At 35.6% G+C, this 72,089-nt stretch overlaps 1 protein-coding gene across 1 annotated transcript; it reads right to left on the reverse strand.

Moving 5' to 3' along the window:
* Positions 1-26,342: 26,342 nt before the first annotated feature.
* Positions 26,343-36,461, reverse strand: LOC131165735 (cell number regulator 6). Its single transcript, XM_058123755.1, has 5 exons — positions 36,268-36,461; positions 36,034-36,143; positions 34,808-34,922; positions 28,111-28,376; positions 26,343-26,739 (listed from the first exon to the last, which is right to left on the reverse strand). Exons 2-5 carry the CDS (start codon positions 36,139-36,141, stop codon positions 26,515-26,517), a joined length of 714 nt encoding a protein of 237 aa, XP_057979738.1. The 5' UTR covers positions 36,142-36,143; positions 36,268-36,461; the 3' UTR covers positions 26,343-26,514.
* Between the last annotated feature and the right edge of the window lie 35,628 nt (positions 36,462-72,089).

Genomic DNA, 72,089 nt, shown 5'->3' on the forward strand with positions numbered 1-72,089 from the left:
AAATTTTCAATGCGTGTACCACTACAGCCGATTCAAGATCATGGGTAGGGTAGTTCTTTTTGTACTCTTTCAACTGTCTAGACGCATACGCCACTACCCTGCAATGCTGCATCAACACATAGCCAAGTCCCTTCAAGGACGCATCACTGTAGATAGTATAACCCTCACCCTCAGATGGGATGATCAGTACAGGCACTGTGACTAACCTCTGCTTCAATTCCTGAAAACTCTGCTCACAGTTGTCGTCCCATTCAAATCTAGCATTCTTTCTAGTCAATCATGTCAGAAGCCCTGATAAAGCTGAGAATCCCTCAATGAAACGATGGTAATAACCAGCTAACCCCAAGAAACTCCTCATTTCCTAGACATTCCTCAGTCTAGCCTAATTCACTACCGCCTCAATCTTACTGGGATCTACAGAAATTCCATCTCCTGAAATAACATGCCCCAAAAACACAACTTTCTCGAGCCAGAAGTCACATTTGCTGAACATGGCATACAACTTCTTCTCTCTAAGCATTTGCAAAACCTGCCTCAAATGTATCTCATGCTCCTCATAGCTCCTCGAATAGACCAGTACATCATCAATAAAAACAACCACAAACTGATCTAAATATGGATGAAAAATCTTATTCATCAAATCCATAAATATTGCAAGAGCATTCGTCAGACCAAATGGCATAACCAGAAACTCATAATGCCTACATCTGGTCTTAAAAGTCATCTTTGATACATCTTCTGCTCTCACCTTTGCCTGATGGTAGCCTGACCTGAGATCGATCTTGGAATACACCCGTGTACCCTGGAGCTGGTCAAATAAATCATCGATACGGGGTAGAGGATACTTGTTCTTGATGGTCACCTTATTAATCTCTCTGTAATCTATGTACATCCTCATAGACCTATCCTTCTTCTTTACAAACAGCACTGGAGCTCCCTACGGCGATACACTATTTCGTATGAAACCCTTATCAAGCAAATCCTGCAATTGATCTTTCAATTCTGCCAACTCTGTCGACGCCATTCTATACGGTGTTTTAGAAATCGACGCTGTACCTGAAAGTAGATCAATGGGAAAATCTACTTCACGATCAAGCGGCAAACTTGGTAATTCATCCGAGAACACGTCTGTAAATTCTTTCACCAAAGGCATATTGATGAGCTTTAATTCATTTTCTAACATTTCCTTTACATCCCAGACAGCCATTCTGGAGTAGTCTCCTTGCCTGAATAGCTGAGACCATCTGAGGTAAGGATTGCACCCGTGACCCTGTAAATCTATATTCTGATTTCTATGGAGGTTTGAATATCACTTCCCTTGCACGATAGTCTATAATAGCATAATTAGCTGCTAGCCAATCCATGCCGAAGATGATATAAAACCCGTGCATATCCAACACCACCAAATCAGCGGATAAAATTCTCCCCTAAACATTAACTGGACAAACATGAAGTATCCTACTACATTTCACTGCCGACCCGGTCGGTGTAGCCACTAATAACTTGACATCTAATGATCGTGTTTCAACCCTACACAATTTAACACACCCCAAGGACACAAACGAATGTGTGGCATCAGAATCAAAAAGTGCAATAACTTAAATGAAAACACATTAACCGTACCTATTACCACATCATTGGCTGCCTCAGCGTCGCCCGACGTCAAAGCGAAAACTCTGGCTGGGGCCATATTCCTCTGTTGGCCTCTATGTGGAGCCTAGTAGCCTCCTTGTGCAGGTCTAGGAGCAGGAGCAGCACCAATCTGTGTCAGACACTCCCTCATCATATGTCTTGGCTCCCCGCACCTATAGCAGACACCTCACCCGGCACGACACTCCCCCAGGTGTCTCTTCCCATAAGATGGGCAACTGGAGATGGTAGCACACCCTAGAAATTGCAATTCTCGGTCTCCAGTCTCTGGTCTCTATAATAGTCATCTCTCTTCCACGTAGTACGACCAACTCCTTGCTGGGAACCGGAAGGTGAGAATCTCTTCTTCTGTCTCTGTTCCTCAGCTTCCAACCGCTCATCAATCTCTACTATAGTGGCTCTATCCACTAATTCACCAAAATAATGCAACTTTAGAATCGATACCTGCTTGTATATTTCTCTCCTCAGGCCTCTCTCAAATTCTCGTACCTTCTTCACCTCATCTAGAATAATATACAAGGCGAAGCAGGATAACTCGATGAACCTCGCCGCGTACTGCTGTACTGACAGCTGTCCCTACTTCAGATTCAGGAACTCCTCAATCTTAGCCTCCCTGGACGAGGCTGAAAAATACCTGTCAAAGAATATTTCTTTAAACTACTCCCATATCATCTCCATTGGTATAGTCCTCTGCTGCTCTAAAAGTCTCACTGCCGACCACCATCTCTCGGCCTCTCCAGTCAGTCTATAGGTGGCAAACAACACCTTCTGCTCCTCTGAACACTGCAGCACTGCAAATATTTTCTCTATCTTCTGCACCCAGTTTTCAGCGACTGTAGGATCTGTCCCTCATGAGAAAGCCGGAGGATTCATTTTAATAAATTTCTCAATTGAACTACCGTGGCCTACAGACAGACCACCCTGTTCCTTCGAACTCTTGGCAATTTCTGCCATAACATGCTGTGTCACGCTACGTAAGACACCACCTGAATCACTACCCGCAGCGCCTGAGGGTCCAGCACCCTCACTCCCACTGGCGTGGGCACTATTGCCACCAAGGTCCATCCTGAAAAACAAGTAACTTAACTCAAAACCCCCTTCTCTATACATATCATCCAACTCATATAATATTTTCTCCTAATTAATTCATCTCTCTTGATCTCAATTCAAGGTTCAATCCTACAACCTAGATACCCAACCCGACGATAGTTTACCATGACTTTCTTGAAATCAGCACCACAGGAAAATCATCCAAACCACCACGAAAGTCCTGCATCTAAACTACAAAACCAGACCTCAAATCCCTTTATCCTATACTCTGGTATTATTACTGCTGAACTCTAGAGTCTACAGAACCTAGAATCCTTGGCTCTGATACCAAACTGTAACGACCTATAATTAGTTAATATAAAATGAACCATAATAAATAGAAACGTCAACCCGAACCCATGGGTAACGGGGACACCTGCCAATTACAGCGGAAACCTAAGCAATAGTAAAGATAAAATCTTAATCATCCAACCATAAACATAATACCAGAAGCATAATACTAGAGTTATCTACATTCCCAAAATACTATATTTATTTACATTCCTACAAAATATTTCAAAATACATCTAGGATCTCATAACCAAAATAATTCTGATCCTAGTACATTACTTACCCTCCTAACGGGGTAACTTAGTAAACTCAACGGTAGTCACGTCCTGGCGATCACTCAGGGTCTCCTGAAAAATATATTCAGTTCGGGGGTGAGACACTTCTCAGTAAGGGAAAATAAACTAAATACAGTTGTGTGGCAACATGAACATTTAATACAATTATACATATACAGTACATTTCATATATCGGTAAACATCTATCATAACATACTAAATTCTCGTATACTTTCATATTTAGTAATACATCATAACGTACATAAAACATCTATTATAACTGATAATACTAAAAACATGCATAGGATGAATAGCTAGCTAATGTCATGTATTACCCCCCATGATGGGTTGTGCAGCCCGAAGGCGGGACCCGATAATGGCTGGTCGACCACTGCCTAGTCAAATATGTCTGTAAGTACGATGGGCCCGCTACACCCTGGTCCGGACTGCCAGGTGGACGTCCACATTCTACTGAAAGCCACATCGACTATCCATCTCCCACCCCCTTCTGGGGTGGTTAGCACTAATTTGAACATAAATATCTTATCTATATAGCTACGGTACCGTGCTCCTGAACTGAACTAAACTAACATCCGGGTTCTGATAACATATAGTACATGATAATATAGCTTCTTTCATAATTTCATAAATATGGCCTTGCGCCGAACATTTCATATATACATGGCCTTGCACCGGAATCATACGTAAATACGGCCTCGTGCCGAAATCATTTTATATATATACAAGGCATCACGCTGGAATCTACATAAATACATCATTCTGAAAATAATCAATTTAACATGCATTTGTCGACATCATAATGTACTGTATACTATCATAATTTCTCAAACCATATTTCATTCATATCATCATCATATCATGATATTTTTCCACGAAAAGCAATATTCATGCCACTCATTTGCTATATAAAATCATACTTTCTGGCATCTCATACATATATATACATTTCAACATATTAGCAATATTTTTCTCAAATGTATATTTATTCCATAATATTCAAATACCGTAAATCCTTTCAGGAAATCAAGTTACTCATAAATAATAGTAATTTGTGTGAAAAGTAACTACTATAGTTTATTTCTTTATCTGACTACTGAGAAAGCTCCTAAAATATCTGGTCTAACCCCCGTAGGATTTCCTGATCAATATCCTGAAACTAAAAATTCCCAGTATTAAACCTCAGTATTTTTGCGTGTATATCATTTCATATAACTACCACGAGACCAAATTTGGTTTAAAAAGCCTTACCTCAACTTAGGGATGATTTCTAACTTGCTTTCACCAACGATCCGCTCCGGCAGATTTGGAGAGAACTTCCCCAGGAGCGTCATGGTGACTTCGGATTGTTGATCCGGCATAAATCTGACCAAAAATCGATGAGCGAGAGAGAACCGAAGGGAAGAGAGAGAGGAGAGAGATTGCTTAATGGTGAAGTTAAAAATTCAAATTTTTTGTATTTATAGAACTGGATTCGTAAGCCACGTCATTCGTTGATGAATCCTTTAATAATTTCGTCGACAAAATTCAGTCCTCATCGATGAAATTCAGTCGGCTCAAAACCTCTCTTGGTATTTCTTCATCGACAAAATTCAGTATTCGTTGACGAATTCTCTTAAACCCTTGTCGACGAATCCCTTGTATTCGTCGATGAGTCCTCTGATAATCTCCTTTCCTCTTTATTATTTAAATTTCATTTTTATTCAGGTTGTCATAGGTTACATATGTGTGAGTATTAGAAGTGGTATCAAAGCTTATAAAATTATGTTTTATAATTATAAGATCATGAGTACATATCTATATATTTTCTCAAAAGATATAATCATTAAAATGAGTGCATTATGATATGACTAAACTCAAGTGTCACACACTGTAAATAATTTATTCCATCTTATTGAGAGGTGTCTCGCCCAAATATTTAAATATTTCAAGGAACTGTAATAGACCAAGAGATAGAGCTCTGTGATAGAGGGGAACTGGTACCCTAATAGTCAGGGTAGGTGTTTTGTGTTGGGGATCTGTTTGTGTAATCCCCTAGAGAATGTAATGGATTTTTGGGTTGTGTATGGATGTATAGAACTCTGGTTATTTGCATTCTGGATAGTATGTAAATATTGACTTTCGTTGTTAGGAATGTGTGTATATGATGAACTGATTACTTTGTACCTTATTTCGAGTCGGGTTATGTTGATATGGTATCAGACTTTGTGACGTGGCAGATAATTGATTTATTGATTATTGTATATATATATATATATAAATTGTATGAAAAATTAGGGCACACTCTTCATATCTAGATATCTGGTTAAAACTATTGTAAATGCTCGCTAATATAAGTACAACCAAACTAAAGTGTATGTTGTGAGCCATCAAAATAGAAACTTTAAAAGTTTCTGGTCGGATATAGCTACCATGGGTGCATGGGCAAAGATACATAAACAAGTTGCTAGAAAAGATGCAAGATACACTTCATTTTCGTCATCAGAATTAACTCATAGGGCAGTAAAAACAAAATCTTCCTTAAGATTTCAATTATGATGACTCAGACGTCCAGACAGGATAGAAAACTCAAGATTTAAAAATTCATCACGAGCCCCAAGAGAGAGAAAAAGGGTTTTGGTAACAACAATATCCACAAAACCAAAACTTAATCCATGACGAAATAGTTACCTTATGCTTGGTGGAAGGAAAAGGGTCCTCATCTTCTTGTCGAACGAGACGGTATACATATAAAAGAAACCTGGAGCTAAAAGATAAAATGAGATTGGCAAAATCATCAAAACTGGTAAACTCTATAAGACTTGGAGTTGCCTCGTCATAAAAAAAGTCCAATGATAGGAAGCCTCACTTGTAATGACCCAATATATATATGATTAGTGTAAAAAAATTAAAATTATTAATTAATTAATTAATTAACTAATAAAAATAAAAATAATAAACTTAAATTAAATTAATAATAATAAATAGCATAATATAATATAATATATATATATAAAATACTATTATATAGGATATGGATATGTCAGGATTAGATTGGATTTCAATTCAATTTGATCATCATTTGATTTGGGATTGGATTTCACACACACACACACATCTCCACATGCACAGCCCTCCTTTGTTGCTCTCTCTCTCTCTCTTCTTTTTCTTTTCTTAACCCTTAAGTAATCCTAAATTATGATTTTATCCTTTCCTCCAATTCTCTACAAATAGAAATTAGTTCTTTTTTCATAGAAAATTTCAAAAAAAGAATTAAAAGAAAAGTGAGGAAAAAGATTTAGTGGGGGACGGAGAATTTTTATACACTTAAAATTCTCACTCTTCCACACTTTCCTAACTCACTTTAGGAATTCATCCTAAACCGTATTAAAGGAGTAGATCAAGGTAAGTAAATTTGATTATGTCAAATTTTCATAAATATATTTAAGTTAAATTAAGTACGTGAATTTAATTATATCAGTTTTATTTAAATATATATATATACCTCAATTAAATTAAATTATGTGGATTTGATCATATCTGATTTTTATTTAAATATACCTGAGTTAAATTAAAATGTCTGGATTTGAACATACCCATTTTTTATTTGAATATACTTAAGTATATTTTGTTAAAAAATATTATACATTTTCTTGGGTAATTTATAGCATTATAATAATTATTAGCACGCAAATTGTGTGACATGAACTTATTTTATTGCATAAATGAGTAAGAATAAAATTTTTAAGATGTTATAATTATTACTTGTTTTATAATGATGAGATTTTTATGATATTATTTTTATTACGTAAATTGTAATTGTATGTTTTAAGAACCCTGATGACTCGATTGTTACGATGCTCAGTAATAGTTACAATGGTCATGAGTGCACCCACACTATTTAAAAAGTGGTTTTATAGAAGGGGATTTCTCCTGAATGCATACTTGGGTCGGACCAGGACTCGATAGGGAAAATCTCACTTAAAGTTAAATTTAAAGTTAAAGTTAAAATAATGATCATATTGATTTAGTTTGGTTAGTCAACCAGCTAAGTCCAGTTTTCGGACCGCACAACCCAGTCATGGGGGTAAACATGACATCCACAAGCCAAAAAGAGTTTTTTATACATATTTATATATTTATGCTAATAGGGCCATTGAATAGGCCTAAATAATATATATACAGGGCCATATAAATGAAAGTATATACATATTTATATATGTGAACAGAGCCCCGTTTAGTAGGACTAAAATGATGATTTACAGGAAAAGTATAAAGGGAAGTAATTGTACATCATTTATAAATTATGTTCATCCAAATAATCGTATGCATATATATATATATATATATATATATATATGCATACGATTATTTGGATGAACATAATTTATAAATGATGTACAGTTGTTCAAAATTGGGTTTTTAATAGTTTCAGTATTAATTATTAATTATTAAATGAATTTTTACACTATAAAGATCATTTTAGCCACACATTGATAATAATCTTTCTTACTTACTGAGCGTCGTCTCACTCCAATTATTATCATACATTACAAATATCTTGAGGAGCATACTGAAAATTAGAGTGACACAGTGAAAGCGTGGGTGGGATTAGAAAGAGTTATTTAGGATAAATATTAAATTAATTATGTTTTTAATGTTTTGGAATTTTTAAGGATGTTAATATTTGATATTGGAGATATTATTGTAATAAAGTTGTTTAGCACTCTGGTATAAATGTATTGAAGGTTTTATTTACTTCCGCTGTATAATTATTTATAGAAAGTAACACCCTATTCCCTACCGGGTTTGGGGCGTTACACCATAATTTTCTTGTATATGAGAAATCATTAATTTGAGCCACACGCATTCTCTACTAGCTTCATGGATAGTTAGTATTTCAGAATAATTGGAGGATGTTGCTGTAATAGTCTACTTTATTGATTTCCAAGATATAGCAGTTGTTCTGTAAAGAAATACATATCCAACTTCTCTCAAATAACTTAGAATGTGCTTAATTCCATTTCAATGTCATCGAGTAGAAGCAAAACTATATCTTGCTAGTAGATTTACAGAAAATGCAATGTTGAATCTTGTACAATTGGTCAGATACATTATACTGGTACTTCAGGACCAAGTAATTCCTCCCTCTCATCATGAGGTCGAAATGGATCTTTCTTAACATCAAGTGATTGCACCATCATTAAAGATCCCAAAGGATAAACTTTGTCCATATAGAATTGCCTTAATACCTTTTTGGTATATTTAGATTGATAAACAAAAATTCACCATTTACATGTTCAATCTGTAGGCCAAGACAATTCTGTCTTTCCTAAATCTTTCATCTCAAATTCTGTCATAAAATAATTAACAACTTTAGTGAGCTCTTTAGGAGTCCTAACTAAATTCAAATTATCAACATAAACAACAATTATAGCAAATCCATATTCTGATCTTTTAATAAAAATGCATAGACTAATTGTATCAATTATGAAACCTTCTTTTACAAGGTACTCACATAATCAATTGTACCACACGCGTCTAGATTGTTTTAATCCATATAAAGAACATTGGAGTTTAATTATATATATTTTTTTGAATTTGCTACAGGCAATTTAAATCCTTCATGGATTTCCATATAAATTTCATTATCCAACGATCCATATAGATATGTTGTTACTACGTCCATAAGATGCATGATTAGTTGTTCAGCGACTGCTAGCCCAATTAAGAATCTAAAAGTGATTTCATCCATTGCGTGAGAATATGTCTCCACATAATCAATTCTAGGTTTTTACGAGAAACCTTGTGCCACAAGTCTTGCTTTATATTAAGTAATTTCATTATTTTCATTTCACTTGCGCATAAATACCCATTTGTATCCAACGAGTTAGACATTTTCTGGTGTTTGGACTACAAGTCCAAAAACTTCTTTTTTTGATAGAGAGTTTAATTCTGATGTGATAACTTCTTTCCATTTTGGCCAATCACTTCTATGTTGAAATTCATTAACAGATTTAGGTTCAGGATCCTCATTACTTCTCGTAATGTCATTATTACTTCTGGTAATGTTAGTAGCTACTGCATATGCAAATGTGTAATGCCCCAGAAAATGATCGTGAGATAGAGTTTGTTATTGACCTGGTTCTAGGAACAACACTGATTCCTAAGGCATCGTACAGAATGGCACCGACACAACTAAAGGAGTTGAAGGAACAATTGCAAGAGCTATTAGATAAGGGATTTATATGGCCCAGTGTGTCACCCTAGGGAGCGCTGATATTGTTTGTGAAAAAGGAAGATGGGTCGATGAAAATGTGCATCGACTACATATTTTCATATTTCAATAAGTCGACCAAAATAGTGGGGAGAGTTTAATCCTAAAATTAAGATGCCCATAAGAATGTAAGATACTAAGTGGGCAACAATTGGACTCCTATGTTTTGAGGAAATTTTTTATTTCCTGAGAAGTGATGTTATCACCATAATCTAGAAACGAACATGAGAACAAGATATCATGGGCATCACATTGCCAAGTATTCCGAAGGATCCTGTGAACCAAATAACACCTAACCGAATCATCTTTAGCAACTTACTTAAAAGAAAAATCATAATGATAATTGGACCTTAGCAATCTACCATCCAGAAGACCTGAAACTTTAGCTTTTTGCTCTATCCTATGCGAATCCTACTTGGCAATGGGACACTAATTTAACCGGTTAGGCATCGGTTCGATCGGGAATTGATTCATATACAACTTAATGTGAAATCTTCTGTGGTGATCTATAGTTGATTGTGGCTTTTGAAGTTATCTTCAATATCTAATCCTTCTACCTTTAGCAACTCTCTAGTACAAATGAATATCACCTTTTTCTTCTTGATTCATTTTACATAAGATTCATGCTGCCGGATAATGTCCAATCATTGATCATAACTGACTAAACAACTTCATTAGTATTGTATTTCATACCAAAAATCAAGACACGTGTGTATTGCATATTTGTCCAGCCACTACAGTAAGATCAGGGTTGGCTTGAGTTAGTATACCAGGACTTAGACTTGCTATAATTGCAATCTGTGTTCTTTATTGAGGATATTTTCCAACTATGTTTTGATATTCAACGTGTGCCACCATAGGTTAAAAGTTGAGCCTTAAACTGTTTAAAGCTCTAGAAACATATTTGGTAGGAAAATGATACTTTACCCTGATTTAAAAGTGTAAGCCTGTGCATTAGTTTGGCATTGAAAAGGAATTGGATGACTAGAATTCCAGGGACTGTTTGAAAGTTCATATAATTTTTACTCAAACAAATCACAAGTTATAATGAAAGTTTGAAGTGCCTTCTATACAATTGATCTGATAGGCAAATGATTACACATCTTGGTCTGAGATGTCCCAGCAGGTATGGTCCTTGATGATGAGTCATTATTGCAAGTTCTCTGTTTAAGATGAGGCTAACCATTGGTGGTTATCTATTGATCATATACCTAATTGTTTGTTTTTTAAAAGAAAATAGTATTCAGAAATCCAAATGGAGTGAGGGTATTTATTCTAACTAACAAACTCTCATATTTGACATCTTAAGTGCTTGTGAAATGAAAGAATTTGGGCACACGTCTGGGGTTGTAACAATAGTGAAAGAAATATACGAGTTAACGAATTCTAAATTTCTTTACCCATAGGTGATGAATTTTTAAATATTCTTCCCAAATGATTTATTGGGGTTACTTACAAGGGGAGATTGAAGTTAATATTGATTTGGTGTTAGGAATGGAACCTATGTCAACTGCTTCATATAGAATGACATTAACTGAACTAAGACAATCTAGGGTGCAATTAGAAAATTTTCTCAACAAGGAATTTGTTCAGCCTAGTATATCATCATAGGTTGCACCTGTATTATTTACTAAGAAACATAATGGGACCTCGAGGCTATGCATTAATTATTGGAAGTTGAATCATGTTACAACAAGAATTGGTATCGACTTCTAGGGATTAGTGGATTATTTGATTAATTGGTAAATCCAAAAATTTTTGAAGAATGATTTGCAATCTAATTTTCACCAATTAAGAATTGGGAATTACACAACCCAAAGATAGAACTGAGTACACAAAAAGGTCGCTATAAGTTTCTGGTGTTATCAAATTGGGGTTATCAATGCACTTTGCATTTTCAAGGATGATTTTTTTTTTTTTTTTTTTTTGAGGATTCAAACACTCAAGAGCATGAACAATATTTGGGATTAATTTTATAAACATTATGAAAACATCAGTTATATGCTAAACATAAAATGTTGGTGTTAGATCTTTAGAAAACTGGAGATGGGAATTGAAGTTGTTAAGTGTTGGTGTTGAAGCAAGATGCATTAGGACAGAATGTATAATCCATCGACTTATGTTAGTTACCGGTTTTAATAGGGTGATTTACAAGATTAACTCAAAACTTGTTAGGTTAATGATGGATTTTACTTGAGGTTGTATTCAACAAATTTCGAGGACAAAATTTTTATGAGGGGAAAATGTAATGCTCCAGAAAATGATAAGTTTGAAAATGTAAAAATATATATATATAAAATAAAAAATAAATAAATAAATAAATAAATAAATAATTTAAGGTTTAAAATTAATTTAAATAATAAATAAATTAATTAAATAATAAGAATTATGAATTAAGTAATATATATATATATATATATGTTAAAAGTTACTATATATATCTATAAAGGTTAAAAGTTATTATTATTATTATATTATTAAGTATATATGTTACTTGAAGCTACTTGAAGCTTCCGGATTTCAAATTTTGAAGGTTGGCAGAGAGCAAGAGCGCCCCCCCCCTCTGAGTGTTCATCTCGTTTCCTCCGTCTCTGTCTCCCACTCTCTTCAATTTTTTGACTGAGTTTTGTCTGATCAGAAATTAGAAAATACCGTTGGACTCTATTTTCCACCACCATCATTTCTACTAGAGCGGATTTGTCATATGAGTGGCATAGACATATCTCCTGGGGTAAGCTCAATTCTTACTTTTACCTTAATTTCTTGTAAATCTTAAGCCCAATTGATGATCGAACACCACCAAGAGAATCTAGGGATGATTCTCTACAAGTCTAGCGAAGCCGATTTCTCGTGGGGTCGTCGTAAACATAACCCCAAAATTAGGCTAAGGGAGGTTATTAAGGGGCTAATTGTTATTTAATTATTATAAATTTGGAAATGTTGAATATTGGGCATTCTGAGGTTGAATTAGGGTCATTGAATTCAGGGTTCGGGTTAGCGCCGTAGGTGTAATTTCGTGACTCTGCGGGCATAATTCAGGAAAACCAAGGTAATTTGATTATTTTGGAGTTTAATAATTTATTTAGGTTATTGGGAGCCAAGGAAATGTTTTATGGAAATTATGTTGGAATTTTGTTGAATGTTCTGGGGAAATAGAAATTGTAGGTTTTAGGTTTTGAACTGGAAATGCCACGGGCTCAAGATTAAATTGTGTGGGCATCTCAGTAAGCCAAGTAAGGGGATAAGCTAATTCAGTATTTTTTTTCTATAAAATTAATTGAAAACTAAGGTGTAGTTCCAAGAGGGGGGGGGGGTGAATTGGATTTAAAAATTTTCTCTTAATTCCTTTTAAGACTCCTTAACCTCTTTTGCTTCTTTTAATCAATTCTTGACTTCTTGTTGATTTATTCAATGCACAATAAATACTTATGTCTTTATACAATTCACTGCCACACAATTATTTAATCAATCAAGTAAACAACCAATCAACCAAACCAATTAATCACAAAGTAAGTAACCAATCAATTAACTACACAATATTCAATCAAGATGTTTAGTTTGTTTGCAGCCCTGTAGTGAATGAAAGTTTGAATCAAGCCCTGTATTTGTGAAATTTGTTTCTCAATTTGATATTCAACAAAACATCTACATTCTTCCCAAAATTCAGAATTCAAATAAACTCTTAATTAATTTATCTTTGGGCGTTAACCAATCAACATACTCCCTTTGAGGTTTCTGCAAAGTATTGATCAACTAATGTATTCCCTTTCGGTTTTCGCAATATCAAATCAAAATTAAACTTTAAGTTTACTTAATTTTCAAATTTACGTAGTATATATGATTAAGAAATTAAATCATCCACACAGTTAATATGTGCTAAAAATAAAGAGCAAGGGAAAGAGAGAGTGAGACCACGGTTTTTACGTGGTTCAGTTTATCCCCAACCTACGTCCTCACCTTTGGCAAACCACCAAAGGATTCCGCAAAATTAGTTCCTTTCTGGGTGGAACAACACCGTTACAAGTGATACCTCACGCTCAACACTCATTCAATAGGCTAGAGTAGTCACCTCTCCAAGCAATACCCCACGCTGGGTCCAACAACGATTCAAGAACTTGAACCGTCTACAAAACAAAAACAATATTCGATGTACAATGACACTCTCGAACAGAGCAAATTAGTACAACAATTTAGCACTATAATATACTTCAAAGTAAATAACAATATGGAATGAAATTGAAGCTCTATATAAATCTATCACCGGTATAATCTTTGAATGATTGAAAGATTCAGACTTTAAAGCTCAATTTTAGTGTGAGAAGATCAGCAAAAACTCAGTTGAGAGAATAGCAAGATGTGAGCAAGATAGCCTTTGAGAATTGAGAGCACTTGAGAGTATTTAATTGTTGAAAAATTTCTTGGTGTATTTGATCCTTGGTTTTAATCATATATTTATAGAATTAAAAAGCATATTTTTGTGTTGCCCAAGTTGCTTGGAGTATCCCCCAAGTTTTCACAAAGTTTGGAACCCAAGAAACCAATTTTAGAAACTTTTTTTGACTGTTAAAATTCCAAATTTTTCGAAGGTTAGCCACCTGTCAAAAATGGTCAGGCTACTGCCCAGCTTTTTTAAAGAGGCCGTAGGGTGTCAATCGCCTATTAGAACACGGACAAGCTCCTCAGATTGCACCATCAAGCTTCTGGGAGAACAAGGTCAAGTTGCTGTCAAGCTGTCAATTTCGAGCACCCTTCAGTTTTTTACTCATAATTTTTTTTACATAACTTCAAATTTGACGTTCTTGGTGTCAGAAGTAATATAAGAGAAAATACCACAACTTTCATGTTGAACACTTTTTAAAATAATAAGTTTTTGATAGAGAAAAATGTACATCAATGCTAATATAGAAAAAAAGACAGCAATTGGGAAATCCTCTTTTTGGTGCTTTTCATTCCAAAAATAATTTTAACCTCTTTGAAATAATTTTTGACCTTATAAAAATATTTTCCAAGTATTTTAAAAGATATCTAGGTCCAAGTAATTAACCTAAGAGTTTCATGCATCCATATTGAAATTATTTGAAATACTTACATAAAACTTCCTTAAGATTCCTTCAACTCTTGAAGTCTATGTCCTTGCTTTGAGTCCATCTTTTCTTCAAGCTTTCAATGTACTTTAGGCTTTTAGAAAATTCACTTTAATATGCATGCTCTCATAATCTTCAAGTTTTATTAAATCATCTTTGAATCCATGCCATGATTATCTTTCTTTGAAGTATAAGCTTTCAATGGATCCCTTTGAATACTTAACCTTGCATTTTTATAGTTGAGTCCTAAAATGTCATCACTTAACTAAATATGTTAAGTTCCTCTTATTTTTTATCATCAAAATAAGATTTTAAGCCTCGTAAGGCCAACATTAATCATTATTTTATAGCATTTAATTTCAGGCAAATATGTATATTGTATAATTATGTTTGGAAAATACCGCAGTTGAACAAAGATATGATTTTATTGGGATACCAAAGAATATGATTTTAGAACAGGTTTTATGCTCCGGATATTATCCATTTGTGTGTGGCATGAATATTATTTATCATGAAAATTATGTTAATGGAATATCACGTTTTCCTAGAATTATCATGTATTTTCAGCTTTCAGGAAAATTATTAAACAGTACAAGAACCATGAATTTATGAATATTACGTTAAATAGTGCAAGAAATTTATGTTTAGTATATTACAATATGCCAGCGTAGATGCCGAGATTACACGCTATGTTAAACTGGCGCAGATGTCGTGATTCATGTTGGTATAGATGTCATATTCATGTATGATATTACAGAATTCATGAAATATTGTCATGTTAGATATTATTATGAAACATGAAACAGTTATGTTCAGTATATGAAACATATTATATGTTATCAGAACGTGGATGATATGGTATAGTTTAGTTTTTAGGAGCACAATACCATAGCTATATGTTCAGCATTATGATAGTGCAACCACACGACCAGAGTGTGGGAAGTGGCAGTCGATGTGGCTTTAGTGTAGAGTTGTGATGTCTCCCTGACAGTCCAAGACCAGGTAGGGCAGGCCCAACGTACTTACAGACTCATGTTTTGATCTAGCGTGGTTGGCCTGCCATTGCTAGGTCCCGCCTTCGGGTTGCACAACCCAGTCATGTGGGGGTAAGATATAACATCAGCTAGCTATCCATCCTGGGTGTTATTTCAGTATAGTACAGTTATATAAGATGTTTTCCATGTACAGTATGCAGTATGTTATATTATGAATTGACAAATCATGTTTTACTCAGTTTAGTACAATTATACTATTCCAGTTATGTTTATTGTATCATTTATATGTACAACACAAAAATACTCATGTTGTCACACATTGATACTAGTTTATTTCCCTTACTGAGAGGTGTCTCACTCCAACATTAAAACATTTCAGGAAATCCAGGTAGAGGAGCAAATAGAGCTCCATGATAGTAGAGTTGGTCTGTGCTACCCTGTCAAAAGGGTGAGTTGATGTGCTAGGGTCAGATTTATTTTTGGAAGTGGCCCTAGGATACTTTTTAGTATTTTGGTGGATGATTGTATATATATAATTAGCAGATTTAAAATAATTCTGGTATTGTGATTGATTGGATGGTTGTATGTAAATTACGTTTCCTACTACGTAGGTATCAGAGATGTTTGATAGGTGTGTCCCCAATACCCACGGGTCTGGGTGGACCATGTTTACATCAGTATAATAGGGAAACATGGTAATTATGAATGATGATATGCTTTTATGTGAAATAAAAATATATATGGTAAAATAGGTAGGTCGTTACAAAATGAGTTGTTGACAATAACTTTATTTCCATCCCACATTTCTCTTGTGTAATGAATTGAGGTTTCATTATTATTTTCAAGTACCTATCCCTTGTTGACCTTATAGGTCATATCTTGTTTTTATTATGACAAATACTCTGATATTTCATGGTTGATGAGTTTGTGTGCAGGACCAATCAAAAGTATCATATGGTGCACGCACATGGCACGTGAAGTGAAGACCTGAAGATCTTGAAAACTATTTTATGTTGTATTGTAATTCAATCCTATATTTGGGTCTGTAATAATAACATAAGAACATGGTCTCTAATAATAATGTCTTACCTGCATGGTAGGATGGATAAGCTCAAGACTATAGATGGACCTTAGGGAACACCCTTCGGTCGACTGACGCCAGATTTTTTTGGTGTCCTAAAGAAGATCTAGAATGACCTTAGGACCCCCATGCAAGCATAAATATATATGTTCACATGAATAGGGTTAAGGTATAAGGGACTTAGAACCGAATGTATGAAGAATACATGTTCGGTCAACCGAACTTAAAAGCATACATTCTCACGGTCGACCGAATCGGGACATGGTCAACACTTTGACCACTACATAGTTAACCGAGCTCGGCTCAGTATATTCCACCCGGTTGACCGAACTCCCTTGGAGTCAACAAATTGACCTTATGGTCGACCATGCTCAAATTGCATCCCAACACCTTGGTCGACCGAGTTCCCATGCGTGAGAACTCAACGCTCCGGTAGACCGAACTAGTTTGTTCAAAAGATTCCCGGTCAATTGAACCACGCTAAAAAGGAAAATCGCCCTAAAACCTCTTTGATTGGTCGACTGAATGTCTAGTTCATTTCTTACCTAATCGACTGAACTTGCACAAACTCGGTCAACCAAACTTTCTTTGGTCAACCGATGCTCTTGGGTTGCCCCAATATTTTTACCGTAGTTAAAGTTTTTAAACGGGGTTATTATACCAAAATGTTTTTAAACAATCTTAATAATCTCCTACATATCCTGAATGGTTATATTTTTGGGGAATTCTATATATACCCCTTCATTTGCAAAAATTAGCAAGAGATTAGAAAAACAATTATTAAATTTTTTCTAATTTTCAAAAACTCTATTTCTCACATTCAAGCTTCATTTCTTCATTCTTGCTCATCATCATTGCAAACCTTGCTAAGTAAAAGTACTATTTTGAGTTTCTAGTTAAGCTTACACTCTCGTTAGTGTTAGTTGATTGATATAAATTTTTTATTCGAGAGTAAGCTTAAGTTTTTCTAGGAGACTTTATTAATAAGTCTTCCGTAGGAAAATTTCGTAGAGCTTGTGAGTTTTGCATCATCATTGCAATACTCAAGAGTTTGTATTGCTTTTTGCTTATGAAATAATTTTTTACGAACCATTTTCAAATATCCCGTGTGTTTGTTTTTAAGAAAAATACTTTTGGGATATTTTGCTTGTGAAGATCTTTATTATTATACCTTTGATTGATAATATCATTTTGACACAAAGATCAAATAATCTTGAAATGAAGAATAGCTTCCCAAGAAGGGGGGGTGAATTGGAAATTTTTTTAATTTTATTTGATTTTTAAGTTTTCTAATTTTAATAACCCAGCAAAATACAATATATAACAACACTTAAGAAAACTGGAATTTAAAATAATAATTCAATCACTGTAATCAATCAATCAATAACATTTAGGCTTCCGTTGCTTTCCCTGTAACCTTTTATTATTCACTTTACTTGATTAAGATTTCCGCAAATTAATCAACATACTCCCCTTTTGGGTTTCCGCAAAAGATTAATCAAAACGTACTTTCTATTGATCAAGAACTTAATTTAAATCCTGCAACCTGCACTCATAAATTTTATAACAAAAGCGAATTAAGTATGTAAATTAAAGTAGAGAGAAGGAGACAAGAGTTTTTATGAGGTTTGGCTTCAACACAGCCTACGTCCTTGCCTTTGGCAAAAACACCAAAGGATTTCACTATCTTAGTTCCTTTACCTGGTGGAACAATACCAACTTACAATGCACTCCTTCAATTAGGCTAGAGCCCGCCTCTCCAAATAACAACCCCTTATTTGGTTCAACGATTCAACAACTCAAAATCGTTTAAGAAAGATAACGAAGGAATATGTGTACAAAAGGGAACTCCCACAGTAGAGTGAATTAATACACCAATCAGCAAAGTAATTTAAATATAAGAAATTTCAAGCTCAATTATTTGGTGTGGATTATCAAATAATTTTCCAAAGAAGATAAAAATTTTGATCGTTGGTAAACTTAATTTCAGAATGTAAATCGATTTCAGATCAGAGAGTTTATCTTAAAAGAATTTCAGATCCTTTGAAAACAAAATTTTGAATACTTGATGATTAGTTGATCTAAAACCTTTAAAAAAAAACCTTACTTTGATCTAAAAGTCTTTGAATATCTCTGGATCAGAAAAGTTGTTGAAAAGCACTTGATCTGGAAAATTTAGAGGATTTCTCAATTTCAAAATTCTTTTGAATATTTCATCAAAGGTTTTTCTCTCTTTCTTTGTACTTTCTTTTCTCTTATTTAAAATGTTTGAGATTAGAACTATTTATAGAGTTTTTTTTTAAATCATCAATTACTCCCAAGGATTCCTAAAATTCATTTCCAAATATTTTGAAATAAATATGTTTAAAAACATGGTTTAAAAAATCTTCTCTTTTTAAGCCCTTTTTATTTATTAAAAAAATACTTTTTAGAGTATATATGTTTAAAAAAATATTTTTGATTTTCCAAATATTTTGAAATAAATATGTTTAAAAACTTCATTATTTCAAAAAAAATTTCTTTTCTTAAACCCTTTCTTTTTATGGATTTAAGAAATATTCTTTAGAGTATATATATAAAAACATATTTTTGAATTTTCATGAGCTTCAAATTTTTTTATACTTAAGATTTACTTTGAAGTACTTACATTTGAGAATATCCTTAAAAGTATAATCTAGTCTTCAAAACTTGTTCTTCCACCATCTTTATAGTGGCATTCTTTCCTTTGAGCTTTTCACAATATGACTTCATTCTTCGTGCTCTTTGTAATCCATGAACTTTTTTATACACTTGAGCTCTGTTATTTTCCTGAATACTTTTACTTGAAACATATTAAATATATCATTTGAATTGTTATCATCAAAATAAGAATTGTAAGCCTTATTAGGCCAACAAATCTTTACAAACCGATTTCAAATATCTTGTGTGATTTACTTTGAAAAATATTTTGTTGAGATATTTGTGCATATGCAAAAAGATCTTTGTTGAAATATCCTTTGATTGATTTTATCTTATTGAACACAAAGATCAAATCGTTTTATAAATTAAATCTGAATATCTCTTGAGGTTTATATTTGTACAAAAATATTTGTTGAGATATTTAAAGTGTGCTAAGGATCTTTGTTTGTGCATTGCGATTGAAATCATCATTTTGACACAAGGATCTTATCATTTACACTCTCACGCACTGATTGCAATATTTGCATAGATATTTGAGAGTAGACACTTAGACTACACTAAGCTTATCATATTCTGTCTTTTGGTAGTGCATTGATTATACTGTGCATATTGTAGTACATATCTGCTTAGTTGAGAAGCACATTTGTTGTACACAAATTTTATTGAGAAATCTGTTGTATTCCAGGCGTGGCTTGAGGGGACGGTAATCGAGCCCGGAAGGATTGTGTAGGTTGAGGTCAGCCCTGTGTTAATTGACCTGGTTGTAAAGGTTGAGGTTAGCCCTGTGCTAATTGACCTGGTTGTTTAGGTGCCGCTCCACCTGTTAAGTGAGCCTATAATGGTAATCCTTATGCTTGTTTGCTAAGGCGAGGACGTAGGCAATTTGACTAAATCTCGATAACATATTGCGTGTATTGCTTATTTTTTTCGCACTTTACTTTTACTACACGTATATGTTTATTTGTTAATTGCATAGACTGACCCTAGGTTATGTAGTACTGCTGTTAAACCAATTGACCTAGGTGATAATTTTTAAATTCCTAATTCACCACCCCTCTTAGGGTTGCACCAAAGCTAACATCCCTTTTTAAGGGATGTATCTTCAGGAGTTTTCTCTTCAAGAGATTCCTCTTCAGGAGGTTGCATAATAGAGATTTTATTTTTAGGAGAAACGAGTTTATGAATGTCGAATGGTTTAGCCACCTATGTAACTGCTTCTAAAATGTTTACAAATTTTAATTTTCTCCTTCTGGGAGTTTTATCTTTTGCACCAAAAAGACCTTCTACATTTAACTTGCGGCTTAGGTTTATTAGCCGGTTGTTATCCTTTATGAACATCAATAGGTGTTGAAATATTTGCAGTAGGTGTTGAAATTGGTGTATTCCCAATAGGGGAGGGGGTGAATTGGGTATTTAAAACTTCATAAGTTGATTTCAATTTCACAAGCAGTGATACTTAACCTAGGGTCTGTCTGTATAATTCCAAATGAGCAGATAAATAAAATGTGCAAAAATTAAATCATGCGCAGCATTTATAGAATAACATACATGTGTAGGAATATAAATTGCAGAAATGTAAAGTGCACACACGATATGTTATCGGGGTTCGGCCAATACTGCCTACGTCCCCGCCTTGGCTCATCAGCACAAGGATTCCACTAATGCTCACTTAATGGGTGGAGCAGCACCATTTACAACCAGGTCAATTAATAGGGCTAACCTCAACCTACAAACACACCTTACTAGGATGGTGCACGTAGCTTTCCTAATCGGATCTAAGCCAATCTGAAACTATTCAACAAGGCTAGTCTCCCTCTTCAGGCCCATGCCTGGAATACAACAATCAATATAATTTTGCGTACAAATAAAGTGCTTCAACTCAAGCAGATATGTACTACAATATAACATGGTATAATCAATGCACATCAACAATATAGGAATAGTAAGCTCAATGATGTGTATGTGTGCTATCAACACTTAGTATAATGTGTATTCTCAAATAAGCACAAAAGTGTATCAACTAGTTTATTTCTTTGAAACACAATATAGAATATCTCAATATCAACCTAGGGTTTCAAAGATGCTAGCAAGGTTATTCAAACAGCCTCAAAAAAATTATTTTCTTAATTTACTAGGCACAAGAGACGTTTGAATCCTAGCTTGTAAAAATGATTTTGCACACAAAAGAATGGGCTAAGGTAATTTGCAACATGAATGCAAAAACCTACAAGCCACTGAGTTTTCCCCACACTAGATTTATTAGCTTAAATTCGTGGGTAAACTCTTGCTTAACTCTCAATATCAAACACAATCAACAATCAACACAAGTAAGAGTATTAAGCAAAGTGGAATGAAGTACAAGCACTCTAAACACTCTCACTACACTTGGTTAATCAATAAATTTGGAGTAAGAACGTGTATGGAAGTAGTATGAGGAAAATAGGATTTGAAAATTTGAGAGAGTTTTGGCTTAATCCTTTTTGCTAATCACTCCTAAACAAGACAAATGAATGCATATATATAGAGAGGGGTTAAAATATAGTCTTTGGGGACTTAAGGGTAATTATTAACTTTGTTTTAAAAATGTTTAGGAAAATTAACCCCATTTAACCCTTGTTAACCGCGGTGAAAAATTGTGCAACTTGAGAGTTTCTGGTGCTTGACCTGAGGTTCCGTAACCTGAACATACACAATAGAAAAAGCCATTTTTGAACGTTCGGGTGCCTAAATAAGGGTTCGGTCTGCTGAATCGAAGGCGATTTCAAAAAATCGCGGTTCAGTCGCCCGGTCTTGAGTTCGGTAGCCCGAGGCATTTTTGAACGTGAAGTTTGGGCTACCGAGTTTGTGGGAAAAGTCACAATCAAGGTTTGGTTGCCTGAAGCCTAAGTCAACTTTCTGACTTTTCCATGGTTCGGTCAACCGAGGCAAATATACTTGCCAAGTTCGGTCGCCCGAAACTTCATGGATTTTGGGCTAAGGTCCTATATGCATGCACATTCATGTGTAAGAACCTAAGGGCCATTCTAGGGTCATTTGAGCTTACTTACTCCTATATGCATGATATGCAATGATTATTATAGACTCATTTGAAATGAAATTATTATAGACCCAATAATATTACAACAAATAATAAATGTGTCGGAGTCTTCATATTTCTTCAAGTTGCTGCATGCTATCAATGTGATCCAACTTAGTATTATTCTGCACACAAACTTGAAAGTCATCAAATACAAATAGTATTTGTCATTATCAAAATTGGGAATGACCTATAAGGTCAACAAAAGGTATATAAGATTTTAATATGACCTTGGTATCTGCAAAAGAACCTGGTAACTGATTTGCAATCCCTTACAAATGTATAATCTTTTGAACTTCAAGTTCACATTGATTTGTGTGAGAATCTAAATTAGATAAACACATGACATTCAACGGTATTTCATGTTGTGCTTCAGACACTAATTTTCCTCCCCCAAATGTAGGGAATATTGTTTCATTAAAATGATAATTAATTTCACTCGAGAACAAGTAGTGCACATGAAATCAGTTGATAAAAGAACCTTCTGGTTCTTTAGTGGATGATCATGTGAATTTTCAATGATTCTTCGCATCATTACATCTTTAGGATGTCCAAGGCGATTACGTCAAAGTGTACATAACTTTGGGTCATTACACTTCTGGTGCAAGATATTATATGATTCAACTGTTTTAATCTTTGTATAATACAAACTAGATAAAAAAGTTGGCAGTTTTTCTAAAATTTGTTTCTTCCAGAAACAATAGAAGTAATATAAAAAAAATTTTTACTGCCTTCATTTGTAGTTTCAATATGATATCCATTAAATTTTTAAAGTTTTACAGATTTCTTCTAAATATACTAGAATACAAAGTTTCATCAAATTGTAATAAAGTACCGTTGGGTAACTTTATATTAACTCTTTCGAAGCCTTTAATCAAATTTGTAAAACCAGATATTGTATTAACATTTGTTGAAACTATATTCAAATAATGAAAATATTTTCTTATCTCGAATAATTGTGTGTGTTGTAACACTGTCATCTAAACAAACTTTTTTTCATAGACATCTTAAAATCGATCAAAGCTTTAGGACAATCTATGGTGCAATACATATAATTGAGCATAGCAATAATAAATACGATAATAAATCCAAATATAATATTGCATACTTTATGTCTTAAAATATTGCATCATTATTTTGATTTGTAGAAAATCAGCAAAATTTGTTTCAACTTCTTTACTATTTTACTTTTCATTTATAAAGGCTTGGTATAGATTTAACAAGTGCCTAGGCGTACGACAGGTACGCAACCAATGACTTCTTCTCCGCATTTATAGTATTCATTTTCATGATATCTAGGTCATTGATTTTGATCATTATCCCACTTATGAGGCTCATTCCTCTTCTGGGGTTATTCCTCTTTTAGGGATTATCCCTCTTTTGGGGGATTGTAACCTCACGTCGATGCCAATATTTATTAAGACCACGGTCACGACCATATCTGTGGCCTCTTCCTTGATCACGAAATGTGTTCATATTCACTTCAAGGAATGAGGTCAAACCAATTGGGCGAGTTTGGTGATATTTTATCAAAAGTTCATTATTTTACTTAGCAACAAGAAACCATGACAATAAGTTTAGAATATTCACTTCAGGGAAATTTAGTAAAAAAAAATTTTCCAGCATGTCTTTGTTAGTAATATTTTCACTACATAATTTTAGTTTCAAGTTAATCTTATGTAGAGCTGAGTTATATTCATCAACTATTTTAAAGTCTTGCAACTTCACGTACAATCATTCATATCGAACTTTTGGTAAAATCACAATCTTTTGATAGTCAAATTTGTTATTTAAAATTTTGTATAGGATAAGTGGGTTTTTGACAACGAGGTATTTAGTCTTTAATTATTTCTCTATAAATATAATGATAATAACAATGATAATAAAAATATATGAGAGAGAAAGCAATTAGAGAGAGATAACAATTATGAGAGAGAGAGAGAGAGAGAGAGAGAGAGAGGAATTATTAATTAGATGGAGAACTAAATATAAAATAGAAGAGGCAAATACGTCTGAACCCATGCATGATTATATATATAATAATATATAATATTTTCTTAATAAGTCACCCACTTCATGCACCTTCCATGCATCATATATACATGCGTAAGGAAGATCATGACTTTTTGTCTGGAGGGATGCAGTATTTCCATCTAAAATAGTATTTTCCAATTTCATTGCATTTAGATGAATTTCAATATCAAGAATTTATGATAAATAATTATTCCCTTCGATGTCAAGGAAAACAAATTCAATTTTATTTATGTTCAACATGTGAATAAATTAATAATAATAAGATAATTTGAAAAAATAGAATGTAAAAGCTAAAATAAAACTGAAATAATAATATTATATTAATTCCACCCTTCTGGAGTACTTAAAATATGTTTTTTCGGGAATATTATTTTATTTTTTCTCAATTTGTACTTTTCAGATGTATGATTCCAATTCACAATATTAAATTGAGTAATAAATTATCACATCTTCCGGAGGCTAAATATACTACCTCATCTGGAGAATAAACGTTTCACCTCTTTAGGAGGTTGAATTTAACATCTTTTCGGGAGATTAAAAATATACTCTCTTTAGGAGGTAAATATTTACCATCCATTCTAGAGATTAGATACGTAACCTCTTTAGGAGGTCTATCTCTTCAAGAGAATAAATATATTGACGAGAGATTTAAATATATTACCTCTTCAAGAGGTTTGTCTTTTCGAAAGATTATATATATATATATATGCGAAAGATTTAAATATATAACCTTTTTCAGAAAAACTATCTCTTCGGGAGATTTAAATATATAGTCTCTTTGGGAGGACTATCTTACCATCTCTTGTGAAGATTGATACTCTTTAAACTTTAAAAGACATTCTCTTCTGAAGAATATTATATTCTCAGGGAGTAAAAATTTTAATAAATAAAATAATAATTAAAGAAATAACTCATCTGGTTAAAGTCTCGTAATGATAACGTGTTATAAAAGATGAAGGAAAATAAATGGAGATGAGATAGAAATTTACCTGGTTTGGCTATGCCTACTACACAAGCGGAAGGGATAAAAAAACTTCACTATTTCAAGAAAAATTACAAGATGATTTCAAACCAGCCTAATACAAAATATTTCTCCTCTCTATCTCTCTTTTTCTCTATTCCTTTTTTACACTCTTTACTTTAAGCATGCAATATGTATATACAAGCATATAATATGCATATCACAAATGAGAGGAAGAAGATGCCCTTTTATAGGACAAGGGATGGAAGATGAAGGGATGGAAGATGAATTTTTCATTCCATAACAAAATCATTATATTCCCATACAATAAATTTTTCATTCCCAAGCCACTACATTCAATTCCATTAACCAAATAATACCCTACTTTAACCACAGTATGAATTATTATTATAAATTGATCTACTAACTTTTTTCAATTAAAATTTGAAATTTATTCAATTATCCCGAAATGTTAAAAATAAATAAATAAATAAACATAGAAGTTCAACTATGAATTAGTGATGAGCTACATTTGATTATGAAATGCTTACTATTTTTCATATCACATTAGATTCACTATTTAACCACTAAATATTGTAAAACTAGTTTGAGCTATAGAAATTATCAAGGCAAGCCACAGTAATCTTTTGTAAGTTATTGCAAACACCCTCCATAAAACAAAATAGCTTGCTGCAGACCATATATTAAGGTGCTTGAAATTTCAAATTGCATAATCGTTCATTAAAACACTTTTTAAGTCATGCTCAAAACCCAGAGTACACCAATTGCTTGCTGCTTCAATCACACATACAGCTCCAAAGAATTTCACCCACAAATTGGCACAAAAACAGAATTGCTGGTCAACCACAGAAATGACATGGAAGTAGCATTTTTATCAAAAGCTGTATGGCACTTAAGGTTTCCAAGGTTCCCCACAAAGTTAATTCTTTCCAAACCCACAAAAAAATATATATGTAAAAACAAAGAAGATTTCTTCGACATCTGTATATAGCTAACTCTGTATCCTACACAGGTTGCATCTCCAAAGTAGTCTGTTCAGCACCATTTCCAGAAGAGTTTGTGGCCTCTGGGCCATTGCTCGATTTCATCTCTTGAACTGGTGGGGGATTCACAACCGTCATTGGCATAGCAGCGTTATCGGATAGACGCCCTTTCATCTCTCTATGCTCCTGGCATATCGCACACCAGTGCACGCAGCAGTGCACGAGGCATGGGTCACAAGGTGAGTTCTGCAAAACAACACATATCAAGGATCAAGCATGGACAACAATTGAAGCTTTCCACAAAAAGACAAATGCCCAGCTAGCTATTGCTGTTGTCATGAGGAACCGTTGACTTTCTCAGGAGCACAGTAGCAGATGAAACGATGAACATAGGAAAGAAATAAAATGGATTTTTAGAAAAATGCCAAATTAAAATTTACATTCTTTTAACATCTGCAGTTAAAAAACTATTGTACCATACACTACCCGTTTTTAGAAGAAGACATAAGAGACAAGAAAAATGTCTGCCATGACTTGAAAAGTCAAATACTATGTTATTACAGAAAAACCAGTAATTATAGGACTGAACCCTCAGAGAAATCACTGATGAAGCACCAAGTGCTTTCTATCCATCAGCGCTTCACCCAACATTTGTAGCAGGCAATACAAAAGAACCAACTACTCCAAAACAAACTTTCTTGGCCTACTTTATATTCTTTTCTCCCCATCCCTGTCATTGTTATTATTATTTCGATATTTTTCTTTTATTTTTCTTGGAGGGTGTGGGTACACATGTTTTGATTTTGTGATATATGCATTCTGCACCAAAAGAAGAACTACTATTATTTGTATGATAGGGAAAGAAGCACAATGTGACCTTCTTGCCACCCCCTCCCCCCCCCCCCCACCCAAAAAAAATAATAATAAATAAATAAAAACGCGACAAAGCAAACCCACAAACAAATGCATTTGGAAAGATTCTAGACAGACTCAAACATAGTTCAGGAACAGATATGTTGACTACACTGAACCCAAGCTCAAAAGCACTCACATAGATGCTAGGCAGACTTGCCATTGTGTCAGGAACAAATATGTAGACTGCTGCTGTAAAGGAATCTAGAAAATGATTAACCCATTTTATCAATCATTTTCAATGACTAATTACCAACTCAACTGTGGCGACGCAACAAATTGTTCACTGATTCATTTATTGAGCCAGGACAAGTCATTCATAACAAGAAGGCATAACAAGGAAGAGAAATCCTACAAACTTCTTTTTATTTGCAGTTGCACGTCTACCATACAATTAGAACAAATTAAATCAACATTTTATTTTTTTCCAAATAAGCAGGTGTGTTTCTCAGTGGAACAATGCAGAATTCAGTAACTATCAATATTTGCGCAAGGAAAATCCTCCCACACTCAGCTGTACCAAAAATTTGAAAGCAAAAGGGCAGAATTGAATCAGTGCAGATTTTTGAATGTTAGCTGTACTGCAAATTTGCAAGCAAAAGAGCAGAATGTAATCAGTGCACATTTTCAAATGTTCCAACTTCATTGGCACATTTTAATGCAAGAAATTTTAGACATCATTATACATACAAAAACTGAAATCACCTTGAGATGATATTTTTTCTGCAATGATTGCCGAAATAGGCCAGTGTAGATGCCACACATCCACCAAGCAAATAACAGACCCTCACAAATGAGAAACGAAGTCCCTGGATCAATACCATGGAAGATTGCTGTCGCTGCTGCAAGTGCCATACCACCTTCAACACATACGGCATGACACACACAAGCATTGGTCCAAGGAATATCTTCTTTCAAGCTTTCAACATTACGCCCAAAGAGCACACATGGGCAAAACAGTCCTGTCCAGCCTAAGAAAGAACATAATTGTTTTAAGACGATTGAATGTATTACTCAAGTTCATGTCTTTCACAGCTTATAACAAACACATTCAGATGTCCTAAGCACAAAAGCATTACGGTCTCTTAGCCAACAAATATACACATCTACAGATGACATGACAGCAGAAGCAGGTGCTGCAGAGACACATTCTGCAGTTTTATTTTACCTTTTCTGCAGAGCAAGCAAACAGGATTTAATGAATAGAAGAAACAAGAGCAATACAAAGAGAAGCAAACAAATCCCTAGGAGAACGCATGGGGACACTACAGAAACGCATGCCAGAAATGAAATAACAACTCAACCAGACTGTTGCACCAAGCAATGTGGCAGAGAGTCGATCAAAAGACCCTAAAAATAGAATACAGATTTACCAGTTACATATAACAGTCTTTTCCATCATACACCAACATCGTGAATGCTAGCCAATCTACATCTCCAATGAAAGCTAGTAGGCAAGGACAAAAGACATGTCTCTGTGGATGCATGCATTCAGTCAGTTCAAAAGGATTTCTGTATAAGCCAAGAAATTTTGGTCACCCACTTTTTCCAGCTGAACTTCAGGGACTCAATGGAACAACTCCACAACCAAATTTCATCAGTTTGTTTGGTCAATTGCAGCAAATAAGCATCAAGGAGCAATGATCCGAAGCTTCACTTTAAGCTTCATTCAAATGCATTCAGTCTGATGCTCATCATCGGTAGTTCACTAGTTCATCAAGTCTGGGTCCAACCAAATATCAGGCATCTTAGATTAAGCCACTTTAACTGACCGATCAATTAAATGAGTCACATTATACTTGTGTAAGAAAAATCACAAATAGGCAAACTACTACCAGTGTTTTTTTAACTTTTTTAATTTTAATTTAGAAGAGAGGGGGGGGGGGGGGGATTTCTTCATCCTCCTAAACACACTGAATGTGTGAATCCAAATCGATATTTGTGTGCCAGAATCAACTAAAAACATCAAAAGGCACTGAAACACAATTTATCAGGGTATTTTTTTCCTAAATTTCTTCTCAAGCTGTCTCTTCAGCAAAACAATGATGAATGATCAAAAGAAGCATGATAATTGAACAAGAAAAGAAGTGGAGACAGAAGGGGGTGAAGGCTGGACCGAAAGTGCCCATGAACTAGGTGATCTTTTGAACAGATACAAAACAAGATACCTCTCAGGTCATCATCTCAAATTAGGGAGTGTTGTCACTCCAAATCCTTCCCTTAATAATGGCTTATCATTCCTGAGTCTATCCCTAGAGGTCACAGGTTTGAGGCGTGGAAACAGCTTCTTGCAAAAATGAAAAGTAAAGCTGCGTACTATAGACCCGTTGTGGTCCGTTTCTTCCCCAGACCCCGCATACATGGGAGCTTTGTGCACCGTGCTGCCCTTTATCATGTTATTTGCTCTAGTGGATCTCGTATTCCTCAAGCTAATATAGCTTTTCCATGCAATGTCATCGCTGCCAGTCTACTCCTTGTCTCCAATGAGCCTTAACTTGGTTGCGTGAGAATGATGACATGCCTGATTGTGAGTATCTAGTTGTTGATTTTGTTGAGTGCCCAGGAGATTAGAGTAAGCTTGCAGATGATTTTGAGGAGGATGATAACCATGTTAGGGAGGTGAGGCATGTCTTGTCCACTACAATGGATAGCAAGAAGTGGAAGCGGACCACTATTTTCCACACGTTCATTTAAGACATGCAAGCGAGTTACTGATGGGGGTAATGGCATGAATGTGATCTCCAAAGTGGCTCTAGGTAGATAAAACCTCAGGAGGTAACAACACCATCCATTTTAAAGTGAATTGGGTAAAAGGAAAAAACTACTACAATGGAGGTGAGGCCTGTCTTATCCACTACAACAGATAACAAGAAGTGGAAGCGGACCACTATTTTCCACACGTTCATTTAGGACATGCAAGCTAGTTACTGATGGGGGTAATGGCATGAATGTGATCTCCAAAGTGGCTCTACATAGATAAAACCTTAGGAGATAACAACATCATCCTTTATAGAGTGAATTGGGTAAAAAGGACAAATCAACCCATCACTGAGAAATGAGACGTGCCTTGGATCAACAGTAAGGCCACTACTTTGTGACCCATTGGTCACGGGTTCAAGTCCAAGGAAACAACCTCTCTGCATAAAAGTAGGGGCAAGGTTGCATGCATTGTGACGACCCCCCCTACCCTCACAAAGCGAGGAGACTCTGCGCCCAAGGTCTCCCTTTTTAATTGAGAAGTGCCTTGTCACCATCCAAATGGGAGATTATAACGATATGGCTTTGTGGCCTATGTCCTATTAGAGAGTTTGTGGTTATATGATCATGATAACCAGCAATGGTAGGGAGAACATTTATGCATTTAGGCAAAAAGACAAGATCATTTTGATTCCTACTAGCTCACACCCAAGGGTCCCAAGTTTATGAACAAGATTAACCATGTTCTGATTTAAAGAAGCATCCAATTGCTAGCTCATAGGGCTTTGAGCAAGAGAAGTTAGAAAACAAGTGTATCTTGGAAATTATCATCAGTGAAGTTCCTTCTAAGGTTCTAGAGTTCCCATATGAGTATCCACCCGATGTAGGATAGTTGTTAGTTGAGTTCTCTCATGTACTATCCACACTATCGAGTGAGCAACCTAGTGAGCCACCAACTATGCAGGACATTCAGCATGTCATAGATTTCATTCTAGGTTCACAATTACCTAATTTGCCTTACTATAGGATGAATCAAAAAGCGTCTGCTGAATTTAATAGGCATGTAGGACAACTCCTTGACATGGGTTTTGTGAGACATAACCTTGCTCCTTGCACAGTACCAGCTTTAATCCTAAGAAGGATGGATCTTGTAGGATTTCAGTGGATAGTAAAGCCATCAATAAGATCATCGTCAAGTATACCTACCCTAGACTTGGGGATATGCTTGACATACAAGCTTGCTCTAGTTGGTACTCCAAGATTGAGTTGTGCACTAGATATCACCCAATTAGAAATAGACAAGGAGATGAGTGGACAACTGCCTTTAAGACACGAGATGGTTTATTTGAGTGGTTGGTCTTGTGACTCAATGCCCTTTGGGCTTTCTAATGCTCCTAGAACTTTTATGATGATTACGAGACATGCTTTACAGCCATTCATAGGAAATTCCTGGTCTATTTCTATGGTATACTAGTCCAGCAAGATTGAGGAGCACTAGATACATCACGGTTTTTGTCATTTCAAGGGAAGCTAAGTTGTATGCTAACCTCAAGAAGTGCAGCTTTTACAGTCTAGTGTGCTCTTTTTCGATTTTGTGGTCTCTGCACAATGAATAGCCCCTGATCATTTTTCTTGCTCGTCAAACATTGTAAGCATATTATAAAAAGCCCCAACAGATTTATTTTAAGGAGAATTGAATTGAAGTTGAATCTGAACAAACTCCAATCCAACACAACTTTCAGTGTTTGCAGGAGATAAGATAGGAAAACTGAGGGAATGTATGAGTGGCGATTAATTGAAAATTTAAATAATTGGAAATTATAAATAAACCTAACATAATTTCAATTGAATATACGAGTGACAAGCATTTTTGAAAAAATAAGGGGAACAACCGAAAAACGGGCTTCACAAGTCTAATAATTTGTGAATAAAAATCTTAGGAGTCTTAAGAGTGCATTTCTTTAAGACCCAAAAAGGAGAAAAAGAAGAAGATATATTAAGAAAGAAAGAGAGCACAAACTAGAGAGGCAGAGGAATCCTCAAAAAAGAGAACTAAAACATAGGAAACCAACCCACAACAGATCCGAAAAAATCAAACAAAAGCTGTCTAAGAAAGCCCCTTGTTAAACCCTTTCATCATAGTTAATAGAGCACTACAAATTGACAACAATTCCTGTTGTCTCTTCTTAGCATTACTTTTACCACCATGACCATCCAAGAGGACTTCCCCTCCCAATCAGCTAAAACTGCAAACCCATTTTATCTAGCAAATGTTGAAAGTGAGACCCGGAACAGGCACAATACCAACCTCAGTCTGCTCAATCTTGTCTCTTTCCTTACCTATTCTGTCATACTCCAAAGCATAAACTTCCCCCGATGAATATTGATCCAAGCTCAAGTTGTTCACAGGCCTCATCTATAACTCATCATCATAATCAAAATCCAGCTCACCCTCCTCACCAGATACATCACCCCGTTTCTTCTTCTCAAACAAATATCCTCACTAAACTTTTTTTGCTAAATCTACCTTCAACCCATTTGAGGGATCCTCAACATAAAAATTGCCATCACAATGTCTTTTCAAAAATTTATCAACCCTTGCATCTGCACTTAATGGCCTCTCAGCTGAGGATTACTTTTTTCCATGCTCTTCTGCCCCGACAAGTATAAACCTGTGGAATTGCTGGTCCCCCCGCAATCTGAGGTATACTCTCCCCTTTCATAACCCACCATGTCACTATTGAAACTCGTAACAGCTTGAACTCTGCCCTGATCAGCCACTTTAATAACCTGCAGCTGCACTTCCTGCAGCCCTGAATCCTTTGTCCAACATCCACCCTCCATAGGAATCCCGCAGGAAAGGAAAACTCAGTATTCAAAACAGCTCTTCCCCCTGCTCTCAACCACTAGACAGAAACTCATGCTGCACGCGCTCACACTGACAATTCTTGCCAGTGAAGGAGTATCACGAATCTGCGATGAAGCCACTCATTTTCGCAAACCAGATCTGCTGTACCCCTCCTCTTTTAAACCCTTTGCGGCAAAGGTCTCACCCACACTCCCACTTTGCTAATAAGTATGCTGAGCTTGATGTGAACTCAGCTTAAGATCCTTTAACTTGTATATTGGGCCCCCAAGCTCTGTTGGACAGCTGCATGGACCTGCAAAGAAGTATTCTCGCTCTGGCCAGACAAGTCTCCTCGTGTGTTAGAGAAATTAATCTGGGCCTGAATACATCTATCACCATCTTCAGTTTGCAAATGGGCCAAATCTCCCATAAGAGTGCATTTCGGTTAATATAATGTGAAAATTTCTCCAAACAGTGAAATGAACTTATTTAATTGAAAGGAATCCTTCTCGTTTTATTACATTATCAGGTGCCACTTAGGGTGGTGCATTTAATTTGCAGGCCAAAGTTTAGGGTGGCACGTTTAGTTTGCAGGCTAAAGTTTTGTTGGACTGGACTAGAATAAGTAGTACTGGAAAGGACCAGCTAAGATAATCATCCTATTTCCTATCTCGTGTTTTGTCTTCCACCTATAAGGACATAATTGGAATACTTCTTTCTATTTGCTTCTTATGCCTTTGGTCTGCCTTAGCCTAAGCCAGCCAGAGGCGGTGGGCTGACCAGCTCTAGCCCATGACCATGAGCAAAGAAGTGCCCCCTTAGCCTATCCTACCCTTTCCTTTGGATGCACCAAAAATGGGCTACGAGTAGTGTTGCCAAGCCTAGCGACTTTTAGTCCATGAAACAAATGCACCCCCAGCAACCCTCTAAATCTGTATCTAATTATTGTCAAGTAGGCAAGGATCAGAAAAATCAATAAACGATTTGAACTTTTGAACCTTGCCAAAGTGTTCCAACACGTAACTGTGCCTTAAATTCTGGAAGTGATGCAGTTGCTAGAATTTCACGGGAAGAAATGCTTCCCAAACCACATGTCAAGTAACTCCACCCCACCCCCCCCCCCCCCCAAAAAAAAAATTTTTTACCATAATGCCTTTTCTCTTTGCAAGTTATACTCTCAAAAATCTTGATCTTCTAATTTAAATTTAGAAGATTGTGAATGAGATTGACAATCATGGTAAAATTGCTAAATAATTATTACACAAACTGGCAATGAGTCGCCGACTCAATATCTAACAGTAAAAAGTAAGCAATCTTGCTTGAAATATTGCATATTTATTGAACATGTTGATTTATTGGCGACATTCATCCCACATCCTAGATGTCTCAACTTCCTGCCCATTATATGTTTTTGCCACTTATGCAGCCACTTATGTTTTTCTCATAAGCATAATTACAGCCCTCGCCTTTTGCTTTGCTCCCTGCACTCGAATTTTCTCTGGTAAATATAAATAAAAAGGAAACTTCATAACCAACTTCATAAATACATTGTTTTATATATTTCCCTAATTAGTATTTAAGACACAAATTTCTTCAGCCGCATAAGGTTATTTCAGTAATTTCAAGCACACTCCATAAAACCTCTGCCACTAAGACGCTAGCATACAATTCAATATGAAAATTATATACATTGTGCTTTCTAAATTTTCTAAACATATGCATACATAGTGTCTTCCAAAGCATGAAATCTTAGACTCAAAATCCATACGAAATTATAGTACAATTTTGAATTTCAAAAGGGCATAATGTGAAATTTTAATTGTCTATTCCTAAAACTGGTGGAAATGGGAGTCTTACAACTCTCAGGATCTTCAGCACATCCACAAATTCCAGTTGTCCAATTTTCATCTGCAGGGGGTTGGTAGCTTTCAGGTAGCATCTGCCCGCATTCGAGGCATCTATGTTCGTTCAACTGTCCAATTAACATATGATCAGCTATAAGATGGCAATCCAAAATAACATATAGATTAGAGAAACTCCAAATGGAGAGCAGCATTGAGTATTTCTGACTTAAATATTTGGAATTTATAAATAGATCAAGAATTTCTTCTATTTACTCCATTTTCTTCACCTATGATTATATGGATGAATATTTTTAGGCTATGAAGCAGAAAGAACCCAAAACATTATGATCTGAATGAAATACGAAATCATGCATTTTTGAATTAGCAATAAAGTGGGCTATCGAATATACATAAGCCCATCACTGCAAAATAGCATGAAAAACTAAAAGCAGACAAAATAAGAATTGTCAAAATGCTAAAAACAGCAACATAACTAAAACTATAAGCATCATTAACATTTAAAATTGCCATTTTATCACAGTTTCAATATGCAAAACAATCTTCCCTGAGCTTCAATGAGCCTTGAAATCACTGTTGACTTTCATGGGACCTACTATTCGATTAGACTATATGGAAGTATGGGAGCAGCCTAAAATCAGCATAAGACTGGATGAGGATTCAACCCTTTGCACGGATCAAGCAATATAAACACCCTAATTCCAAATAATTCATTTCAGATATAGAAAACCATGTCACGCTTGAAAATATTTTAAAATAACATATAAAAACTGAAACCAATAAACAGCTACCTATTAATGCATCACCAAAAGCAAAACAAAAACGCTATGTTATACAAAGAAACACTAAGCCTCCAGCCGAGAAATCTAAGGCAAAGGAAAAGACGCATAAATTACAAATTTCACATCATATGCCGTTTTTTTCACCCAAAAACAATCCATAGACCAGAGGATTTTGTTTCCTAGGACCCCCAAGAACCAAAAAGGCCAATATTGTTGGCATTGATCCCTATTATATTCCTACATTACATTAGCAACAGACAAACCATGAGCGAATTCAAGATAATACCACCAACGACACAAAGCATAGAATAAAAATTCAAAGCGACAATGCCAACACAGAACCGACGCGATCCTCAGAATACGAAGAACGAAACGGGGACAGGTACCCAAATGATGCTGAAAATCCGAAGTAGAATGGTAGAACAGGAAATGATCAAACCTGAGGAACATCGATGGGTTGGTTGAGCTCTCCGGGAGTGATGTCCTCCGTGGGTTCTTGATCCTTGGTGAGCTTCACGTAACGCGATTGCGCAGTCCCGTCCGCCATCTCTGCAACAAAAATCAGAAATTACCCAAAAGAGAGATCGATCTGACGAGCTGACAGAAAGAGAAGAAAAGGGTAGGAAGGGGTCTGGGATTGAGGCAGAGGCCAAGAACTAAAATGGCGAAAAACCTTTGTCCAAATCTGTGGAGGGTTCTGACTTTCTGAGAAACCGCCTTTGCCTCTGAACTCTTCACTAAATTTGGTGGGAGTTGGCTATTCGCCCATTCATGCTCTCAATTCCTTAACGCCTGAACCTGAACCAGATTTCGATTCAACCCACATTAAACGCCGACGCTCGGTCATTTGACGGGTAGAGGGCTCAGGAAAGGGCAAAACGACGTCGCTTTAAGTCTGAGAGGAATGCCCCTGTGATTTGACGGTACTACCCCTGTCTTTGACGAGTATGAGTTGAAGTCAAATTCTTGAATTTTGAATAGCTCAAATGATTAATTATCCCTTCTTGATTGTTTAAATTTGAATTTAGAATAGCTCACATAAATAATTATCATTTTTTGATTATTTCAAAATGTAATAGATCAAGTAATTAATAATTTTTTTATACTTGGAAGATTGAATTTGGCCAATTGATTGGGTAGAAAATTTATTCCCACACTCAAAAACCAAAATGATAAATAATAGTCAATAGAGAAGGATGCATAGTATATTATTTGGTCTTTGCTTCAAATTTTCTATTTGAAAAAAAAAATATTTGTCAAGAAAAAATTTCTCATTTTCTCATTTTGATGGCTTCATATATTTATTTATATTTTTTGATGAAATTATTATTATTTTGTACATTTTTTATTTAGATGAAGATCAATAAAATGTTATTCTAAGAAATTACTTGACATTCACAACCCTCTCGAAACAATGGTAATGCTCGCATTGGTCATGTATATATATATATATATATATATATATATATATATATATATATATATATATATATTTGTGTGAAAAATTGGCCACATTAGTTTTTGGTCTATTCAATTGAAAAGAAAAAATCCTACTATTACTAACATGATGTCTTATATATCTTGAATAATAAAAGTGTATTGCTTAGATACAATTCATTATGAAAATTTGTGTCAATCCAATTGAACTTTAAAAGAAGTTTTAAATATTAAAATTTATGAGTTATTTTATGCATTTTTTTCCCTCCCAAATATTAATGATAGCTCAATGTCAAATATAATAATCTAATTAAAGTGTTAGTTCAACTTGTAAATTTAGTATGTAAAAATTTTTATGTAATGACTAGCATTATTTAAATTTAGAGTTAACTTTTTTTTTTTGGACTTTTTTCCTTTATGTTGCAATTTGTGATAATAGAGAGAGAGAGAGAGAGAGAGAGAGAGAGAGAGAGAGAGAGAGAGAGAAAGTTTTTGTTAGTCGATTCTTAATTTCATTAATATTATAGTATTTTGTTATTATTGATGTGCGTCCAGTCCCACATCATTTCTATGGGTAGTCTCAAATCAGTATAAGATCTTCTTAACTCTCTCTCCTTACCTAGGTTTTGAGGATGAATTCTTTAACTTGATATCAGAGTTGGGCCTTGGACTGCTTGGCTCCTTCGTGGGTTGGACTCCTCGCCTCATTTCCCACCCATAGGCTCTCCTCGCCTCATTTTTCCTCATGGGCTCAATGGGGAGTGTTGGTGTGCATGTAGTCCCACATCTCCTCTGTGGCAATCTCAAGTCAGTATAAGATCATCTTAACTCTCTCTCCTTGATACCTAGGTTTTGAGAATGAGCTCTCTAACTATCATCAACGATGTAAGGCAGGTAAATAAATCTTCGATATATTATAACAATGTATAGTTAATTATTCATTTAGGTATTTAAGATTTTTTTTTTTTAAATATATTTTAAGATGTTTCAATTTGTCCCTTCCATCGATTTATCAATGCCTAGCACCTACCAAACGCCTACTCAAAACTAAGAGGGGGAGGGATGGAAGAGTAATAGCAGCATTCCAGCCAAAATACCTTTATCCGAGCCAATAAAGGTATTTCCTATTCATCTACGATTTTAGTAGGAATTAAGTCACCATGTGTGACAACCTTCCAAGCTTTCTAATCCATGGTTTGTAGATAGATTCTCATGCGTTGTTTCCAAAATGTGTAGTTTAATCCACAAAAGATAGGAGACCTAGTTGAGGATTGTCCCTCTCCAAAGGGAGCTACACCTAAGTGTGTCATCTAGATCTTTATATAACTACTTGTTAGGATTTGTTATAACCCCGCTCGGATACCAATTGAAAACTAAGATGTAGTCTCAAAAGGGGGGGTGAATTGGGTTTAAAATTTTCTTTTAATACTTTTCAAGAATCCTTAACCTCTTTTAATTCTTTTAATGAATTCTTGACTTCTTATTGTTTTATCCAATACACAACAAAAACTTATTTACTTGTTTAGCAAAAGCTTATTTACTTGTTCAATCCACAAACCAACAACTAAAGCATTCAACACAACAAAAGTAAATAAAACTTACAAAAAAATAAACCAACCATTCAACAATCAAAGTGTTTAATCCACAAATACCCAATCAAGATAATCTTTTAGCAATTTTCAGCTTTTCAAGAATTCAAGATATTTTCTTGTTTGCAGCTCCGTAAATATATGTAAGCCCTATGGTTAATTGATTTCGCAATATGAAGCACAATAGTCTTTCTAAGAATTTATACTTTAAACAAACTCTCAGTTAATATCTTGGGTGTTGAATCAACCAACATACTCCCTTTCGGTTTCTACAATCCCAAAAACAAATTAAGCTTAAGTTTATTTAATATCTAATCCATGAAATGTATATGATTAAGGAATTTAAAATATCCACGTAGTTTATATATGCTGAAAGTAAAGAGAGTAAGGGAAAGAGAGTGACACCAAGTTTTTACGAGGTTTGGCTTATCCCTTGCCTACGTCCTCGCCTTAGGCAAACCACCAAAGGATTCACTAAACTAGTTCTTTTTCGAGCGGAACAACATCGTTACACACTCCTTCAATAGGCTAGAGTTCGCCTATCCAAGTGATACCCCTCGCTCGGTCACTATTTCAATAGGCTAGAGTTGCACCTTTCCAAGCGATACCTCACGCTCGGTACAACGATCCAAACAAACCTTGGAATCATCAATCTACAAGAGAATCAACAAATAGATGTGTACAAGAAATACTCTCAAAAAGAGCAAGTTAGTATAAGTTCAGCACTATATACTTCAATGTAAAATATCAAAAGAATTTAGAATGCAGGTCTGGAAATTTATCACTGGTTTCCTTCTCTTGAATAGAATCAAGAACTTGGTTTGTTTGCCTCAGAGAAGTTGTGAAAAACTCAAAAATCACTCAGTTAATTCGCAACAATTCAGAATACAAAGCAATAGCAAAAGATCTTTGAGAGAGAGAGAGCTTTGAGGGATTATTCAATTCTTGGTTCATTTGATTTTCATAAACCATATATTTTTAAGCTTAAAAATACTCTCATTCGTGCTGCCCAAGTTTACTTGGAGTTTCTCCCAAAGTTTTAAAAAGATTGGGGCACAAGAAGTTTAAATTTGAAATTAGAAAATTTTAAAAAATCTGGGCGTTAATAGTGTTCAGTTGTCTGGGCCTTCAAGTTCAGTCATCTGAACAATTCAAAAATACTGAAGAATTTGAATTGATACAGGGTCAGTCGTCTGAGGTGACACTTCAGTTGTATGAGGATCCAGTTCTGACGTCTGAAGGTATATTGCCTCTTCAGAATCTGTTCATGAAATTCTTCAACCGTCTGAATAAAATCTTCAGTCATCTGAGGAAATTCTTTAGACGTCTAAAGTGAACCTTCAATCTTCTAGACAGACAAAAAACATATTTTTCAGTTTATTTTTCAAACATTCCTTGCTCTCTTGCTTTAATTACTTATTAAAACATTTTTCGGGGTTTTGAAAATTAGGTCTCTAAGTCCATAATACCCCTGATGAGTTTCAAAATATTTTCACATGGTATTTTAATATGAAGTACTTACATTGCATATCCTAAAGCCCTACACTCGAAGCTTGAAGTCTTCCATGATATGGTCACTTTGAGTTTCCTTAGACTTTAGCTTAAGTTAGCTTTAGATTCCTCATCCTTTGATCATTTTGGTGTTGCTTTGAGCTTCCTCTTTAAGTATGAATATAACTTTAATGGTCTTGATCCTTTATAACTATTGAAGCTTTTGAACTTTGCGCTATAAGTAATTATGAAACATCATCACTTTAACAAATATGTTAAGTCCATCTTATTTGTTATCATCAAAACAAGATTTTAAGTCTTGTAAGGCTAACAGTGTGATATGGGATAGTCGATTGGAGACCTAGGCCATAGTACTACTCCGAGGTTTGTGCTAGGGGGCCCCATCCGAGGCACTTCCGGGTTACCATAGGTAGGCATAATCGTACTTACAACCTTATTTCTGACTTAGTTACAGTTGGCCGACTGTGAGTTGAGTCCAGCCTTCGGGCCGCACAACCCATCATGGGGGGGAACATGTCGTATGAGTATGTGATAGCATAACGACGCTAATTTATCAATCCAAGTTGTCTTTTATGCATATATAGGCAAATTTACTATAAATGGGTTATATTGAGCCGACAGTTTATTATTTTGAAATATGTATTTTTGGATATACATTGTAGTACAGTTTTTAAATGTCATTTCATATACGGTTAAATAATGGAAGTTTTATATTCACACGGGAACTTATGTTAGTCACACACTGATAATAATATAATTTGTCTTACTCAGAAGTGTCTCACCCCATTATACAAATCATTTTCGGGTCCTTCAGGGAATCGTGCCTAACTTACTACAGGGCAGAGCTAGTGAGACATTAGATAGTCGTTTTTGCTCTTTTTGGGTTATAATATTATGATATGGAATTATGTATGTATTTGAGGACAGTTAGAACTCTGGTAAAGCGTTTTGATGTTTTAGAAATCTTTCTGTAACGACCTGATTTTTCCTACCATTTTTTCCCCTTATAAATATATACTATGAAATTTCACTGCCTTAATACCTGTTATTGTAAATTATACCACCATCATCACGGACCAGATAGGTACCATGGAATCTGAGACACAATAAACTACCTATACAGTGCAAAGCAAAATACATATAACCACATCAATATATACAATACCAGAGTGTCAAAAGTTTCACATAATATGCATATACAGTCATATCCAAAAAAATACCCTCAACTGAACCTAAGGACTACTCCAAAAATGACTTTCCAAAATACTCACCCTACAGACATGGCAGTACTGTAGTCCCCTCTATCTGCGAGCCTGATCTGCTCGCCTAGTTGTATCACCTGAAAAATGTTAAATCACTGGGATGAGACAACGCTCAGTAAGATGAAATATGCTATTACTAGTGTGTGGCAGGTGAGTTTACATATTTGTAAAAACTGATTTAGAAATACCATAAATAGTTGAGATTGAGAAAACAGGTATAAATAATGTGCAGTATAGCTCATACCTATGTTATTAAACATAAACTGCTTTTTCTGAATTTTCTATTCATAATACTTCTAATATTCATAGGTATGTCTATGGTTTCTATAAATCTATATATATAAAATAACTAAGAAAACTTCCCTGGATGGATAACTGAAAGTCGTGGTTTAACCCCTCATGACAGGGTTATGCGGTCCGTAGGCGGGACCTATCCTTGCTGGCCGACCAGGATAAGTCAACTGAACTCCGAAAGTCATATCGGCCTCCTCAACCCTAATTGACGAGGAGCCTGTCCACAATATAGGCACCATGGACTACTGAATTCACATACTATCTGAGTTATGTGGTTGCACTCTGAACTAAATATAGCTACTGTACTGTGCTCTGCTGTCTAAATCTGGTCCATAAGGTTTGATACTATATATGTAACTGATATTTTATATTACTGGTTTACCATGATTTTGAAATAATCATAACATTACAAAACTGATCTGAAAATCTAAGTAACTGACTGAATATTTAATGTTTGTATATCTGTGTATCTGATAAACTGGGTGTTATGGTTCTGAAATCATAGTGTTCTGAAATTGCTAAAAATATAGGTTTCTATACATATACTGTAAATCATGTTTCTAAATATACTGTATAATTTCTATTTGTATATGTACTGAAAATTCATCATTCTATAAAATATATATATCCCATGATATTTTCTGCTAATATACTATAAAACATGGTATTTGTAGCTACATAAATACTGAACTAATTTACTATAAGCTCATGCCACACGATTTAAATAAATAAATTCACATGCTCTAAAATCTGTATTTTCTGTTATACAAATATTTTATAATATGAATAATAATAATCTGGTAAAACATGTAATTTTTGCTAATAATCATACTAAAATTCCTAGCATAGTATATTTCCCTTACCTGACTACCTGAACTCTAGCTGCTATTTACAGTCTCACACGTGTGGTATTTAGAATTTCAACATCCTGAGATAATACACACATAATTTCTCAATCAAACAACTGAATTCACCTAAATAATTATCGTATACATACTTCCCCAAATCCACATATGCATAATTCCTAAACTATAATCCATATATCATTTTACTTGCGTTCCTGAAATACCACCTACTGGGGTCCTCAACCCTTGCCTGCAGAGTCCCAAAACACCATATTCCTGAAAATATAATACCCTAATTTTACTTCACAAAACTCCAGTATATTCGCATATAACACAAAATCTGGTCTCAAATGAACTAAGTAATACTGAAAATATTTAAATAATCTACTTACCCTGATTTTGGGATGGTTCCCAAACTTCTCAAATCAACATTTCGCTCTGACTATTTTGTAGAGAATCTCCTCAGGATCATCGTGGTAGCTTCTAATCGTCGAACCAGGGAGATACAAAGTCAGAATCTTAAAGAGAAGTCAGAGGAATCATTTTAGAGAGAGAGGAGAACTATAAAAAATGATTTTCCTCCATTAAAATCCATTTTAGGGCTATATATAAAATGTTGTTCATGTGGCCTTGTTGACGAGTCATGTCTCATCGACGAGTCCAAGTTGTAATCTCGTTGGCGAGATTTAGGCCCCAAAAACAGTCCTCTTGGTAACTTCTCGTCGACGAGATGAATATCCCCGTCGACGAACCCAAGAAGGATGCTCGTCGACGAGCGCCCCGTGTTCGTCAACGAAACCCTGTAAATTCCCTTAAAATATTTCCCTATTTTCCTCTTTTCTTTTATTATTTAACTACTATAATTCTTCGAGTCTCTACATTCTCCCCTCCTTATAAAAATTTCGTCCTCAAAATTTACTATCTATATTGCCACCATCTTTAAAAGAAAATGGGCTACTTATTTTATTACTAACCCTCACTTGTGGCAGAGGAATACCGTGGTTACATTCAGGGTCCTGGGAGATTACAAATATACTCATAAAAGAAAATTCTCCCAAAACCAAAACACTACATATCCTATTTTCTAATTTACAATTACACATTCGTCACTTTGTACTAAACAAAATAAAACTGTCACTATCTAAACTTACAATTCACTATTTATGTGGTATTAGAGAGACTTATATGTTTTACTAGCACTCTGGGACCACGTGACGGGTCGGGGCGCTACAGTTGGTATCAAAGCATAATTGATATATTTAGCAGGTTAAATTTTTGGGTCATTATAAGTGGTATCAGAGCCCAAGTTGCTAGGTTCTGCAAACTAGGTCGGATGATTTTACCAGAGTATAGGTTTAAGTAGGATGAGGATAGGAATGGGTAGAATATGAATTTTGAGTTTTGCTTAGTAAGTGTGGAGGTAGAAATTTCTTTACAGACTTATATGTCTTTCTTGATCAGTCGACGGATTCAGAGAATTATGACAATCCATTGATGGTTTTGTTTCCGAGTGGAGCGGTAGGAACTTGAAAACTAGATTGAGAATATGAAATTGGCAGAGTATGTCATAAATTAGGGGAGAAGATTTAGGTCGGTATTGGAGTTTATTTAAAGTGAACATTTTAGTGTTATAATTGCATTAGACATGTTAGGATGTTAGAATTCTAAATTCGTTTTGGTTCTATCTTCAGGATGGATCCCACGGATAGTAACGCTATTACTGGAGGGAGTAGTAGTGAGGGGGTTGCCTATGAGGGTGGCAGTGATTCTACAATGGTGCTTTGGGATTTCACCCAGCAATTTATGGCCAAGATTATTCGAAGTTCTCAAGGGCAGGATAGTCCCGCTGCTGAGTTGGGAGATTCTATCAAGAAGTTCACTCACTTGAAGCCTTCTACCTTTGCGGGAAGTACTAATCCAATCCTTGCGGAGAATTGGATTTGGGAAATCGAAAAGATATTGGCTATACTGTGATGCACTGAGGAGCAGAAGGTGTTATATGTCACGTTTAAGCTTACTGGAGAAGTCGAGAGATGGCGGGAAGCAATAAAGCTACTAGAGGAGCAGAGACTGGTACCAGTGGCGATGATGTGAAGCTGCTTCAGAGTGATGTTCTTTAATCGATATTTTCCACCCTCTGTCATAAAAACAAAGGCGAAGGAGTTCCTGAACCTGACTCAGGGACAACTGACTGTTCAGCAATACACCAGCTGATTTATGAAGCTATCACATTTTGCTCCTTACTTGGTACTAGACAAGTCCAAAAAGGCTTGGAAGTTTGAGAAGGGTCTGAGGCAGGAGATTATGAAGCAGGTGGCTATGTTACAGGTGCAGGAGTTCGCTACACTAGTGGATAAGGCCACTGTGGCAGAGACGAGCCTACAGGGAGATGTAGAGGTTTAGAACCCGAAGAAGAGGTTTATGCTTTCTAATTCTCATATAGGTGCGAGGCAGGGTCCTTGGAGGAGGTATGGTAACAACGGAAGCCAACGATGGGATATGGGTGGTAGATCATTTCAGGTTACCTTATCACACCCTATTTGCCCTAAGTGTGGCAAATGTCATTCGGGTGAGTGTAGGGGCGGACCAGGTGACTGTTTCCGGTGTTGTAAGCCCAAACATATGGCACGAGATTGCCGCGCGACGTTGAATTTCCCATCTCCACAGTAGCAATATTAAGAAGGTAATCAGGCACTGTGTGGAAACTACCAGAGGGGTACGACCTAGGCGCAGGTGTATTCCTTGACTCCTGGCGACGCCGATAATGCAAAAGATATGGTGACAAGTAACTTTTATGTGCTTTCAAATAGAGTCATTGTATTGTTTGACTTAGGTGCAACGCATTCTTTTATTTCTCGGGAGTTCATCAAATTGTGTGGGGTAGAAACACAATCGTTAGATGTCGAGTCAGAGGTGGTCATGCCGATAGGGTCAATGGTAGTGTGTAGTAAAGTGATTCGAGACTACCCAGTGGAGATTCAGGGGAGAATGATACCCGCTAACTTGATTATCTTTGACATGCACGGTTTTGATATCATTCTAGGGATGGATTGATTAGCAGCCAGCTATGCGAGTATAGATTGCCAAAGGAAGAAAGTAGTGTTTCGACCTCCTAGAGAGCAAGAGTTTATATTTATCGGGTCGTGTGTGTGGTCTATACCATGAATCCTTTCAGTTATTCAGGTAAGGAGGCTACTTTTAGAGGGGTGCCAGGGGTACCTAGCATTTGTGAAAGAGGCACATAGAGAAGAACTTAAACTAGAGGATATCCCCATGGTAAAGGAGTTCTTAGATGTTTTCCCAGAGGACTTACCAAGATTGCCTCCTAATCGTGAAGTGGAGTTCGCCATTGAGTTGCTTCCAGGGACAGCATCTATTTCTAAGGATTTATACAAAATAGCTCCAGCTGAACTGAAGGAGTTAAAGGAACAACTTTAGGAGCTACTTGACAAGGGGTTTAACAGACCAAGTGTATCACCTTGAGGAGCACCGATGTTGTTTGTAAAAAAGAAGGATGGATCAATGAGGATGTGCATCGACTATAGAGAGATTAATAAAGTGACTGTGAAGAATAAGTACTCATTACCCCAAATTGACGAACTATTCGACCAGTTAAAGGGCACACATGTCTTTTCCAAGATCGACCTGTGATCTAGGTATCATCAGGTGAGGGTTAAATCAGAGGATGTACCAAAGACAGCTTTCCATACTAGATATGGCCACTACGAATTTCTAGTTATACCTTTTGGATTGACCAATGCTCCTACTGTATTTATGGACCTAATGAATAGGGTGTTCCATGAGTACTTAGATCAGTTCATAGTTGTATTCATCGATGACATCCTAGTTTATTCGAGGAGTCCTAAGGAGCATGCAACTCATTTGAGATTGGTACTCTAAGTAGTTAGAGAAAAGAAGTTGTTTGCGAAGTTTAAGAAATGCGAATTCTAATTAGAGCAAGTCGCATTTCTAGGACATGTAGTGTCCAGGGAAGGTATTTTAGTGGACCCGAGTAAAATAGAAGCGGTAGTTGATTGGGCAAGACCGCAGAATGTGCATGAGGTTAGAAGTTTCTTGGGTTTGACAGGATATTATCGCCGGTTTGTGGCAGGATTTTCTAGACTATCAGGTCCGTTGTCATGGCTCACGAGGAAGAACATGAAGTTCGAATGGACAGGTGAGTGCAAACAGAGTTTTCAAGAACTGAAGCAGCGACTAGTTACTACCCCAGTGCTGACTATTCCATCAGAAGATGGTGGATTCATGATCTATAGTGACGCATCTAAGAAAGGATTCGGGTGTGTCTTAATGCAGCAGGGAAAGGTTATCACATACGCTTCTCGCCAACTCAAGGAGTACGAGAAGAATTATCCAACGCATGACATGAAATTGGTAGCAGTAATCTATGTATTAAAAATCTGGAGGCACTATCTGTACGGTGAAAGGTGCGAGATCTTTACTGATCACAAGAGTCTTAAGTACTTTTTCACTCAGAAGGAGTTGAACATGAGACAGCGAAGGTGGCTTCAGTTGATAAAGGATTACGACTATACCATCAATTACCACCCAGGGAAAGCTAATGTCGTAGTTGATGTTTTGAGTCGGAAGTTAGTGGCTGCGTTAGTCTCAGCAGTTGGAGTTCAGCATCGGATCAGGATGGACCTGCAAAGGTTGGGTGTGGAGTTAGTGAAAGGAAATCACCAAGCATTCATTGCTAGCCTAGTAGTGCAACCAACCTTACGAAAAAGGATCAGGACGGCTCAGACAAAAGATATAGAGCTAGTAGAGATTATGAGTGGAGTATAGGATGGGTTAAAGGCAGATTTTAATGTCTCAGGCGACGGGGTGTTGAGATTTCACACTAGGATATGCGTACCGAATGATGCTAAGATTAAACGAACCATTCTGGATGAGGCACATCGCTCTCTATATACAGTGCATCCAGGGAGCACGAAGATGTACAGATATCTGCGGGAATCTTTCTGGTGATCTAACTTGAAAAGAGAGATCGCCCATTTTGTTGAGTAGTGCCTGATGTGTCAGCAGGTGAAGGTTGAGCACCAGAGGCCAGTAGGACTATTGCAACCACTTCTCATTCCTAAGTGGAAGTGGGAGCACATTTCCATGGACTTTGTCACGAGATTTCCATCGGCACTTCATGGACAGAATGTTATCTGTGTAGTTATTGACAGATTGACAAAGATTGCCCATTTCATTCCAGTTAAAGTTAGTTATTCCATGAATAGGGTGGCAGAACTTTATGTACAAGATATAGTCAGATTGCACTGGGTACCTGTGTCTATTGTTTTAAACAAGTACCCGCGGTTTACTTCCCGATTTTGGAAGAAATTACAAGAAGCTTTGGGATCTCAACTCACTTTTAGTACTACTTTTCACCTGCAGATCGATGACCAGTCAGAGAGGACCATTTAGATTCTTGAGGATATGATGTGGGTGTGTGTACCGGATTTCAGGGCTAGTTGGATTAAATATTTGCTGTTAGTTAAGTTCGCATATAATAACAGTTATCAGGCCAGTATCGGGATAGCACCGTATAAGGCACTATACGGTCAAAGGTTCCGATATTGGTTGTATTGGGATGAGGTTGGTGAGCGGCAGATTTTGGGGCTGAAACTAGTTCAGCAGACCTCTACAAAGGTCGAACTCATCAGGGAGAGGATTAAAATAGCACAGAATCGGTAGAAGAGTTATGCGAATACTCGCCGATGGGAGTTAGAGTTCGAGATGGGTGATGCCATATTTTTTAGGATTGCTCTGATGAAAGGGGTAATGAGATTTCAAAAAAAGGGGAAGCTAAGCCCTAGATACATTTGGTCATTCGAGATTCTAGAGAGAGTTGCTTCGGTGGCGTACAGAATAGCATTACCCCCAACACTGTCTAGGATTCACGATGTATTCCACATGTCGATGCTAAGGAAGTACGTTCTAGATCCTTCACATGTGATCAGTTATGAGTCTTTGGAACTCAATGACACTTTGCCATATGAGGAGGTACCAGTTCAAATTCTATACTATAAGGAACAGGAGTTACGTACTAAGAGGATTCTGCTTGTAAAGGTGCTTTAGCATAATCATGCAATGGACAAAGCATCATGGGGACTAGAGACAGAAATACGTCAAAAATATCCACAGCTATTCAGAGAGCCTCAGCACTAAACAGGTAAGTAGAACATGTAGTAGCCCAAAAAAAAAAAAAATTATTAATTAATTAATATTAAATTGAGTTAATTAAATAAATAATACAATAAGATATATATATATATATAAGGATAAAGTATATGTATATATATAATTAATAGAATATAATAAAGTAAAGGTTATAATATATATATATATATATATATATATATATAACAGTTAAAGAAGCTTCAAGAATCCTAAGATCCAAAGACATTTTTTTTTCTTCTTACTCTCGCCACACTATCTCTCTCCTCACCTCCACTCTCCCTCTCTCTCCTTATTTTCTCGGCAAATACTCGGCCGATTGGGAAATAGAAAATACCGATGGGCTCCATTCTCCGTCATCGTCAATTTAATCAGAGTGGATTTTTCATAGGAGCATTGTAGGCACCACTCCTGGGGTAAGGTAAATTCACTCTCTCTCCTCAATTTCTTTCAAATCTTCAGCCTAATTGACAATCAGACACCATTTCTAGTGCATAGCGTCGATCCTCGTCAATTTGACGGGAGCGAAATTTTTATATATTTTTTTTTATCAAAATGGGTAAATATATTGATCAACTGAAAAATATACAACAACCTTAGACATATCCAGGACAAAAAGACTACAATGAGATCACTCACCATGCAATTCCAAACAATACATCAAACTCGAGCATACCCACGGACCTTGGATGGCCACTCCTAATAGCCTACTTACATGTCATGAAATATCAAACTAAGTATATGTCAAATTTATCAAAAACCACCCTATAGGTGTGTTTCTGGATCACTTTAACTAATTCTATAGGGGGGATTACATTACTTTCAAATCGTTTTCTGTTCTTAAAATGCCAAATAAAGTACACGGTAGCAGCAAGTCCAATTCTTTTTCCTGCAGAATGCACTCCACTCCGAGGCGAAGGTGAGGAGTACAAATTATATGGGTTGTTTAAAAAATTTAACCGATTAAATTGTAGAGTATTTAATTATTAAATTGTAGTATTTAATTATATTAGATTTTTGGGAGTGTTTTGGGAATAAATTAAATTGTAGGGAATTGATTAAATTAGATATTTCCAAATATTCTTAGGATTAAATTAAATTGCAAGATTGGATTATATTGAATTTTTTTTTGGAGATATTCCTAGGATTAAATTAAACTATAGGGATTTGATTAAATAGAATTTTTGGAGAACATTTTGGAATTAAATTAAATTGCAGGGATCAGATTAAATTAGAATTCTTGGAATATTTTGGAATTAGATTAAATTGTAGGGATTTGATCATATTGGTATTTTTTAATATGTTAGAGATTAAATTTAAATATAGGAAGTGGATCATACCTCATTTTTAGAATTTAACTAGTTAACAGGAGTGTGTGAGCCTAGTGATAATAAAATAATTATTATTTCAGGGCTTAATTGATTATACTGAAATATGTGGTTCAGGGTTTGTGTCTTATTGTAGTAGGTGTCCGTTTAGGAATCTTACAAGCACAGTCTCCGTGAATAAGGTAAGGGGAATAGATTAAGCCAGTAATTTTGTAATTCAACCGATTAAAATGGAAATTATATGTGTGTGTGTGTGTGTGTGTGTGTGTGTGTGTGTCTATAAATATATACGATTATCATGTGGATTTTGAAAAGCCAACCCTTTGAACTGTGATTTTGAGCCTAGGGCTGTGTTATTAGTTATTATTTACGAAAATAGAATGATTAAAGTAATGAATTTTCTGGATAAATTGTGGAGATAATTTAATGTGTATTTTCAATAAAACAGATGATGAACATAGGTTGGCTTATTTTTTTTTCAAATGATATAATTGTGCGTATTATTCAAATCATGTGGCATGGGTAAAGTGAATATATTATGTTGAATTATGATATATATATATATATATATATATATATATATATATATGAGATGTTGGAAATACTGAAACATGTTGAGAATATATATTATGTGCGATTGTTTAAAACAGAGCTAAATGTGAATGTTAAATTACAAGTTACGGTTTGAGAACTCCGATGGACCATAGTAGGCACAGTATTGTTGCGCGTGATTTTTGAAAAGCTAGTGCACCCACACGTCTTAGAGAGAGTGTGGAGACAAGATGGTTGATTGTGCTAAGATGGGTAGAGTCCCCCTAGAATCTAAACCATTATGGGAACAGTCAATCTGACTTATAGACTGAAGAGGTTGTTATTGATTTAACTCTGGTGGGCCGACCAGGGTTACGTTCAGCCTACGGGCCACACAACCTATCATGGGGGGAAGCATGACAATGTTTATCCATCTAACAGTGAGTTCTAAATGTATAATTGTAAATTTAACCAACGTATAACATGAGAACAGTAAATGTGAATACAGATTATGTGATGTGAAATGTGGGAACAGATTATGTGATGCAATATATTATATGATACGACATAATATGTGATGAGAAATATTATGTGATGTGAAATACTGAGAAATGTGGAAATTAGGATTATGAAGAGATAAGTATTACAGAGATAACAGGGCGCAGAGTAATGTAACAAAGTAATAAGTGTATTACATATTGTAGTATTATGTGTATTTGTGGCGAGGTAAACTCTCCGCCCGAGAGCTTGCTGAGAAAGGCGAGTATCCTGATAGGTATCAGATGTAGCCATACCAAATTGCATAATGTATTAGGGCAGAAGGAAGCTACTTGTATGGGCGGGTAATCTTCCCTATCCTCGGGAACCTTCACTGATAAATAATTGTGTGAATGTGTGTGAATATGAGACAAACTATCCACACAAGGGCTTACTGAGTAAGGTAAGTACCCTGATGAGCATCAGTTGTAACTATACCTAATTGCATAAGGTATCAGAGTAGAGGGGTGCTACTTGTATGGGCAGGTAATCACCTCAATCATTGAAAACTCTCGTTAATAAAATATGCTGCATGTGTGTGAGTAGGGACAGAAAATGATTTCATAATTGTGGATTAATTTGTAAATGATGATTATATTTTGTACACAAATCTCATGATAGCCACACACTGGTATTAATCTATTCCATCTTACTGAGATATGTCTCACCCGTTATACAATTCATCTTTTCAGGACCTCCGCATGATTAAGCTTAGCGAGCTCAGGACTAGGTTTGTTGGCATAGCATTTTTGTGAGAGGGTATGGATCTTAGATGCATTTTTGGGTTTATGTTTTTAGTTTTCTGAGATGAATATATATATATATATATATATATATATATATATGGATACTGGATGTTGGGAATTTTTGGTATGTTTATATAGAACTCTAATATATTATTGAGGATGTTTATTTATTTTTCCGCTACGTAATTAAGGTTATGGTATCAGACATACGTGATTAGATCACATCACTCCCTGGGCCCCACTTGATGAGTTCGGGGCGTGATAAAGTGGTATCAGAACATTAGGTTATTAGGTTCTGTAGACTCTAAGATGGATTAATATTAGAGTATAAGTTTGAGTTAGGACGAGGATACGAATAGGTAGATCAAAACATTGTTAGGACTTTTGAGTTTTTCTTTCGTAAGCTCGGGGGCAGAAATCCCTTTATGGTCATCTGTGTTTTTTTGAAGAAGTAGTCAGCTTCAGAAAACCACAGTAAATCCATCAAAGGTGATGTTTCTGAGCACTGACTCCAATTTTTTACGTTAATTGATTTTCCAGTTTAATATTTGTATCCCAACTAGTGCGGACATTGCCCGTGGCGCAAGAGTAGGTAATAAATTTATGTTATGAGATAAGCAATAGTTATTTCCGGTTTTAGATCAATGTAGTTAATTGTAGTTGTAGAGTAAACTAAAATATGTGGTATGGGGTGGTTCGTTAATAATAGAATCTAAATAGAATGATCGGTTCACAAATTTCGACGACGAAATTTTTGTAAGGAGGAGAGAATGTAGTAACCCGAAAAAAATTAATTATTAATTAATTAATTAAATATTATTAAAATGATTTAATTAAATAAATAATACAATAATATATATATATATATATATATAAGGATAAAGTATATGTATATATATGTGTATATATAATTAATAGAATATAATAATGTAATATATATATATATAATGGTTAAAGAAGCTTCAGTAATCCTGAGATCCAGAGACATTTTTTTTTTTGCTTCTCTCTCTTGCCACGCCATCTCTCTCCTCGCCTCCACTCTCTCTCTCCTCATTTTCTCGGCAAATATTCGGCCGATCGAGAAATGGAAAATACTGCTGGATTCCATTCTCCGTCATCGTCAATTTAACTGGAGTGGATTTTTCGTAAGAGCGTTGTAGGAACCACTCTTGGGGTAAGGTCAACCCACTCTCTTTCCTTAATTTCTTTCAAATATTCAACCTAATTGACGATCACACACCATTTCTAGGATTTAGCGTCGATCCTCGTCAATTTTATCGGAGTGGAATTTTGAACTCGACTTTTCAGGCACCACTCCGAGGCTAAGGTGTAGTAACCTGAAGAATAATAGCATTTTAGTAATAATAAGAGGGAGAGAAATAAAACCAGAAACAAAAGGAGGCCGTAGACTTCGTCGACGACATTGCATTTTGGAGATAATATTAAATAATCAAAATTTCAGGAAATTGCCCAGCTTCATCGACAAACACAAGGTCTCGTCGACAAAGGTCTTCAGAATTTCATCGATGAACACAGGGCTTCGTCGACAAGAAAACACCAAGAGATGGTTCGGGTTGCTCTAAATTTCGTCGACGAACACAGGGTCTCATCAACAAATTTTATGAAGGGCTCGTCGATGAGGTGACATGTCTCGTTGACGAACCTGGCCCTATAAATAGTGGAAACACAGGATTTTTTATCATTTTTCACCGAGCTCTCTCTCTCTCTCTCTCTCTCTCTCTCTCTCTCTCTCTCTCTACGTCTCCCTCTCCCTTCTCTCTTCGATTCTGGCCCCACCAGTCACCGGGACAATCTAAAGCTACCACGACACTCCTGGCGGAGTTCTCTGCACATCTGCAGGAGCGGATCATCGGGAAAACAGAATTGGATTTTATCCCAAATTCAGGGTAAAGCCTTTTAGCTAGTTTTTGGCTTTCTGGCAGTTCTAGGAAATAATATAGACAGAAAAATACTGATATTATGTTCTGACATATGTTGGTTTCAGAGTATTTTGTAGGAGGCCCTGCGGGTGTTAGGCTTGTATTCCCTAGGGGCTTTCCAGTAGTCAGGTAAGAGAAATATGCTATGCTAGGAAGTTTTAAAAAATATTATACAGTTTATTTACGGATGAAAATTATGTATTAATGTATCATGTGGCTTTTGAATATAAATGTAGTACGAAGATATGTTCTATGATATTTTGTATTCTGATTTTACGATATTTCAGTACCTTGACTATACGATAATTCAGTAGCATGATTTTATGATTCTTAGTACCATGATTACACGAATTTCAGTATTATGATCATGCAGTTTCAGTATTATGATTATTCAGTTCTCAGTATTACGTATGAATTACAGTTACAGTTTATGCAGCATCATGATTATTTCAGTACTTCAGAATCATGACAAATCAGATATATATATATATATATATATATATATATAAATATATATAAATATATTATATGATATCAGACCCTATTGGACTTGCAGCTACAGAGCACGGTACCGTTGCTACAGATACTATGTTACTTATTTAGTGCAACCACCTATTCAGATAATACGTGGTAAGGTCGACCACCTAGGCCCTTGAAGAGGTTAGGCTCCCCATCCAGATATGGGTTGAGGTGGGCAGGTCGACTGACAAAGTTCAGTGATTTATTCCTAGTTGGCTAGTTAGGGTAAATCCAGCCTACAGGCCACACAACCTTGTCATGAGGGGGGCAAGTCATGACACACAGATAGCCACAGGGAACAGTTTCAGTTACTATTACATACGTACAGATTTACAGAAACAGGGACCATACTTATGTATACTAGAAGTACTTTGAATTATAACCATAATACTGTATGTTAAGTAATAGGAAAAAGGGGTGGTGTATTTTATTATTGGTACTATACTTTGTATTCAGCTATTCATGTTTATATGAAAACAAATTTCATGATATATATATATATAATAGCTCATTTGCCACACACTAGTAATAGCATATTTCTCCTTATTGAGCATTGGCTCATCCCAGTGTTGATATATTTTTTAGGTGATCCAGGTAGGCGAGCAGACCAGGCTCACAAATAGAAGGGCTTCAGTAGTGCCCTGACAGAGAGTGAGTATCATTTTTGGGAGCATTTTTGTATTACCCTAACTAGTTGAGGGTATTTTGGGAAAACACATATATGTGTATATTTTGGGAAAATCATGGTAGCACTCTGGTATTGATATTGTATGATATGGATATGTTTATTCAGTTTATACTTTTCGCTGCTTAAGTTTATGGATAGATTTATCCCAGCATGGTATCAGAGCATGTAAAATATTAGTGTATAAAAAAAAAAAACCCCCCATTTAATTAAGCAAGTCGTTACATAAGGTGAGGAGTACAAATTTTGTGAGTTGTTTTAAAAATTTAACCGATTAAATTGTAGTATTTAATTTTAAATTGTAATATTTAATTATATCAAATTTTTGGGAGTGTTTTAGGAATAAGTTAAATTGTAGGGAATTGATTAAATTAGATTTTTGTAAATATTCCTAGGATTAAATTAAACTACAGGATTGAATTATATTGGATTTTTTTTGGAGATATTCCTAAGATTAAAGTAAACTGCAGGAATTTGATTAAATAGAATTTTTGGGGAACATTTTGGAATTAAGTTAAATTGCAAGGATTGGATTAAATTAGAATTATGGGAATATTTTGGAATTAGATTAAACTGCGGGGATTTGATCATATTGGTATTTTTCAATATGTTAGAGATTAAATTTAAATATGGGAAGTGGATCATACCCCGTTTTTAGAATTTAACTGGTTAACAGGAGTGCGTGAGCCTAGGGATAGTAAAATAATTATTATTTCATGACTTAGCTGATTATACTGAAATATGTAGTTACCGGGTTTGTCCTCTAAATGCCATTGGTGTTGTAGGAATCTTACAAGCACAGTCTCCATGAATAAGGTAAGGGGAATAGATTCAGCTAGTAATTTTGTAATTCAACAGATTAAAATGAAAATTATATGTGTATATATATATGATTATCATGTGGGTTTTGAAAAGCCAACCGTTTGAACTGTGATTTTGAGTTTAGGGTTGTATTATTAGTTATTATTTGCAAAAATGAAATTATTAAAGTAATGGATTTTCTTGATAAATTGTGGAGATAATTTAACGTGTATTTTCAGTAAAACAGATGATGAACATAGGTTGGCTTATTATTTCAGATGATATAATTGTGCGTATTATTCAAATCGTGTGGCATGGGTAAAGTGAATATACTATGTTGAATTATGATATATATATATATATATATATATATATATATATATATATATATATAAGATGTTGGAAATACTGAAACACGTTGAGAATATATATTGTGTGTGATTGTTTAAAACAGAGCTAAATGTGAATGTTAAATTGCAAGTTATGGTTTGAGAACTCCGATGGACCATAGTAGGCACAGTACCGTTGCACGTGATTTTTGAAAAGTTAGTGCACCCACACGTCTTAGAGAGAGTGTGGAGACGGGATGGTCGATTGTTCTGAGAAGGGTAGAGTCCCCCTAAAGTCTAGACCAATATGGGAACAACCAATCTGACTAACAAACTGAAGAAGTTATTATTGATTTAAATCTGGTGGGCTAACTAGGGTTAAGTCCAGTCTATGGGCCGCAAAACCCATCATGGGGAGAAGCATGACAGTGTTTATCCATATGGCGGTGAGTTCTAATTGCATAATTGTAAATTTAACCAACGCGTAACAAAAGAACAGTGAATGTGAATACAAATTATGTGATGTGAAATGTGGGAACAAATTATGCGATGCGAGATATTATGTGATGCAACATATTATGTGATAAGAAATATTATGTGATGTGAAATACTGAGAAATGTGAAAACTGGGATTATGAAGAGATAAGTATTACAGAGATAACAGGGCGCAGAGTAATGTAACAAAGTAATAAGTGTATTATATATTGTAGTATTATGTGTATTTGTGGCGAGGTAAACTCTTCGCTCAAGGGCTTGCTGAGAAAGGCGAGTGCCCTGATAGGCATTAGATGTAGCCATACCGAACTGCATAACTTATTAGGGAAGATTGAAGCTACTCGTATGAGCGGGTAATCTTCCCTATCCTCGGGAACCTTCGCTGATAAATAATTGTGTGAATGTGTGTGAATACGAGACAAACTATCCACTCGAGGGCTTACTGAGTAAGGTAAGTAGCTTGATGAGCATCAGTTGTAACTATACCCGATTGCATAAAGTATCAGAGCAGAAGGGTGCTACTTGTATGGGCGGGTAATCACCTCAATCATTGGGTCGTTAATAAAATATGCTGCATGTGTGTGAGTAGGGACAGAGAATGATTTCATAATTGTAGATTAATTTGTAAATGATGATTATATTTTGTACACAAACCTCATGATAGCCACACACTGGTATTAATCTATTCCATCTTACTGAAATGTGTCTCACCCGTTATACAATTCATCTTTTCAAGACCTTCGCATGATTAAACTTAGCGAGCTCGGGACTGGGTTTGTTGGCATAGCATTTTTGTGAGAGGGTACAAATTTTAGATGTATTTTTGGGTTTATGTTTTTAGTTTTCTGAGATGAATATATATATATATATATATATGGATACTGGATGTTGAAAATTTTTGGGATGTTTATATAGAACTCTAGTATATTATTGAGGATGTTTATTTATTTTTCCGCTACATGATTCAGGTTATGGTATCAGACACAGGTGATTGGATCACATCACACCCCGGGCCACTTGGCAGGTTCGAAGCGTGACAGAACGGTAGGTAAGGGTTGATTTTGTATATATAGGGTGTTTATAGTAAGTTTTCTTAGTTAATTGTCATTTCTGGTATTAGTATATGCTTGGTCTTCGAGAAAGTTTTGTATGAGTATTGTATTCTCCCGAGATTGTATGTGTAACCATGTTATTCTTCCACCACAAGCGAGGGTAATTAATAAACCTCGAATGGTGCCGCTATGTGGGTGGTTACTGACTCTTCTGTAAAGATGGATTGTGAGTTAAGGATGTGAATTGTAACAGTTAGCAAATTTCGAGGATGAAATTTTTATAAGGGGGGAGATTGTAAAAACCCAAATCCAGAAAATAAAAGGAAATAAATAAGAAAATAAGTAAGGAAAATTTGAAAGGGCAAAGCAGCAGAACTCGTCGACAAATTCTCTGTTTTCGTCGATGAGTTCCCTTCTATGTCTCGTCGATGAAGTTCAGGCATTGTTGACGAAGAAATCCCGAGAGACGGTAAATATTAGGCTTAAGGTTCATCAATGAACCCATCTTTCGTCAACGAATTTGCTTTCTGCAACTCGTCGACGAATGCTCATTTTCGTTGACAATTAGAAAATGAAATATCTCTCTCTCTCTCTCTCTCTCTCTCTCTCTCTCTAACCCACGAACTCCCATTTTTTCTCTCTTCGATTTCTCGTCGTTCATCACTCAAATCAATGATCGGAAGTCACCACGAGGATGTAGGAGCATTTCTCTACAAATCTAGCAGAGTAGATTTTTTAGTTAGGCTTTCCAAGCACCACTCCAAGGTTAGGGTAAGATTTAGGGAATTTTGCAAAATTGATGTTTTTGGAAGTTTAATAATTTATTTGGAGTTTGTGGGCCTGAGAAATGTTAAAATAGTATTTTATTTTGGGTTGAATTGATTAAACTAGGATTTATAAATTCAGGGTTTGTGTCAGCGCCGCAAGCACAATTTTGGGATCCCTACAAGCGTAGTTTGAGAAAAAAAAGTAAGAGGATTATATTGTGTCAGTTGTTTTTAAATTATGGACCAATTAAATTGCAATGTATGTTTAAAGAAACGGTATATATGATTTTCTGAACGAATTGGGTATATGAAAAGGGTTGTTTGGACTTTTATACGCTTTTTGGTGAAAACTAACGTGATTGGTTTGAAATCTCTTATTTTCAATAAAATATGTAGTTTGAGTTAAATAAAATCCTAGAGATGTTCAAACCCTATTTTCAGCAGCTTGTATGTTTCCCCGCCAGTTTATTTATTTATGGTTATTAGATGAAAATTGTGTGGCATGAGAACAATTTTTAAATGGTATATCTGGGCAGAATGTTTTTAGTGATATTATACAGTATGATATAAAGGTCGGGGCCGGGTTTTACTAAATGTCAGGTTTTATACGAAATGAGTTATAATACAGTTTTTATTGTATATATTGTCATATATGATTCTAGAACCCTGTGGATATGAAATGTGATACTATGAGCACGGTACTGTAGCTATATGTTGGCAGTGAGTGCAATCACACGGGGATGGAAGTGTGATATGGGATAGTTGATTGGAGACCTGGGTTGCAGTACTACTCCGAGGTTTGTGCCAGGGGACTCCATCCGAGGCAGTTCCGGGTAACCATAGGTAGGCACAATCGTACTTACAACCTTATTTCTGACTTAGCTACAATTGGCTAGCTGTGAGTTGAGTCCAGCTTTCGGGCCGCACAACCCGTCATGGGGGGAAGCATGTCGTATAAGTATGTGATAGCGTGACAATGCTAATTTATCAATCTAGGTTGTGTCTTTTACGCATATATGGGCAAATTTACTATAAATGGGTTATATTGAGCCGACAGTTTATTATTCTAAAATTATTTATTTTCAGATATACAATGTAGTACAGTTTTTAAATGTCATTTCATATACGGTTAAATAATGAAAGTTTTATATTCACACGAGAACTCATGTTAGTCACATACTGATAATAATATAATATGTCTTACTGAGAAGTGTCTCACCCCCTTATACAAATCATTTTCAGGTCCTTTAGGGAATCGTGCCTAACTTACTACGGGGCTGGGATTAGACAGTCACTAGTGATTGTTAGAGCTGGTGAGACATAGACAACCGTTTTTTCTATTTTTGGGTTGTAATATTATGATATGGAATTATGTATGTATTTGGGGATAATTAGAACTCTGATAAAGCGTTTTGATGTTTAAGAAATCTTCCGCTGTGTGGTTTTTAATTCTAGTAATGATAGGTGCACTCGGAATTCCCTCGTTAGGGCGGGTTGCAATTTATATATATATATATGTGTGTGTGTGTGTGTGTGTGTGTGTGGTATTAGAGAGACATATATGTTTTACTAGCACTCTGGGCCCACGTGGCGGGTCGGGGCGCTACAGTTGGTATCGGAGCATATTTAATATATTTAGCAGGTTAAATTTTTGGGTAGTTACACCTTGAGTTGGCGAGACACGTACGCAATGACTTTTCACTGTTGTATCAATACACACCCGAGTCCTTTCTAAGATGCATCACTGCAGATCACGAATCCACCCTCTCCTAACAAAATGGTCAACACTGGGGCAATGACTAGTCATTGCTTCCTGAAAACTCTGCTCGCACTCACAAGTCCACTCTCTCTCTCTCTCTCTAAAACAATTTCTCTGACTTCTCTCTAAGATTTCGGCTCTGTCTCTCCTCGGTTCGACGATTAGAAGCTACCACGATGATCCTAGGGAGATTCTCTACAACCTAGTTAGAGCGGAAATTCGATTTGAGCAGTTTGGAAACCATCCTAAAATTTGGTTAAGTGAATTTTTAGGTATTTTTAGTATTACCAGTATCATTTGGGACCAAATTTTGTATACTATGAGAATATATTGGTGTTTTGTGGAATAAATTTGGGGTGTCATATTTTCAGGAATAAGGTGTTTTGTGCCCCTATAATCATGGGTTGAGGACCCCAACAAGTATCTATTCGGGAATCCAGGTAAATTATGGTGTAAGAGATTTATGAATAGGCAATTTCAAGAATTATGGGTGTATTGATTTACTGGAGAATATGTGTATATAAATGCAGGTTTTTGAAGTTGGTACACCAAGGGTGCAAGAGTGGAGTGTTGAGTGGAGGCCAGCCTCACAGTCAGATAGGTAAGGGAAATATGTTATGTTAGGGATTTTAGAAGGTATTTTAGAAGATTAAGTATATATATATCAGCTTATTATTTAGTTTTTCCATAATGTTATTATTATTATTATTACAATAGGAGTTACAATTTTAGAGCATGAGAACCAAATTGCTTATTTGTGTGGCATGAGTTCATAATAGTTTATTAAAGTATTAATACAGTTTTACAAATATCATGTTTTACAGTATACTAGCAGAAGATATCAATATGCAGTTTTCAAAAAATATAATTTATAGTATTTTTTAGAATGCCATGACTACAAAACCATAACACTCAGTTATTCAGTTGTTCAGCCAGATATACAGATTATGCAGATCAATTTTGAAATGTTATGGTTATTTCAATATCATGGTAAAAACAGTAAGATAATTATATATATATATATATATATATATATCAGTACTAAATAGTATCAGACCCTGTGGAAATATTCAGTCAGATTCAGACAGCAGAGCACGGTACCGTTGCTATTTCAGATCAGAGTGCAACCACATATCTCAGATAATGTGTGGATTCCATCTATTGTGCTAGGAGAGATTGCAGTCTCCCCAGAAAGCTGGGTTAAGGTGGCCGGTTTGACGAGGTAGAGTAGTAGCGTGCCCGAAAAGATTGCAGTGGACCAGATTGTTGATTAATAGAGATTCGGATTGACTTGCCTGGTAGGCCAACCAGAGTTAAGTCCCACCTACGGGCCGCACAACCCTGTCATGAGGGGTTAAATCATGACATTCAGTTCCCAAGATATTATCACAGTTGTTTCTATATATATACAAATATACAGTGCAGTAGCAGTTTTATTATAATATTAGAATTATGTGTAACTAGAAAACTCAGATATATAGTTGTATTTTAAACTATAATAAATGTGATCTATACGGTATACTAGACTATTAGTTTTACAGCTTCAGTATTATATTTGTAATAACCCGAAAAAAAAAATTAAAGATTAAAAAAAAATTAAATGTAATTATTGATTAGTTAATCAGTTAAATATTATTAAATTAATGTATTAAATAAACAAGTAAAAGAAATAGTATGAAAAAAAAAATAAAAATAAAAATAATAGTAAATTTAATTTAAATTAAATTAATTATTAATTAATTAAATATTATTTAATTGAATTAATAAATTAATTAAACGTTATTTAATTAAATTAATTATGTGATGGGTGTGTGTATATATATATATATGATTAAAGTAATAAGTATATATATTTATATATATATATATATATATATATATAATATAAAATAATGTAAAGATAGAATTAAATGAATTGGATTTCAATTTGAAATCCAATTCAATCTTACCTCTCAGGATCTTCTCAGAGTCTACGCCTGGTTCAATCTTCTTCTCTGTCTCCTGCTTGTCCATCCACTTCTCTGTCTCTGCCTCTCTCTCTCCCTTCATTTCTCGACTAATACACAACCGATCAGGAAATGGAAGGTGCCATTGGGTTCCTAACTCCCCACCGACATTTCTACTGGAGCGAATTTGTTGTGGGAGTAGCGTAAGCACCACTCTTGGGGAAAGGTATATTTTCCCTAATTTCTCAATTTATGGTTAAATTTGCTGTTGAATAGACGATCAGGCACCACCACGAGGTCCTAGTCATCGTTGCCGTTATTTTGACGTGGATAAATTTTCAATTGAGGTTTTCTAAACCCTACTCCAAAGTAAGAGTGGGATTTTAGAAATTTGACAATTTGGCTAAATTTAAGGGTATATTTTTTATTCAAGAATTATGGTCCTAGGAAATATTTAAATAATATTTTATTCAAGAATAATTTATTGGAGTTAGGAATTTTTGATTCAGGGTCCGGGTGAGCGCCACAGGTATTTTTTGGGATCTCTGTTGGCGTAGTTCAAGAAATCATATAAGGGGAAAAATATATATTAAATCAGAATTTTTATAAATTTAATAGAAAAATAAATTGAGTTATATGTACGTGTATATGTTTCAGTATGAGTAAAATGTCAACTATTTAAATTATATTTTTTTTCAAGTTTAGGACTGTTTATTAGATATGTATATGCGAAAATGAACTGATGAAAGTGAGAAATATTTTCAGGATAATTAAGTAAGAAATGAAAGGTATTTTCAGTATATAAACATTAAATGTTGGTTGGCTTATTTTACAGGTAGTGCATGAATTTTATTGCTAAATTGTGTGGCATGAGATTCTGTGTAAATATATGTTAAATGTATGAGATACAGGCTAAGTAAGTAAAGCAATGAAAATAAAATATGATATGAACAATGTTGCCTATGTATGTTAAATGCAACCATGTAAATGTAAGACAGCCATGTTAGCAGATCTAGCACACTTCTGTGTAAACTAACTGATGACAGCTAAAAGGAGCTGTGTTAGCAAATCTAGCACGTTTCTACGTAGCCTAACTGATGATGGCTAAAGACCAGCTGTAGTACGAAGTAATGAAATGAAATGTTATGCAATGAAATGACGATGAAATGACAATGAAATGAAATGACAAAGGTAAATGTTGTAAATGGGAAAGAATCACTTAAAGTGAAATGAAATGCAAAGTTAAGTTATGAACAGGAATGAATGTGCATGAATGTATAATGACAGAAAAGAATGATGTATTATGATATTAGAAGTATGTATGTACGTAGAACATGTTACGATTGGGCGAGGCGTACCTTTCGCCTGAGGGCTTGCTGAGTAAGGCGAGTGCACTGGTAGCTACAGATGTGGCAGTAGCCGCATAACGTACTAGGGCAGAGGGAACCTACTTGTATGGATGGGTAGATTTCCCTATCCTTAGGGCCTTTGTCGATAAATTATTATTGAATACATAAGTACGAGATCAATCTAACACTTGAGAGCTTACTGAGTAAGGTGAGTGCCCTGGTATGCTTAAATTGTGACCTTCGGATTGCTAAATGTATCAGAGCAGAAGGGTGCTACTTGTATGGGCAGGTAATCACCCCTATCCTCGGGTAATCTCGTGGATTAAACATTTGCATGTGTTTGTTTAGGATTAGAAAATGACTTTCAGTATTATGTTAATGATTTGCAAATATTATAAAATGATATGTATAATCTCATGATGGCCACACGCTGAGTTTAATATATTGTTTCTTCCCTTACTGAGATGTGTCTCACCCGAATATGAAATTATCTTTTTCAGGAGTTCCTTGAGATCGAGCTTTGAGAGCTCAAGATTTTATAACATTTTATTTGAAGATATAAGAAAAAGGGTATATTTTTATGTTAATTTTGATATGTATATTTTATGTTTTATGTCTTTATGTTTTAAGTCAGTTATGAAAGGATAGTTTTGAAACTTACTGGTGTTAGTGAATAATGTTCTGGAGACATGTATATATTTGAATACTGATGAATGATTAATTTATTATGGTTGGTAGTTAAAATTAGTAAACTCTGGTATTATGTTATGTGGAGACTATGGTTATGTTTTCCGCTGTGTATATTATGGATTATGGTTTATCAGGATATGATTAGGTATAACGCGCTAGACCCTGGTTTAAGGGTTCGGGGCGTTACAATATCAGTATATTAAATGTGTAATTTAGTTACCACACACTAGTAATAGCATATTTCTTCTTACTGAGCGTTGTTTCATCCCAGTGGCTTAACATTTTTCAGGTGATCCATCTAGGCGAGCAGATCAGACTCGCGGGTAGAGAAGTTCCTGCGCTACCCTTTTTGGAAGGGTGAGTGTGTCTTGGGTGTTGGTTGTTTGGGGATAGATCCAAGGGTTTTTGATTGATGTCACTAGGTATTTTGTGATGTATATTTTGGGGTTTTTTTTTTAGATTTTGGTATCGAAAACCCCTCAACGAACTGGCGATAGTATCCTACCAGACCCAAGAAACTTCTAGCCTCGTGCACATTCTTTGGTCTCACCCAATCAACTATCGCCTCTACTTTGCTCGGGTCCATTGAAATTCCCTCCCTAGACACTACATGTCCCAGAAATGCAACTTGTTCCAATCAGAACTCGCATTTCTTAAATTTAAAAAATAGTTTCTTTTCCCTAAGTACCTAAAGTACTAGTGGCAAATGAGCTTCATGCTCCACAGGGCTCCTCGAATAAACTAGGATGTCATCGATGAACACAACCACAAACTGATCTAGGTACTCATAGAACACCCTTTTCATTAGGTCCATGAATGCCGTAGGAGTATTGGTCAAATTGAACAACATAATAAAAAACTCGTAATGACCATACCTAGTGCAGAAAACCGTCTTTGGTACATCCTCTAATTTAACTTTTACCTGATGATACTCAGATTGCAGATCAATTTTGGAGAAAACTTGTGTGCCCTTTAGCTATTCAAACAGATCGTCAATACGGAATGACAGGCACTTGTTCTTTACTGTCACTTTATTAATTTCCTTGTATTCAATGCACATCCTCATTGACCCATCTTTCTTCTTTACAAACAACACCAGCGCTCCCTAGGGTGATACGCTCGGTCTGATGAACCCATTGTTAAGTAGTTCCTGCAATTGCTCATTTTGCTCCTTTAATTCAGTCGGAATCATTCTATATGGAACCTTAGAAATGGGTGTTGTCCCTGGATTTAATTCAATGGCAAACTCCACCTCACGATCAAGAGGTAATCCCGGTAAGTCCTCAAGAAAAACACCCGAGAACTCCATTATCACTGGGATATCCTCCAGCTTATGTCCCTCATTCGGTGCTTCTTTTACAAATGCAAGGTATCCCTGGCTATCCTACATAAGTAACCTCTTTGCCTGAATTGCTGAAAGGATCTATGGTGCAGAGTGCACACACGACCTGACGAATTTAAACTCCTGCTCCCAAGAGGTCTAAACACTACCTCCTTCCTGTGGCAATCGATACTCGCATAGCTGGATGCTAGCCAGTCCATCCCCAAAATGACGTCGAACCCATGCATGTAAAAAATAACTAAGCTAGCAGGCAACATTCTCTCCCAAATCTCCATTAGGTAGTCCCTGATCACCTTACTACACACCACAACTAACCCTACCGGCATGACCACACCTAACTCGACATCTAATAACTGAGTCTCTACCCCGCACAATTTAATGCACAATTTAACCAATCCCCGAGATACAAAAGAGTGTGTCGCACCTGAATCAAATAACATTACAGCACTATTTGAAAAAAATGGAAATAGTACCTATCACCACATTGTCGGCGTTCTCCACATCTCCCAGCGTAAGCGAGTACACCCACGCCTGGGTAGTGCCCCTCTAGTGACCACCTCATGGTGCCTAGTTACCTCCCTAATACTAATGTTGTGGAGGAGTGTGAGTAAACATCGCGTTACAGTCCCGCGCCATATGCCCTGCCCTACCAAACCGGTAGTAGCCAACTAGTCCATCCCCGCACTCGCCTCAATACCTCTGATGGCATCTGAAACAGGTAAAACACGGTGAATTCCCCTGATGGGCTCGATATCCCATCTCCTGCTGCTGGCCCGTGAAATTACCAGGCCTCCTCCATGAACCCTGGCTAGTGATAGTCTGAAATCCCTAAGGCAAGGGTCTCTTCTTTTGGTTTTCTGCTCTCTCACCCTCCTGAGTACTGGCCTCCACTGCCATGGTCTTATCCACCAATTCATAAAAACTTTGAGTCAACAACACCACCACTTGTGTGCATATTCCTTGCCTCAAACCTCATTCAAACCTCCAGGCCTTATTCGGCTCATCTGGGATCATGTATGAAGCAAAACGAGATAGCTCCATAAACTTGGTTACGTACTGCTGTACGGTCAAGTGTCCCTGAGTCAGATTTAGGAACTCCTCTGCCTTTACCTCCCGGGTAGCAGTAGGGAAGTACTTGTCCAAGAAAACCTCCCTGAAACGGCTCCAAGTTATTGTCGCAGGTCCTGGTCACTGTTCCTCCACCAGTTTTTCTTATCTCCACCACCTCTTCGCTTCCCCCACTAGTTTAAAGGAAGCATACCACACCTTCTGCTCCTCTATACACTGCAACACACCTAGCAATTCCTCTATCTCCTGAACCCAATCTTCATATGCAATCGGGTTCGCTTCTCCTGCAAATGTTGGCAGACTCGTCCAGGTAAACTGCTGAAAAGTGCAGTCTTGCTCAACCAGTGGCTAATCTTGCTCTCTAGTGTCCCTCCAGTTCTCCTTCTTAACCTGTCATGATATACCTTGCAGCACTGCCGAGGCATCCATATCGTCCTCACTCAAAGTATCCATATGATTATCTCCTCCAACTACGATGTCCTTTCCACTGGAATTCATCCTAAAGATAGGATAGAAACCGACTTAGAAATTTCACATCTATCATGATTGATGCAAGTATGGAATGAAGAAGCTAATACAATATAGGAGTTCTTAGTTTAAAAACAAAAATTATCATTCTTACAATCCTGCCACAAAACCGTCAAGGTATCAGCCTCTAACCATAACACCGGCACTACGCACATACTCAACCAACCTAACATTCCAACTTAAATTTCCAAGTTCCTGTCTCTCAACCTAGAAATGAAACCATCGATGGATTTACCGTGATTTTCCTAAAATCGTCATTCTAGGAAAAACACAGAAGACCGTCAAAGGATCACCATCTCTATAAGCTTCCAGATACTACCTGTAACACCCCGACCCGCCATGTAGGGCTCGGGGTGCTACTTTAGTGACTTTTGTGTTTCTGATACCATATTCATTATATAAATGCAGTAGAAATAAACGATACATTCTCCAAAGTACATTACCAAAGTTCTAAACTACCTTTATACATAAAGGACTCCAAACATCCATATTACAGACCATAATACAATACCAAAAAAAAAAACCAACTCAGTCCATACAACCATAATACACATCTGGGGACATCAGACATTACCGAAACACATTAGAGTTTCGCAGACACTTACAAAAACTAGCTATCACCCCGCCCAGAGCTCACTAAACTCGACCTCGAGATGGTCCTAAAAAGATGATTTGTATATTGGGGTGAAACACTTCTTAGTAAGTTAGATTAAATTAATATTAGTGTGTGACCAACATAAGTTTTAGTGTATACGGAGAACATCTTATTCTCCATTTAACCAAAAATAACATTTATACATTATACTCACCCTATACCGTTGAAAATACCCTTTTCATTGTCACAGTATAAACCAGTTCAGTTTCAGTAAACAAATAACATCATTTACATAAATCAACAGATATGCGTAAAAGAAACTCCTTGGGACTAAACGACATATCAAGAAAGACACCATTTACTTCTCCTATGGTACGGGTTGTGCGGCCCGAAGGCTGAACTTAGCCTTGGGGGATCAACCCAGGCAAATTCAAAGTAACCATCTACAAGTGCGTCTGTAGGCATCCACAACCCCGTTGCAGGTCTGATTGCCTTACCACTTCCTAGTCCAGGCCCCAGGGAAGGTATTTCACCCTTACATAGGTCAATCGGCTGAAACTACCCTACACTTCCACTATAATGTGGGCACACATGGTCAAATAGTAATTCCCTAGTAACGGTACCGTTCTCACAATACAATTGGTCCTCCGGGTTCTTAAACCATATCATGCAATTTAAGTAATAAAAACTGTAGTATAAACTCATTTCGTATAAAACCTGTCATTTAATAAAACCCAGCCCCCGACCATCAAATAAAATCCGGCCTCCAGCCGTCAAATAAAACCCGGCCCTGGCCATCAAATAAAACCAAGTATTTACATCAACAATTCCAGTATGTTTCACAAAAAGTTCTAGTAATTTCACAAACATTTCAATATTTTCACATCCAGTATAAATCACCATTCTACAATATATTTTCACAACCATACCCAAATTCGATTATACAATATCCATGCCGATTATTTACCTGCCACACGATTTCTCTATTTGAACATAGTCCAATAAACAACCAAGGAAACATAGTATATATAGTTCGTATGGTAAAACCAAGCTTTCCACTGTTTATTTTATCTAAAATATCGTATAATATATCCTATTTTTGTAAAGTCCATTTTGAATGGTCGGTTTTTGAAATAACCTTTGAAATCAAGTATATACATACATATAACACATTTTAATCGATTCAAACTTAATAAAAAGTTGACTTAACTTAATTCCCTCACCTGATTTTAAAAAATAGACCACTAACGTTCTGAAAATCCAAAACCCTAGCTTTTCGATCTGCCGCCGAAAACAAACTGGCAAGCCAAGAAAGGAGAGGAAGGTGATCGGAGAGTGATCACGGGATCCAGGTGAGCCTATGGGAGAGAGAGAGTCACGAGAGAGTGAGATTAGAGAGAGAGAGTCTCAAAAGTTATTTTGAAGAGAGAGAGAGAGAGAGATAAAAGTTATGTTTTAAAATGTGTTGCTTAGCCATTAAGTAAGCAGACCCGCAACAAAACTGTCGACGGTTTTCCCTACCTTAACAAAATCGTCGATGGTTTGGCAGTTGACCTCCTCAGTTGACTGAAACCATCGATGATTATTTCCCAGCTTAGGGAAACTGTCAACGATTTGGGCCCTACCAAACCAATTCCCTTCTTTTTCCTTTCTTTATATTTATTTCTCTCTTCCTTATTTATCTTCTTTTATTTTTCGGGTTCAGGTATCTACAAGTTTTATTGTATGATCATTTATATATGCATTCCTTATATTGTCCCTAAATAAATATGTCATCTGTATAAATAATATGCTGCAGTTTAGATAAATCTACTAACGTAGGTTTTACGACATATCAAGACAATTTAATGCAGTTCATAATAAGTCTACTAACGTAGATTTTACAACATATTACAGATAATTTAATTCACACTTCTATAACACTTCTATATGCAACACAAACCTTCTACTCCGTTTTGTATGCCCCACAGGCCATCTTCTTCTATTCATATGCCACACAGGCTAGTTATATGCTACACAAGCTATGTATATGCCACACAGGCTAGTTACATGGCACACAGGCTAGTTATATGCCACACATGCTAGTTATATGCCACACGAACTATTTATATGCCACACTGGCTAGTTATATGCCACATATGCTATTTATATGCCACACAAGCTATTTATAATTAGTCACTTCATATTTCCCCATTCGATGCAAAGTATAACTTACCATAAAATGGAATTAAAATGTCATATTCACATACCCATATCGAACCTATTGTTTCATAATCTCATAGTAATCCCGATATATATATATATCCATAAATTAGCATAGCAACACATACTCGTAATATAATACCGTAATATATATATCCATAAATTAGCATAGCAACACATACTCATAGTATAATACTGTAACAGTTCTACAGATCCATTTAAAAACATATTATTAATTTATCTCATGTCACACAATTTGAGTGATATTTCATAATTTCATAAAGTACTCGAGAAAGTTTCACAAACATATATTCAGTAAATTTAAATAAAAACGCGGGTGAGATCAATTTCACCTATTTAATTTAATTCCATTAAATCCCAAAAACCCAATATAATCAAATCCTTGCAATTTGATTTAATTCTAAATTATTCCCAAAAATCCGATATAATCAAATCCATACAGTTTAATTTAATCCCAAAAAAATATTCCCAAACCTAATTTGACCAAATCCCTGCAGTTTAATTTAACCTCAGATATATTTATAAAATAAAATCTGAACATAGATATAATTCATTTCACATACCCAATTTAAATCGGGTATATTTTACTTAACATAAATCTAATTAAATTCACATACTCAAAATTTAATTGAGAATATTTTTAAAATAAAAATCTGACATAATTTATTCCCCTTACCTCAACCCTAGAGTGGTGCCTACGACGTCCGAATAATAAAATCTCTCCAGTTAGAACATTTAGGATCAGAGTTTGGACTCAGAAATGGTGTTCGTTTTTCAATTTGGCGGAGAGATGGAGTAGAAAGCTAGAGAGAGAAAAAGAGCATGAGGAGAGAGAGAGGGGGGCTTCATGACTTGTGGGGGGCTTTGAGCTTTGAGCAAGACTTCCTAAGGAAGTTTCCCACTTTTCTCTCCTTTTCTTTTCTTCTCTTTTCTTTTATTTATTTCTTTTCTTTTCTTGGTTTGAGTTCCTACAAATGTTCGATTTGCTAGTATGGATTTGGAGAGTAGATGAATGTTAAGACTAGTTTTCTCTGTAGTGACTTAAAAGAAGGAATCCACATGAAGCAACCATAGAGTTATAAAATAAAAGGAAAGGAAATATGATTCACATATTAAAGAATAGTTTGTATGACTTGAAACAATTACGAAGGAAATAGTATAGGAGGCTTGAATTAATTATAGAAAGAAAAACAACTTCTAATAATTGTGTTTTTAATAAATATTTTTTAAGTTTGATTTTTTCATTTTATTACTCTATATTGATGACATGTTAATTGTTGGCTATGATATATCTAACATTAACAGGTTGAAGAAAGATTTGAGGAAGTCTTTTGCATAAAATTGGGGGCAGCAAAGAAAATCATTGGCATCATAATCTCTCGTAATAAAAGAGTTAAGAAAAAGTTGTAAGAAAGTGTGTGAAATATTCAACATGGATAGACTAAAACAGTTAGTTCTTCTCTTTCTAATCACATCAAGTCAAGTTCCAACTAGTATCCTTTCATTAAGAAAGAGAAGGAAGAGATAAGAAAAGTTTTATATGCTTCAATAATTGAAAGTTTGATATATGCAATGTTTGTACGAAGCCGGACATTATTTGTAGTTGGTGTTGTTAGTATATTCCTCTCTAATCCTAGTAGAAAGAATTGGAATTGTATGTTTTTGTCATGTGTTTGCTTAGGGAATGAAAAATTGTACTGGTTCGTTAAACAAATGTTGATACTAGAAAGTCAACACCGGGGGTACTTGATTACTTTCGCAAAGGGAATTGTATCATTTGACAATCAAAGTTGTAAAAAATGCGTTACTCTTTTTACTACTGAAGCAGAGTTTAGGTAGGCATTGAAGCTTGCAAGGAAGTTTTGTGAACAAAAAGATTTTTATAGAAGCTCGAGTTTAGGCAAGAGAGGCATGTATTGCATTATGATAGTCAAAGTACGATTTATCTTAGTAAGTATCGCACTTTTAATTCTCAATCAAATCACATTGATGTGAAATACTTTTGGATGAGAAATGCACTAGACTCTGATTTACTATAAATAAAAAATATCCATATTGATTATAATTATTTACACATTATGACAAAATTCCTATCAAGGGAGGAACATAAAATTTGTTGCATAATTGTCAATATGGTGAA

Source organism: Malania oleifera, chromosome 10 (genome assembly GCF_029873635.1).
Source record: "Malania oleifera isolate guangnan ecotype guangnan chromosome 10, ASM2987363v1, whole genome shotgun sequence".
Lineage (NCBI taxonomy): Eukaryota > Viridiplantae > Streptophyta > Magnoliopsida > Santalales > Ximeniaceae > Malania > Malania oleifera.

Excerpts from the sequence above, each read along its gene's own strand:
- LOC131165735 (XM_058123755.1), bottom strand. The coding sequence starts at position 36,141 with ATGGCGGACGGGACTGCGCAATCGCGTTACGTGAAGCTCACCAAGGAT. Across the intron at positions 34,923-36,033 it reads AACCCATCGATGTTCCTCAG|TTGAACGAACATAGATGCCT; the intron begins GTTTGATCATTT and ends TTAATTGGACAG. Across the intron at positions 28,377-34,807 it reads TGCTGAAGATCCTGAGAGTT|GCTGGACAGGACTGTTTTGC; the intron begins GTAAGACTCCCA and ends GTTCTTTCTTAG.